We start from the raw sequence: 72,089 nt of genomic DNA, 5'->3' as shown, positions 1-72,089 counted from the left end.
ACTAAGACCGCGAGAAAGTTGAAGAAATTGTTTTATTCACCCATCGCCGGAGAAGGAATAGATGTTGCAATGGAAGAGAATGAAGTGGACGACAATGAAACACCATCAATATCACTGAACATAGCGGAAGACGATATCAGAGATTCTACCTTTCATGTGAGTGACATGTCCTCAACGTTACAGGCCGAACCAGCTGGGATGCAGAGTGACAGTATAAGGAAAGAGGCCAAATTCATTGTATTCGATAGTTGTTTGATTGATATTATTATTCGGATGAAATGTGGGCATTCGGTTGGTGGGGAGGTATGTGGGGAGCCATTGATTAATGTGACTCGTGCAATTCGAGGCACTAACCTTAAAATACATGCCACCTGTACAAAATATCATCCTTTCTCATGGTCTGCACAACCCATGCTGGGGCAACTGCCAGCAGGCAATCTACTTTGTGCAGCGGCTGCACTTTTTAGTGGTTCAAGTTTTAAAAAGTTAGAGTCTTTCTTTCAGTTTGTGGGAATCCATTTCATTGCGAAAACTCAGTTCTACAAATACCAAACCGATTATCTATTTCCAGCCATTAGCAAAGCTTGGAGAATGGAAAAAATGTCTATTGATAGTACATTCGCGGGCAAACGGTTCAGGCTAGCCGGTGATGGACAGTGCGACAGCCCAGGATTTTCAGCCAAGTACTGCACCTACCACTTTCAGGACATGGAAAGTAAGAGAATTGTGAGTTCGGTGGTCGTGCAGGTGTCACAAAGTACATCCTCAGTGGCCATGGAGAAAGTTGGCTTTGTAGCATCATTGCAAGAACTACAATCGCGGGGAATGGTGATCGACCTGATAGCCACGGACAGACACGTTTCAATTGCCAAGACAATGAGAGAAGAGTACAAAAATATAAATCACCAATTTGACGTTTGGCATCTTGCAAAAACAATCAATAAAAAAATGTCGGCTGCAGGTAAAAAAAAAGATATGCAAGGTATTTCACAGTGGTCCAAGTCAATCAGCAACCATCTTTGGTGGAGCTCAAAAACATGTGGAGGGTCGTTGGAAATTCTACTGGAAAAATGGCGGTCAGTAATGCTACACTGTACCAACGTTCACCGTTGGAACACAAACCAACATTTCCACAATTGTGAACATGGCCATTTGTCCACAGAGGAGGCACGGAAGAAGAAGTGGTTGATTCCTTCATCACCCACTCACAAAGCCATTGAAAAGATTGTATTTGATAAAACTATAACAAGAGATTTGAGGGGACTCACGGAATTCTGCCACACAGGAGATTTGGAGGTGTTCCACAATATGTGCCTAAAGTACCGGCCAAAACGATTGCATTTTGGCATGGAGGGCATGATAAATCGGACTCTTCTAGCGGTCTTGGCACATAACCATAATGTTGGCCGTCAACAAAGTAGGACGACCGGAACTTTAGGGACGCTTCGCTACAATAAGGCCTTCACTAAAAGAAGTAAACAATGGGTGATCAAACCAGTGTTTGAGGATATGCAATATGAGTTTATTGAGAGACTTATTGTTGATGTCCTAGATAGGCACATACATGGAGTTGTGAATGAACCTGTGCAGGGGACAACTGCATTGCCACCCAACATTGCCTCTGTTCCATGTCCACCTAAAGAAGAGCTCATTGAGAAATACACATCACGGTTTAAATGATTGTAATTTGATTGTCTGTTCTCTCGAGTCTCCTCATGTCGCAGGCCCATTGAATATGTGTATCTATGTAATGTGTAAATAAAAGTGATTGCTCAGTGTACATGCAATGTGTCTCTCCACCCTTGCCCCTCCCTTCACCGTGCAGTAGTGCGAACCACCCGGGTGTCACCTGTGACTTTGCTCTCGAGTCTCCTCATGTCGCAGGCCCATTGAATATGTGTAGCTATGTATTGTGTAAATAAAAGTGATTGCTCAGTGTACATGCAATGTGTCTATCCAACCTTGTTCATTTGCGCATTAAATTAAACCAAACAGTAATATAAATCATTTTTCAAAAAATATAGAATGTCTCCGTATTTATGGTTCTCAGGGGCTGCAAAGCACGCAGACAAAATGCAAAGATGGAGTGTAAATTTCAAGTCCTTTGAGATGGCCTTACACTGAATGTAGCTAACTAGGAATGTGTGCTCGTTCAAAGTGAAGGTCAGCTGCTTTGATTTTTTGCTCAGGTGCCGGAATGGCCCACGACTCAGTATAAGGTTCTATTGTTATTTGACCTTGACAGGCCGGGACCATCCCGAAAGACTTCTTTTTGGGGGTGTGGTGCAATAACGTAAGAAACGATAATGAATAAAATTTCAGAAACGATAGCCATTTAATGTTCGTTCATTAGAAGAAATAACGTCGGCATAGAAGGAGTGGTATTTCGGGGCTGCCCTACGCACAGAAACAATGGAAAATGCAAATATAATGTAAGTAACTCTTTAGATGAGTTTATACCGCAATTTAAACTTGTTCGTTCTATGTGGCATATTGTTTTGTACCGCGCACTATCTTGAGGAGAACCATCTCCTTTTACGGAAGCACCTCAAAACCTTCCTCTTTGCCTCTGCTTTCTCTCTCCCTCTCCCCTGCTACAACTGGTCCACTGTCTGCGACCTCGGTCCTGGGCCCTTCCACTCTCCACCTGCACTGCCTCCCTGTCAACCCCTGCACTGGGGGACTGTCTCAGTATCCTACAGCCCCCCCTTGACGTATAATACCCAGTTGCACTGTCCTAGCTATGAAATAATTTCCCGACCGAATATATAAAATGAATAATTTTAATAAAGATCTGATGGTGAGACTAATTTCATTTTTTATGTTTTTCAAACAGGTACATCCTTCATTATTGCATGTGTCACGAGTACCAGACACCGGCGGATGGGTTTTTCAACCACCAGTTGCTTCTCCACGTGAACAACGTTACCACCCTGACCATTTTATGGGACGATCGCCAAGTACAAGTATGCCCTTACGCGGTACTAACGGCTAGATGCAACATACAGACCTTTGTGGTGGCCTAGTGCCTCGTTGTTGGAACAGCCATGCGATTATCAGTGCGACCGAAGAGCTTATTTTATCGTAAACCAACACCCTGTGTACTGCACACGAACATCGCTTGCCTCAAGACGAACTATTTTGGATCGAGAGCAAAGAAAAATGCAAATCGCTGAATATTCTCTAAACATTTGATGTCCAATAAATGTACTTTGCCAAATGTACAATCTTGCCGTTTGCTTTTAAACCACAGTTTCATATTCCGAATTGTGGCGCTGTATTGTGAGATGATCTAAGACCCTGTGTACAGCAAAGGAACATCGCGTGCCTCAAAACGAACTTTTTGGAACGTGAGCAAATAAAAATGCAAATCGTTGAATATTCTCAAAACATTTGATGTCAAATAAATGTACTTTACCAAATTTACAATCTTGCGGTTTAATTTAAAAGTACAGTTTCATATTCCCAATTGTGGCACGCTGTGTTGTGTGAGCTCATCTGTGTTGTTTTCCGGGTTCTGTGTGGAGTCGCGTAGAAGACGCCTGGGCGCGTTTGCCTACGCAGCACAGTCACGTCACGGATAGAGGCGGGGAATATGAATGTTTTGATAAAGTCTGTTTCAGGGGCGGGGGATTTGATTTAGTGCCGCAAAAGCAGTGCAGCCAGGGCGATGGGGGGAAATGATAGGATTATCAGAAAATGGCGGCTGATTTCGAGTGCGTTAATGGACGAAAAGTCGGGTAAGGTCCATAGAAAAGTTTTCTACGATCTACCGAGTTATGCTTAAAAACACATGGCCGAACCGTAGGGACAATAAAAAAAAAAGTCCCGGAACTATCCTTTAACTGTAATGCCTGATAGCGTCGCAAATCGCTCCATTATTTCTAGGATATACTGCAGGTTTTCCTCCGGGTACCTCAAATTTAGCAGCATATCATCGGCATTAAGTGTGGTCCTCCTTTCATGTAGATATCCACCTCCTCATATTGTTGCCTCAGATATATCGCTAAGGGTTCCAGTGCAAGGATGAACAGCATCAGGGACCAAGGGCATCCCTGTCTGGCCCCCCTACTGAGTTGCCATCTCCCTGAAATGATCGCCCCTGTCTTAACCCTGGCTAGTGGCGTGCTATATAGTAGTTTCACCCACTTCAGGTACCCGGGCCCTATTCCATATTCCTTTAGGGCTGCCATGAGCCACGGCCATTTGACGGAGTCGAAGTCCTTCTCCGCATCTAATGAAACAATTGCAACTTCATGTGAGTCCCCTTCTCTTTGCTCTATGACACGGTGGAGCCTTCTAAGATTGTCGGATATGCTTCTGTGCAGAACATATCCAGTCTGGTCAGGATGTATACCTTTTTTGAATGACCTGTCTCAGTCTATATTCCTACGTCCCGTCCCCTTTCCTCCATACTTATGGGACATTCCTCCGTCCTGTGGGACGGGATCGGAGCACTCTGTAAAAGCATCAAAAAAAATTTACAAAATGGTTAGTCCTTCCTCTCTTTCTACGCAGGGTACGGCATGTGGCCGTAACCCCGCCCATCAGTCCTTTTCTCCGCTCGTTCGGGACTGGACGCACTTGCATCTGCGGGAGAATTTCTTCCTTTTTCCTCCTCTCTGGCTCTCGCTAGCGATCGCGTAGTAGTCTGTCTATGTTGTTTAAACTAGACTTTCCAAATTGTAACTCGTGTCAGCGGTGCTTCGTGAGGTCGGACCCTCATCCTCTTTGTTTAGAGTGCTTGGGTCCCGATCACCGTTGGGACTCCTGTTTCTATTGTGATTCCCTTTCGGTCCGGCTCCTTCACCGCCAGTTAGAGCAGTGGAAGGAGGTGTTTCAGGGCACTCCTCCAACGCATTTTCAATCCTTCATCGACTTAAAGAAGAAACACCCAGTGAGTAGTTTACTTTTCAGAGCACCCCGGCCGGGGAACTTCTTCCCGGGTTCTTCCCGGGCCGGGAGGAGCGTTGACCGCTCTGTTATCAGGGCTTGCCCTGAGGTGCCTTCTGGGCCTAAAAAGTGTACCAGAGTTTTCTCAGAGGGTCTCCGTAAGGGGCCTGTGGACACTGGAGTACAATCCGAGGCTCCTCCTGTGGGGGCTGCGTGTAGACCTAGTTCTACTGAATGGTGGGGTACCGGAGCTAGCTCCGAGGCCTCCTTATCAGCTTCCCTTAAAAGGACCGGGGTGCGCCCCGAGGCCTCGGCTGGGCTTGATAAGACCGAACGTATGTTCGAGGCCCGTTGTGAAGAGGCTTCTACCGGACTCGGGTCCGAGGTCCCTCGTACAGAGGCTAAGGTAATCAACAGTTCTGAGAGGCCTGAGAAGGCCTTATCAGTGAAAGGTTTTTCTCACCGGTCTCGCTCTTGTGGTGACACCAGAACCGTTGAGGGGGCAACGGGTGAGCTTTTGAATCAAAGTTTGTCCTTTACCGGCAGTGCCGAGGGCCTTCCTGTGAAGGCTAGTTTGGCTATTGGTATGTTGCAGAAATATTCCAGGCCGCATAGTACCGGCTCGGCCGAGATTCCTTGTGTAAAGGCTAAAATGAAGACCCCTGATCCATCGGCGGGGTCCCCTGCTTCACTTCCGCACGTGCTGCAGTTCGCCTCAGCTGATGGCAAAATGGCGGCCGTTCCCGCCACAACCACGGTGGCCATTTTGGGCGCTTCCCCTACAACTACGCCATCGACCTCAGGTGTAGAGATCGGTTCTGTGGGTGAACATAAGGTTCCTTGTGCTCATCCCTTTCGTCCAGTTTACGACTGGAATGCTTGGATGCCTCTTCCGCACAACATCTCGCTGCCTGTGGGTTCGGCACCCTTGATTTATGTGGACACCTCTGGGGATGGGCCCGTTTGGCAACCCTCCCCTCTGCATCCTTCGAATTATCCTCCTCATGAGAGGCTCCTCCGGCAGCTCCAAAGCCTTCTCCGGAGGATGCCTTTTTCGGAAATTTCAGACGCTCATGCGTACCGACCCCATGAGGGAGTATTTCAAGGGTCTTTTTAGGGAAATATGCCTGCCTGTGCCTCCGGCTCCACCCGCGCCTCCGGTGGTTCCGCCAGCGCCGCCTTTGCCTGTGGTGCCTTCCCCTGCCCTTCTCCCCTTGCCCTTGTTGTCCCCGGTGGAAAAGGCTGTGCCCAACGTAGTTCAGCAAGACCCTGACCTGTCGGATGATGCGCAGGGCGATCAGGACAGCGAAGACCAGCCCCTCTCTATTCGAGCTTTCCACGACCGGGTGCTGGACATGATGTGTCTATTGGACGTTCCAGTGCCCGAGGCAGGAGGGTGTGCTTTCGGGGGCGTTCACCTTATCTCCTTTCAGAGCATACTGGCCTGTTCTTGCAGGAGGACGTTTTGGCTGAGGTCCGTAGAGTCTGGGAGAAGCCACACTCTGGAGTTTTCGTCAATAAGAAAATTGACGCGCGATACAGGCTGCATTCTTCGGAAGAGGTGGCCTTAGCATCTTGTCCGCCCCCCTCCTCCACGGTGGTGGCTGCGGCCACCACCCAGTCCAGGCCTGCAGCATCCTCTTCTACGACAGCTACTCAGGTCCTGGGGAAAGAGGACAAGCTCCTTGACTCCCTTGGGAGGAAGGTTTTTGCTAACTGGGCCCTGCAGCTCCGGCAGGCCAATGCAGAACTGGTGTTCGTAGGGGCGAATATGAAAATGTGGAAAGGTCTGTCGGAGTTCGAGGAATTCATTCCAGTCGAGAAGCTGGAGGACTTTAAGGTGGGATTGTCCGATGCCAGGGTCTTGACCCAGGATCTGCTGGAGGCTGCGGACCATCACGTCGACACTTCGGCTCGGGGCCTTATGCTGGGAGTTGATACCTCTCGACAGGCGTGGGTGCATGCCTCCAAGTTCTCAAAGGAGGTGCAGGACAAGGTGTTGGATCTGCCGTTTGATGGTAAGGAGCTTTTCCATTCCACAATAGATATGGAGCTGACCAAAACGAAGGACAGCACCGTACTGGTTAAAACTCCTTTTAGAACCCAGAGACCGTTGTTGCAAAGCCGGACCTCCTCTGGCTTCAAGGGTTTCTAGATCGGAAATCCCGCAGAGTGGATACCCCTTTGGGTAATAACCACCGGAGGCAGCAACGGACACGGTTTTTCACCCGCTCCTCAGCCTCCTCCTCAGGTTCAGGTGGTAACACCACTCAAAAGCCTGCCAAATGAGGGTTCTCCGCGCTCGCACAAGACCCCGGTGGGAGGACACATTGCGTCTCATTGGGAAGTGTGGCAGACCATCACCGAGGACCGGTGGGTCTTGTAAGTCACTCGGGGGACTTCCGCTTACCCTTACCCCACCCTTCAACCCTCCTTTCCAGCAGTCGGGGTCGTCCTCCCTAAAAGCTGAGGTTCAGAAACTGCTGGACCTCAGAGCTGTGGAGGGAATGGGGGAACGAGGGGAGGGCTTCTACTCCCGGCTATTTACGGTGCCCAAACCCAACCAGGCTGGCCTGTGCACCATCCTAGACCTTTCCCAGTTCAATCTTTTCTTACCCCAAGAGAAATTCAAGATGATCACGCCCAGCCTGATACGGTCCGCTTTGCAGATGAGCGATTGGCTCAGCGTGGTGGACCTTCAGGATGCGTACATGCATATTCTGATCTGGAATCCACACAGGAGATATCTCTGTTTCTCTGTGGGAGAGGAGCACTTCCAGTTTCGAGTGCTTCCTTTTGGCCTCAGCTCGGCGCCACGGGTCTACATGAAGATGATGTTGGTGATTGTGTCCTATCTTCGTCTGCAGGGTATCCATGTGTATCCTTATTTGGACGACTGGCTCTTACGCAGCCCTTGCCCGCTGAAAGCTGCGTGCAATCTTCAGTCTCTCCTTCAGCTCCTGTTCCATCTTGGGCTGTCGGTGAACTTGTGGAAATCTTCCACGATGGTCTTGCAGGACTTGATTTTCCTGGGTTTTCGCTAGAACACAATCGACTGCAGAGTGTACCTGACCGGGGACAGAATGGCGGATCTGTTGGCCACGTGTCAGATGTTTGCGCAGTCGGAGAGCATGTCGGCCTGGTGGTTCCAGTGACTTCTGGGCCTCATGGCCTTGTGCGTATTGGCTCTTCCTCTTGCCCATCTCAAGATGAGGCGCACTCAGGTGGCTCTTCGGAGTTCTTGGCGTCAGGCTGTTGATCCAAGTTAATATTGATTCCGGCTTCCATGAGAGCGGACCTGGAGTGGTGGTCGTCTCTCAGCAACCTGTCGGTGGGTGCGGGTTTCCAGGACCCAGCCCCTATGGTAACGGTCACAACAGACTCCTCCCTTCTGGGGTGGGGTGCGACGTTGGATCTTCTTCAGGTCTCGCATCTTTGGTCGCCTCAGGACAAGTTCCTCCACATAAATCATCTGGAGCTTATGGCGATCTTCCTAGCGCTCAAGGCGTTCAGACAGATCATTGCCAACAAAGTGGTCCGTATCCGCATGGACAATGTGGTGTCAATGTATTACATCAACAAGCAAGGGGACACCAAGTCTCCCCCTCTCGTGGACCTGTCCATCCAGATTTGGGAGTGGGTAGTTCGTCATGGTGTCTGGCTAGTTTCAGTACACATTCGGGCCAGCTGAATGTCACAGCAGATGCCCTCAGTCAGCGGATGATGGTCAGCTACGAGTGGGAATTGAAGGCCGAGATCCTCTCATGGATTTTCCTGCGTTGGGGCACTTCGGAAGTGGACCTTTTCGCGACAGCGGCAAACATGAAACTTCCTCTGTGTGTCTCCAGAAACTGGCTGGGAGCCTCCTCTCTGGGGGATGCTCTCGAGATTCCATGGCACAACATGAGGGCCTATGCTTTCCTGCCTCTGCCCCTGATTCATTGGACGATTTGCAAGCTGAAGAACACGGTGAACTGTTCTCTTCTGCTCATAGCCCCGTGGTGGCCGGCCAGGTTTTGATTCTCAGAATTTCAACACCTGTCGGTGTATCCACCGATCAGGCTACCGGTGAGTCCCGACCTGCTTCACCAGGATCAACAGCTGTGGCATCCCTCCCCACAATCGTTCAGCTTGGCGGCATGGTGCCTGAGTTCAAGTCATTGGAACATCTCAACCTGTCTGCTGATAACATGCGCATTATCAAGGCAGCCAGGAAACCCTCAAGGCACGATCTAGCACCTCCCTACCTGGCCACCAGAATTGAGAAACTCTCCTCTCAAAGGCCTACCAGAGTGGCTTACACCAACCTGATCTCCACTCCTAAAAGCAGGAGAGTGCGCGCAGGTGGCACTAGCTTCCCATCCATGGCCGCCTCATTCTGGAACTCCCTTCCCGCCCACCTTAGGATGATTGACTCCCATCTGGCACTCCACAAAAAAACAGGCTATTTGTTTGTTTTGTCAATCCTAAGCCTCATGTTCTCATCTGTTCTCTATAACATGCCTGTAACTAAGACTGTATCACTGTATTAACAATTAAGCTTCCTTTCATTTACTTGCAAGCGCCTCAATGCCTGTGGGCTGTAAGTGTGCTCTACAAATACAAATAAATAAATAAGTTCTCAGTATGGAAGCAAATGGCTTAGATTCTGTCATTGGTGCTTAGGCAAACAGCTGGACCCAAGGGCGGCTACGATTGACACTGTGCCGTCTTTCGTGTCTCACCTAACCGAGTTGGGCATTCACGTTCTGTCTTGCAGAACTTATCTTTCGGCGGTATCCGCCTACCTATCCACGGACCAATGCTCTTACTCTGTCTAATCCAGTGGTTAGGAGACATTTCGCGAGTTTGACGCGCCTTTATTCCCCGGTTCGCAAACCGCAACCGGCGTGGGATCTGAATGTGGTCCTTGCGGCGTTGTGCCATAAACCTTTCGAACTAATTGCCACGGTGGACCTCAAGCACCTTTTCGTGGAGGTGTCCTTTTTGGTTGCTGTTACTTCACCTAGGCGTGTGAAAGTGAACTCCAAGCTTTATCGGTGGAGCATCCCTTCTTGGTTTTCACAAGGATTAGGTGGTCCTACGGACAAATCCTTCTTTCCTGCCGAAGGTGGTCTCTGATTTCCATCTGAACCAATCGATCTCCCCACCGGTCTTCTTTCCGAACCCTGCTTCAGAAGCGGAAAGGGTTCTGCATTGTTTGGATGTGAGAAGGGCTCTTAAGTTCTATTCTGACAGAACATCTGAATTAAGGAACTCTTCTCAACTGTTGGTGACCTTTGGTAATCCACAAGGTAAACAGGCCTCTAAGGTGACTATCTCCAGATGGATCACTGCCTGTATTACGGAGTCTTACACTGTCTAAGGACTGCAGCCTCCTAAAGGTATTCATGCGCACCTGGTGCGGGGCAAGGCAGCCGCAGTTGCCTTTCAAAAATATGTCCCCTTGGAGACCATCGCAAAAGCAGCTACTTGGGCGTCCCCATCGGCTTTTTGTAAACATTATTGTCTAGACTTGAGCTCCAGATGTGATGCTCAGTTTGGCCAGGCTATGCTGAAGAACCTTTTTCAATAGGAGTTTTTCCATCCACCCGTAGTTCCTGTAAGGAGTGCTTGGCAATCTCCCATAAGTATGGAGGAAAGGGGACGAGACGTAGGAGTATAACCATGTTACTCACCGTAGTGACCAGCTTACTCCTAGTCCATAGTCCCCTTTCCTCCATACGCCCGCCCACCGTCCCCTCTAATAAGGTTCCTCTATCATTGCTTAAAGGTCTGTGACCTGGCTATAGAAAAGGACCGTTGGGCGATGCGCGGGGTGGAGCTAAGATGGGCGGGGTTACGGCCGCGTGCCATATCCTGCGTAGAAAGAGAGCAAGGACTAACATTTCTGCACATTTTTTTTAATGCTTTTACAAAGTGCTCCGGTCCCATCCCAAAGGACGGAGGAATGTCCCATAAGTATGGAGGAAAGGGGACTATGGACTAGGAGTAAGGTGGTCACTACGGTGAGTAACCTGGTTATTTGTCAACACTGCTGTGAGAATCTTGCTATCCTGGTTCAGCATGGATACCGGTCTATACGACCCGCAGTCCATGCTTGGCTTGTTAGGTTTGAGAAGCGGGATAATAATTGCCTCTCTCAGGGATTCCGGCAGTGTCCCCGTTTCTAACGCTTCATTCAACATTGCCAGTAGCGGGGGGAGTACTTCCATCTTATACGTGTGGTAGAACTCACTGGGGAGTCTGTCCGCTCCCGGGGCCTTCCCGGTTGGTAATAGCTTAATCACTGCTTCTGGCTCCTCCAAAGTGATTGGGGCATCTAAGTCCTCCCTCTCCTCAGCACTCAATTTATGTAAGCCAATGTCTTCTAGTGTTTCCATCATCTTGCTCCCATCACCCCCTTCACCGTCTCCATATAATTATTGATAGAACTCACGGAACCCATCGTTCACGCCCTCCTGAGTGTCAAGTGTTTGTCCCCCTTCCCCTTTTATTGCTCTGATCGTTGGTCTAGGTGTCTCATTTTTATACAACCAGGCTAACAACCTCCCCAGCTTGTCCCCACCAGCGTGCTGTCTCTCTATATATTTCTTGTAATTTAGGTTGCATAATCTCTCCCAGTGTCTTCCGCACTCTTGCTGTAATTGGCTTATGGTTTCGGCCTCCTCTAGGGAGCCATCTCCTCTACACATGGTTGTCTCTAGTTTCGCCTCTGACTTTTGTAACACCTGTGTTATGCCTCCTTGTAGCCCTTTGGATTTAGATATGGCTGCTCCCGTCACCACCACCTTAAATGCCTCCCATAGAGTGCCAGCCGATTCTACGCTTCCAGTGTTATTTTTGAAATATTCCACTATTTCTTTCCTCAGGTCCCCCTGAACACTGTGTCCTTCAATGCTTCGGCTCTAAGCCTCCACCTTGGGATCCTGGCCCTAGGAGGTGAATGTTGCCATGTTACGATCAGTGGCGAGTGGTCTGAGAGAGCCCTCGCTATGTATTCTGACCGTACCATCTCTACCGTCAACTCATGGGTAGCAAACATGTAGTCTAGCCGTGTGTGCAAGTTTTGTGGGGCGAGTAATGAGTAGTGTCTATCGTGAGGGTCGTGTAGCCTCCATATGTCTTCCAGCTGCAAGTCTCCCAACAGGGTCCTAAGGGTTTTGGCTGCAGGGGTGGGTTTGTCAAGTTTCCTGTCAGATCTATCCACCCTGGGGTCCAGTGTACAATTAAAGTCCCCTCCCCAATTAACCGCACCCCCAATTAAGGGCTGGCTTTACTATATAAGGTCCTGAAATAGGCTGCTGTGTCTTGGTTCGGGGCATATGTGTTGATGATACACAACTCTCTATTTTCTATCAGTCCCCGTATCGCCACCATTCTCCCATCTGACTCCACTGTGGACTGTAGTAACTGAAAGGGGACATGTGGCGTTATCCAGGTTTTTACCCCCCAAGCGTATGCCGAATACGTTGCCCCTATGGTGGTCCCCTTCCATTTCTTACTTATCACATCCTGCTTTTCTTTCGTGGGGTGAGTTTCTTGTAATAGGGCGATATCTATTATCTGCCTCCTTAGATACATCATGATCTTATTCCTCTTCAAATAACTATTGAGCCCCCTGACATTCCAGGTCGCTATCTTAAGGTCTCCCATATCTCATCCATACACAGTCTCACCTCTGTCCTCCATTGTCTTCCGTTCCATGGGCAGTAGCGCGTGAGTGTAGGCTCGTTCCCTAACTAATTCCACTGCAAACCCCCCAACTCCCCTCCCGCCGGCCCTCCCTCGCTCCCGCCGGCCCTCCATCCCTCCCGTCCCCAACTGTTGCCCAGTCCAACCCTGGATCTCAGGCTATCCCGCATTTAGTCTTTTCTTGGCTTCGCCAGTGTTCGGAACTCAGCAGGGGGTTTCCGCCCTACCGGCAACCCAACTAAACTATCTAATGGGGTATGAGTGTGGGTCCTCTGTGTCTCCCGCAATTATACTACTTTGTGCTCTGCCCGCCCGTATTCTTCAGGTTCGACCATAGTACATTTTCCACATACGTATACCCAGTTTTATATTCAAGTCCCAGTGTCCCAGTTTCTACAGCGCCTTGGCCTCAGGAACCCCTGCTTCAATTGTCCGTTTCGCTCTCCCTTCAGCCGTCTGTCCCTGCCGGACAGTTCTGTGTGTCCAACCACTCTGTCGCATCCTCTGGAGTCTCAAAGAAAAGGGCCCTCTTCCTGTGGTATACTTTCAGTTTTGCTGTATACATTAGCATGTATCTGTAGCCCGCCTCGCGTAATCTCCTCTTGACTGTTAAGTGGCATTCCTAGTTGGCGCATATTTCCGCTGCAGATGAGTGAGTTCTGACTCCAAGTGCTTCAATTCCCTTAAACATGCCTTTCCAGTAAGAAGTCCTATTAATCAATTCTCCCCTTATTGTAGACTTGAAACTATCCCAAATCATCAAAATGTCTGCTGAACCCACATTCTCCCTAAAGAAGGCGTTGATGAATGTCCGAATGCCTGAAACCACCTCCAAATCCTGCAAAATACCCATTCTAAGTAACCACCTAACAAAAGCAGAACCCTCACCACCCAAGCCCAATTGCAAGTTCACCAGTGCATGGCCTGAAATCTCATGTTCTCTAATGTCCAAACCAAGAACTTTGTCAATACGTTCATCAGATACCAGTATATAATAGATCCTAGAAAATGAATAATGCAGAGGCGAGTAGAATGTGAATTCCTTCTCAGAAAGATACATGACCCTCCATATATCCACCAGATCAAACCTCTGGAACAAACAATTGCATTCTTTACTCACCCATATATTTGTAAACCTGTACAATGCAGATTGAGCCATTTTATGATCAAAAACCCACTTAAAATCTCCACCAAAAATGAGTCTCCCTGTGCATATCACGTAATAATCATGTGAGCTCATCAAAAAAGAAAATTGCCTTGAGAATATGGACCATAAACGTGAGCACCCTACCACCCTTTCGATCCTCACATTCATGCCCCCTCTTAAACAAAATACAATCCCCTCTCGATTTCGAAGAATAACAATTGGACAACTCTCTTGGATACCTTTAATCAGGATACTTAGCCTCATCAAGCAAATGTTTCCTGTAGAAAAAACACATCTGCCTTTGCCCTCTATTTCTTGCCATCACTTTCTTCCTTTCTTGTGGGCAATTCAGCCCTTTTACATTCCATGTCACAAGATAATTCTCCCATTTCACATCTAAACTAAAAAATGTGTTTCACAATATCCATACATACGCTTGATCAACTACAACAATCTGAGAACGCCCTTCTATAACTCAAAAGAGCCGAAAGGAGCTGCAGGAATGCTTCAAGCCACAATCTAATAACCTGGGTCATCACAAAAACATCACGCACAACACTCCATATACAAATAAAACAAAACAAAAAAGAATAAACGGTAAAAGAAAAAGATAGATACTAACAACATAGTAGTCTGGTTAGACCCAGACTGAATATGAGCCATGAGCCATACAATAAACACATTAATACGAACCATAACCCCCCAGTAACCAATGCCCATTAAAGAAGCATAAGAGCAAAAAGCCCTCCTCTCTGCATACAGCACTAAAACATTTCCCTTCATCAAATGTAAAGGCTACCTAATTACCCCCAAATATAATAGCATCCCCATGTATTATCACAGTCGGAAAGTATGGGTAGTCAGAGTAATTGAAGCAAACAAAATTCATCGTTATTTGTCGTAAATATGAGTTACATGTTCTCAAATATTTAAGTAAATTCCATGGTATGACCCCAAATCGAAGTGTTTCCGAACCCTAAACCATAACACCATCAAACATATATCAATAATATTTAGGGTAGAATATACTTTTTTTTTTTCCCCATCCCTTGACCAACATCTCTAATATCACTTTTAGCACAGTATAGTTTCACATAGTATCGCTCCTGCACATAAGTAAGGAGGATGCAAATCCACACTAACAAAATCCCTCATGCATGCAATCAATAGGCAGAGTACCATCACCAACCCTAGTCCACCACACTCTGCACACGTCACTTCGCAGGCAGCAATCCATAAATCTCATATCCCGAATAGTAGCGAGAGCCATCCATTCAACATCAATATCCCACATACTAATACATGCTTACACTAATGGATCCCACACATTAATGTGCAATTAGTGCGCATTGTAATGTAGCTGAATTTTCTGTTTACATTTCAACAGTGTAGCTGAAATAGAAACCTACAATAACAAATTCCTACCCAAGTAATACTCATGAAGAATTCCGATTTAAAGTATGATATGCTATGACACAATCGGAAGAATATTGGTGTCCATGTGTAATCATCCACAATGGCATGGGATGTTGAGAACAAAACTATAGTATCTAGAAAATAAGTCAAAACCAAATCAAAGGTGATTAAATGGTCCCCCCATCAATTAGACCTCTAGCCGAAGAGCCAACAAAGGAGAATCACTGGCACAATATTACCTATGTTGACATTGTATGGCCCCCACAGCAATAGATGAGCATAGCGTGACACCAAACGCGAATCGGGAGATCATTGGGAATGGCCAACATGCACAACATGTTGATACTGTGAACGCATCATTCACAGTAGTATAGAGTCAATCTGAAAAACCACCTGTCTGCAATGAATGCAAATCTTCTAAGAAGTTTGCCTTTTTGTTCTGACTTGAGTGTCGTGTAGACCGATGAGTCCTCTGTCCCCAAGTGACGCACAGGGGAACTTAATAGAAACCCACTGTGCGACCTTTGAGGCCACAGGTGGGAGATGTCTTCCCAGATCCACGGAGCCTCTGGAACACCGATGCTGCTGTCGAGAAGGAACGGGGTTAAGTACCAGGCAATCACAACACAGTCAGATAAACAAAAGGATCTAAAATGTCTTTCCTATCTGGTGTAAGGGTAACCCAGGTAACCTAGTAGAGAGGCTCAGTTGATGCAGCGGTCCCTGGAATGGTAGAACCGCAGGTTAGCGTGGATGAAGGGCTAGCCACCAGTAGGAGAGAGGGCTTGACTTGAATCCCAAAAGGAAAAGGGCGTAGAAGTTCAGCAAGGTAACCAGGGATGATCCAAAGGCAAGTCGAGGTGAAGTCCAAAATCCGGCAACAGGTTAACAGTTCCAAGCAAAGGTACCAAAAGGGGTGTCCGAGGGAGTCCGAGGTAGAGTTCCGCAATCAAGACAGCAAGGAGCAAGTAGTAACGCCAAACAGGGTCTGAAGCCAGCTGAGAAGCAATGAGTGTTCTGTCTCTCAGACCTTTATACTGTGTGTCTGGGAGTCATGTGACGTCTCTGGATCATGTGACGTCCAACAAGGACACGTGACTCTGGATCACGTGACCGACGTGGTGACGTAACACCGCCCCTTCTGCCATACGCTCTCCAAGGCAATTGCCAATGCAGAAAGGGCTGCAATCGAGCCCGTACACCAAAGCTGGTACGGGGTTTCCGGTTCTTTGGGTTAACCGAATCACCTGAGCCTGGAACCGTGGGAGGGGATGGTGGAGATATGGGAGCAGTGTTCTGATGTGTAGCGAACTGGTGTGCAGAGGATCGTCTAACATAGCCCCCCCCCAACGGCCCACGACCCCGTGGGCTGGACGGATGATCCTTATGGAAGCGGGTTACCAGCCGAGGGGCAGTCAGATCCAAGGCGGAAACCCATGAACGCTCCTCCGGGCCGTAACCCTTCCAATCCACCAGATATTGGAGCCTACCCCTAAACCACCGGGACCCTAAAATGGCCGACACCTCAAAGACATCAGGAGAGGACAGGGACACCGGTGCAACAGGAGTACGAAGGCGGACAGAATCGGGGCAAGGCTTGAGGAGGGACACATGGAAGACAGGATGGATACGCCAACAACTAGGAAGCATCAGAAGAAAAGCCACCGGATTCACTACCTGTGAGACCACATACGGGCCGACAAAACGAGGTAGCAGTTTCCGGCAACCCACTAGGCGAAGGTGACGTGACGACAACCAGACCCTAGAACCCACCACCAGAGGGGGAGCAGCCAGACGTTTGCCATCCACACGGGCCTTCATGGCGGTCTTCGCTTCCGTGAGATGCACCACAGTACTAGCATGTACAGCAGACAGATCCCTAAGACACGTCGTGGCCGCAGGATTCGAAGAACCAGAAGCATCAGGGACTGGCAAGACCTTGGGATGCTGGCCGTAGAGGGCATAGAAAGGAGAATAACCAGTAGCCGAATGAGCCGCGTTATTGTACGCGAACTCAGCAAGCCGCAAAGCGGCCAACCAGGAGGTCTGATGTTGCAATATAAGGCAGCGAAGATACTGCTCCATAGATTGATTCGTCCTTTCGGTCTGCCCATCGGTCTCAGGATGATATGCCGAAGAATACCTGGTATCAATGCCCAACAATTTAGTCAACGACCTCCAAAACCGAGAGGTGAACTGTGATCCTCGATCGGATATAACGACCGAAGGGAGGCCAAATAACATGAACACGTGTTCAAAAAACAAGTCCGCCAAGACCGGGGCCGAAGGAATACCTTTACAAGGGACAAAACGAGCCATTTTTGTAAACGTATCCACCACTACCCAGATGGAGTCAAAGCCTCGTGATTTGGGGAGATCGGTAACGAAATCCATAGTCAGTGTGTGCCAAGGCCTGGGCGGAACTGGAAGTGGAAGTAGCAACCCAACCGGTCGGCCTCTCCGATGTTTAGCCTGAGCACACACTGCACATGAATTGACATAGCAGTCTACATCGCGCCTCATAGAGGGCCACCAACACCAGCGCTTGAGAAGATCTAAAGTGCGCTCTTGACCGGGATGGGCATTAAAAGGGGCATCATGAGACCACTCAAGGGCCAGATTACGAGTGTCAGGTGTGGGAAGGAATAGACGTTCATGTACGAAAGGCAACCCATCAGAAAACACGGGGTCCCATTCTCGCAACTGGTCGGAGTGATTGCTAGTCCAAGATCGGACCGAGTCTAATAACGACAATGAAGGTGTACAAAGACAAATCACATGACTCTTTCCGAGAACAGTGTCAGGAAAGGTTGGCAACACGACCCCCCCTGGGGAACGTGACAAGGCGTCTGCTTTTCCATGTGCAGTGCCAGGACGATGCATGATACGAAAATCAAAAGAGGAAAAGAAAAGATGCCATCGGACCTGTCTGCTATTAATGCACTTCAATGAGGCCAGATCCTGCAAATTCCGGTGATCTGAGTAAACCGTGATGGGATGTTTGGCCCCCAGAAGATGATGGCGCCAAACACGAAAGGCATCCATGACAGCCAAGAGTTCTTTCTCCGTAACAGTGTAATGAGTCTCCGTACTGGAGAACTTACGGGAATGGTATGCCACTGGATGTAATTTGCCTGTTGTAGGACACGTTTGTGACAATACCGCACCAAGAGCAAAAGAAGAGGCATCTGCCTCTACTATGAACGGAAGATCAGGATTGGGGTGCTGGAGTACCGGTGCGGTAGTGAAAGCAGTTTTCAGAGCCTCAAAAGTCTCCTGTTGTTCCCCGTGCCAGTGGTAGGGTACCTGAGAACTAGTCAGAGCCGTGAGCGGCGCGACAATTGTGGAAAAAGAAGAAATGAAACGTCTATAAAAGTTAGCGAATCCCAAAAAGGCCTGCAAGGACTTGAGTGTTTGGGGTACTGGCCAATCTAAAACTGCTTTGACCTTAGATTCGTTCATGGATAACGCCCCAGGGGTGATATGGAAACCCAGAAACTCAACAGAAGTTTTATGGAACTGACATTTCTCAGGTTTGGCAAATAAGGAATGTTCTCTCAAACGGGATAGTACTTCTCGTACATGCTTTACATGGTTATCAAGATCACGAGAAAAGATCAAGATGTCGTCCAAATACACGACCATGTAAACGTCCAGGATATCCCTGAATATGTCATTCATGAATCGTTGGAATGTGGCTGGGGCGTTACATAGGCCAAAAGGCATGACTAAATATTCGTACAGGCCGTAACGAGTACAGAAAGCCGTTTTCCACTCGTCTCCCTCGCGAACGCGTACTAAATTGTATGCGCCACGTAGGTCAAGCTTGGTGAAAACGGAGGCATGAGTTAATTGGTCCAGAAGTGGGGTGATTAACGGGATTGGATATCTATCCTTTTTTGTGATAGCGTTAAGACGCCGATAATCCACACAAGGGCGTAAATCCCCCTCCTTCTTGGGTACAAAGAATATGGGACTTGCTGCTGGTGAAGTGGGGGGACGGATGTGTCCTAAACGTAAAGCATTCTGTACATACTCTTTCAATGCTTGTTCCTCCGAAGGGGACAAAGAATAGATCCTGCCCGAAGGGATAGCGGAATCAGAAAGCAATTCGATCGGGCAGTCATATGGTCTATGTGGAGGAAGTACCTCAGAAGCGCCCCGATCGAAAACTGATTCGAATGCATTGTACTCAGGAGGAATCCCAGACACCAACCCCCCAACAGTATGCGAATTAACAATCTCTGGATCATCAATAGTGAGCTGAGCTAATGCTCCTAAGGCCCGAGAAGGTGTGTCAGGGGCTTGATGGACCGGGAGACAGTAATTCTGACAGACTTCGGACTCGAAGAGTACAGTGCCTGACTGCCAATTGATCAGTGGGTTATGTTCACGTAACCATGGAATACCAAGTATAATACCAAATTGGGGTGTGGTAATTAAATCAAAACATATGGTTTCTGTGTGTGTTTCTTGTATGTTCAACAAGAGGGGTGCAGTTTGGTGTCTAACAGGACCAGAAACCAATGCAGAGCCGTCTACGGCTTGGACATGTTCCGGTCGTGTTTTTACCACTAAAGGTAGGTTGAGGGAATGGGCCAAATCGATATCTATGTAATTACCAGTGGCACCTGAATCAATGATGATATTGACTGCATGAAGGAGGCCTGTAGAGGGACATAGGGTAGCCTTTACAGAGACGGGTTGGACACGAGCAAAGGCAAGAGAGGTACCCGGAGATGATGACGGGACACTCGACCTGTTCTCCGGATCTAAGGTCGAGCCATCCGAAAATCCTGGCTCTTCTTGGGACGTCGAGGACACTCTTTCACAATATGTCCAGTGGTGCCACAATAAAAGCATGCATTGTCCACCCTTCTACGTTCCCTCTCTGTGGTTGTGATAGGACTACGTAAACCTCCCACTTGCATAGGTTCTTCTGTACTGGAAGCAGGAGTACTAGCAAGAGTAGGATGGGAAGAGACCCCCAACTCAGCTCTACGCTCTAATCGTCGTGCATCTACCTGCAAGACGAGATCAACCATTTCCTGATACTGAGTAGGCATAGAAGGGATCACTGATAAGGCATCTTTCATGGGGTTACTCAACTCCCTATAAAAGACCACCGCCCGCTTGTTTTCTGGCCATGATGTTTCTGCAACTAGCTGATTGAAACGGGTGATGTATTCTATCAAAGTCCTTCTACCCTGAGTCAGTTCCAAAAACTCCAAATCCCTGGACTGCGCCTTGTGTCGGGTATCGAATACTCGAGACATTTCTAGAACCAACAAATCAAAGTCGTAAAGGACTGGGCTATTATTCTTTAGCAGGGGATTAGCCCAAGCGGCAGCTGTTCCGGCTAAATGGGAGAGGGCAAAGGCGGCTTTAGTAGTGGAAGTAGGAAAAGCCAAAGGTCTGCATAAGAAGTGTAACTTGCACTGATTATTATTATTATTATTATTATTAACAAAGGTTCTGAATTTCTTGGGGTCACCTTGATAGCGTTCCGGAGCAGCCAGGGGGGAAGGAGATGGGAGGATCATTGGAGTCGGGACTGTAGAAGTAGCCAAGGGAAGGGGTGTAGTGAAGGAGCTGGCATCTCCAAACTCAGGGTCTGCAGGAAGGGAATGCTGAACACTTTGTATGGAATCCAACCTTTGGTGGATCACTGTGTTCGCGGCTGCCATATCTGCCCTTAATATTGTAATTGCCTGGACTAAAGCAGCTATGGGTTCTTCCGTGGATCCCTGCATCGTAAAACACGACTATACGGCTTCTCAGTCTGTTCTGACTTGAGTGTCGTGTAGACCGATGAGTCCTCTGTCCCCAAGTGACGCACAGGGGAACTTAATAGAAACCCACTGTGCGACCTTTGAGGCCACAGGTGGGAGATGTCTTCCCAGATCCACGGAGCCTCTGGAACACCGATGCTGCTGTCGAGAAGGAACGGGGTTAAGTACCAGGCAATCACAACACAGTCAGATAAACAAAAGGATCTAAAATGTCTTACCTATCTGGTGTAAGGGTAACCCAGGTAACCTAGTAGAGAGGCTCAGTTGATGCGGCGGTCCCTGGAATGGTAGAACCGCAGGTTAGCGTGGATGAAGGGCTAGCCACCAGTAGGAGAGAGGGCTTGACTTGAATCCCAAAAGGAAAAGGGCGTAGAAGTTCAGCAAGGTAACCAGGGATGATCCAAAGGCAAGTCGAGGTGAAGTCCAAAATCCGGCAACAGGTTAACAGTTCCAAGCAAAGGTACCAAAAGGGGTGTCCGAGGGAGTCCGAGGTAGAGTTCCGCGATCAAGACAGCAAGGAGCAAGTAGTAACGCCAAACAGGGTCTGAAGCCAGCTGAGAAGCAATGAGTGTTCTGTCTCTCAGACCTTTATACTGTGTGTCTGGGAGTCATGTGACGTCTCTGGATCATGTGACGTCCAACAAGGACACGTGACTCTGGATCACGTGACCGACGTGGTGACGTAACACCGCCCCTTCTGCCATACGCTCTCCAAGGCAATTGCCAATGCAGAAAGGGCTGCAATCGAGCCCGTACACCAAAGCTGGTACGGGGTTTCCGGTTCTTTGGGTTAACCGAATCACCTGAGCCTGGAACCGTGGGAGGGGATGGTGGAGATATGGGAGCAGTGTTCTGATGTGTAGCGAACTGGTGTGCAGAGGATCGTCTAACACTTTTATTACGGCAGTCATTTACAGAAATCCGGACCTCTTCAAATCGGTAGGCTATTTCCTTACGAGTAAGCGCATGTCTCAACTGGGATGTCGCTGGCATGGGCTTCCTCCGAACATCACATTGTAAAGATGCATTACTGTTCAGATAACTCCTCCGGTGCCGTCCATTTCCCTTTGGCTTCCTTATCACTCTCTGCAGAGTAACGTCAACGCTGCAAGGTTCACTATTTGAATATTCTTCTTCTCCTGTTCGAAACACTCAGCCAAAGGAAAACAAGTGAGAAAAGCGTTTTAACAGTCAAAACGCCGGTAATGCAATGGCAATATTATTAACATTAAGAAACATGGTCCAACACACTAATTAAAGTGAAAAGTCAAGAAAAACACAGTAAAGTCACAGACCCCCTTTAAAAAAATAACTAAATAAGGACCAAACCAATGTATCTTTAAAAGAAAAGGAACATCTCTTCTTCTTCCCAGCTCTCACGCTCCTTTGTGAGGCTGCTGATTCCTCTGTGGGTTCCTGATCTAGATCTGTCAAAAATGTCTCTGCACAGCAACGGTCAGCAAAAGAGTGGTCCTGGCCATCCAAAACCTCTCTAAAATAGCAGGATATCCCATGAAATATTTCAAATTCTTGTTCCTTGCTTTCTCTTTAGCCACAATAAACACTCCTTTTCTCCAGGACATATCTACGCAGGTCTCCAAAGATCACTATCTTGTGACCTCCCCAAGCACGATCACCCAGTTCACGTACCCTCTTCAAAATCAGTTCTTTTGTAGGAAATCTCCAAAATGTCACAATGAAATATCTTGGTCTCTGTCCAACTGCAGTTTTTGGACCTAAAGACCTATGTGCTCTCTCCATCTCCAAGCGTATTTTGGGATCTAGATGAAGTAATTTAACTAGACTTGTCTCCAAAAAGTCAATTGAACAGCGTTTTCAATGTTTTCTGAAAAGTCAGCAATGCAAGTATTGTTCCTCCTGGAGATGTTTTCCTGTTCTGAGACTTTGGGAGAAACATTCTTATTTTGAATATGCAGGTCTAATTTTCTCAGTCATCCAGCCATCCCCCATGTTTCTTCATCCATTGAGTTTAAATGACCCTCCAGAGAGTTAACTTTGGTGGACAGTTCAATATACTTCTCTTCGGAATCAAACAATTTAGTTTTGGACTCTGCAATGTCAGAAGTCACTTTGGTTAGAAGTTCCAGCAACTTGTCTTCCCTCCTTACATTCTCTTTACTGTCCTCTCCACCACCCTTCTGCCTCTGCTGGCTGCGATGCTTCAGAAAGATTGGGTTCAGACCAGTGGCGTCGCTAGGAATCTGATTTAGGAGGGGTGCAGAGGGGGCCAAAGACAAAAGTAGGGGGAGCAAATTGTCACTGCTCGTCTTAGGTAGGGGGGGCACAATGGGGGCACAGGGTTTCACAGGGGGGGGCGTGGCAGCCCCAGCTCCCCCTTGGCGACGCCACTGGTTCAGACATTATGAGTATAGATGAGTACAGGGCAGAGCAGCTTTCAAGCTGCCATCTCTGAGGTTGCCGGTTGTAGAATCGCCAAGCGTAGACCGTTTCAGATGGAAGCTAGTGTACGCCCGCCTTCCTTGCATCCGCATTGGCCAGCACCTCTCCGTCAGGTGCAAATTAACAAACACGTTATTCAATCTAAAGAAAATGAAGCATGTGGGAATATTGGCACCACACAAGAAAATAGGACACGATTTCGCACTCGTACAGAAGATAAATCTATCCAGGGCTAACATTGAAAATCTTGAGAGGTTGGGTCGACAGTGTGGAATATGCAGAGAACAGAGGCTTCCAAAGAGGTGGCCATACTGTGCCATAAGAGGATCCCTTTCTGGCAGCATACTTGCCAACATTTCTGTGACCAAAAAGATGTAGGATTTTTCACGTTTCAAAAATAATTCACATAACACTGACATCACAGGAAAATACAAAACATACATTGATTGTTGGCACCATGGAAGCATTCTAAAATACACAACCCATCAAACAGCAGCACAACATGGAAAGATGTTCAAATGTTAAAAATGTATTGGCCAATAGTGATGAAGCGCTCATGAAAGAGACATTCCGCCGACGCTCGCTTTTTTTTTCTTCCTATATTAGGAGTAAAGAACATGAGACATCATGCACTAATTGGAATAGATCACTGGGTGAAATAGAAACAATATTCCTCTGTCTTCAGCCATAAAACTGATGTTTTTAACGATCAATATAATTCATTTGGAGGGGGTTTTAATTTACAGCACTCATTTCACAGGCACACACTAGGATGCCCATGAGGGGGTACAAAATGAAGTCATATATAACAGGCGAACGTAAGGCGAGAGTTATGGAATGGGAAAGGGGAAGGCTCGGGGGAGGAGGTGAGATGTACAGATCTTCAGCCTAGAAAGTGAAGCAGCCCAAGCAGTACATAGTTATGACAAGTTGAACACTGAATGACATGGCGACTGATACCCCCCTCAGTCTGATAGGCAGATGCTGTTACACTCTGCCAGTTGCCTTCACTGGTTCACCTAAGGGTTGTACCGGCAAAAGTGCAGGACTCAGTCAAGTAGCTGTCAGGTCAGTGGATTGGTCTGAGTGCAGTCAAAGTAATCATCTACCAGTCAGTCCACTGTATAGACAGACTAATGAATGTGTTGCATGCTCTGTCCTGGAGCCTGCCTTAGAATCACATACATTACTTGCCACTGTAAAAAGCAGTAGGATCTGTCACTGAAATCTGTAGGCGGTAGGACTGCTTCAAAAGCAGTAGCCTACTGCCTAAATCTGTAGGGTTGGCAAGTATGAGATCAAAATCGTCTCTGAACCTAACGGCAGCTGTGCCATTTTTCCATTAGACATCCAGGCAACGCATTCAGTGATCGTGGACACTATCATGAGACTGCTAGTTTTTTTAATCACATGACAAGGATAGACTCCTCCTACCCAGGAACGGGAACCGTATGAGAAGACCTGGATACGGCGCGGCAGCCATATTTAAATAGGTGGGAGGAAGGGCTCCGTTGCTGGGAAGAAAATGCGCTGGGGTGCTGCATAAAACACTGCATCATAGATGCGTGAATAGCCAAGCATCCAACACCAGAGTATAGGAGCAAAGGCAATGATGGTGGGGATATGAAAATGCATTGACCTGGCAAAAATAGAAATCCTCAGGCTTTACATATCGCATTCTTTATATGAAGTTGGAAATGAAAATATGCATTTGCAGTGACGGGCCTATGTTATGTAGCTAGAAATGTGTAGGCAGGTTAATAAAAAAATGGCCTTAATCCTGTACTTGGTGTTCCATATAATGTTTAGTTTAAATAGTAATTGAACATTGCAAGCAGGAGAGTGGCTATTTAGTCTTGATGTATGTAGTAGTGTCAGAAGAACCTACATCTTCAATACTGACCTTGATAACTGAAACTGAACTATTGGTCATCTTGCCAAGACCATCCTGCAGACGATTGATGGTAGCTGTTCAGATCCAGACTACACATGCGTGCAAGTGCCTGTGTGTGTCATTAGTGGTGTAGCGAATCAGTGCAACCAGTTAGATGCAGACTTCTTGCATATGACTTGGTCCTGCTCTAAGATTGGCCAATTCTGGTCTGCTGTCACGAATAGGATTGCAGCGATTACCGCTACCAACTTCATAGAATGCCCATTGGCTGTCTACTTGGTCTCCCACCTTGGTTGCCGTGGCTACTTGGTAAATTTATTGTATTAACTCTGTTACTGGCTGGAAAATGCATAGCGATTTGGTAGATGAGAAAAAAAAGGGCCACCAACTGTTAACCAATGGTTTCAAGATCTGGTAAAAGCAATGAGGTAGAGGAGATCCATCGGGATATATCGATAGATCGCTATATAGCTAAACCTAGGGATATTTGGTGTTATCTCAGGTGATACTTTGCCGAGAAGGATTTAATCAATCATGACCCTGATGGTTAACGCTTAGACATGTCTCTGGTGAATTTAGGGTGTAAGAAATGTGTGTCAATGCTGGGACATGGAAGTACGGGATACTGTGCTCGCCACGTTGGAACATGAAGCATTGTGATTGTATTTGAATGTATGCACTGATTCAGATTGTTTATCATTTCTTTTTGTGATGTTCTATTATACTGAAGCTGTATGATTTATTTTGTATTCTTTCTGTTGTAATGGCACAATGAATAAATATATTTTCAAAAATAAAATAATGAAACCAGGAGGGTCAAGTGGTGATGACTTGTTATGAAGGAATTGCTTTTTTGGGGGTTATTTTGCCTAACATTGTGTGTCCCCTTTACCATTTCGGTTGTGTCTATGCGTTTTTAAATTTCTTTTTGATGGGATTTCAACTGATATCCACCTGTCTCTACAATCTTTTTTTGACTCAAATACCACATATGGTAGCCAATTCGGTATTACGGGGTTTTTCTAAGGCCTATCCCCAACTATTTTGTTTTGTGGCCTTTCTTTGTCTTAGCAAACTACGGGGCATGTTCTAAATGGCCATTCTGTGGTGTCGTGCTCATCCTAAGCCCACAAAGGCACCCTCGTTGTGTATCTGAACCGGTTTGTACTTGGTTGGTTTCACTGTAATGACATGACTGAAATGACACTGAAAACATCCGGAACCGACAAAGAAACTCTTACCACAACAAGAGAGACAATGCTAACTCGAATAGGGCACAAGCAACACCCATTAAGACAGAAATCAACATCCCTAGCCAATTTCAGCCAAGTAACCCACCTCCTCCATAATTGCTACCAGGTATCATACTTGTATAGAGTTGTGTGAATGTTAGCACTTGCCACACTTGAACTAAGTTGTGGACATTGGCATGGGCATTGACCGTATGGAGTTGTGAATGAATGTAGGTGCCGCCCCTGGACGTAATCTCAAGCGTTGGCATGTGCCAAGTCTCGAAGGGGCCGGAGCAATAGCCAGCATGAGCAACTGAATAAGATGATGAATGCCGACCAACCGCCACATATGGATGGAGTAGCATTGGCTGACCGATGCCGCACGCCGACTGGACTGGGAATGCTCTTTGGGCCAGATTTAAAGGGACGCACAAACACCTGCCTACCCCGCATACAGAGAGGTCTCACGTAGGTGGCCGGGACCGAACTTGGGCAAGGTTATGAATGTGACTGGATGCCATGTGTGAAAGGGACTGCGAGTGTCGGACGGCCCCAGATCTGGACGGAGACGTGGAGATGCTCGCACACCCCACCTTGAGGGAATACAGAGGTTTAGTGTCTCGCTTCCAGACAGCAATGCCAATTAACCAATCCACTAACAATTTCACCCCTCTGCATACACCTCTCAAACTCTAACCAAACACAACCACAAACCTACAACACAACAATCTGCACAAACTTCACTACACTGCAACAACAAAACAAACCAACACATAGACTCGCACAACAGCACACGACGACTACCGACCGTAAAACACCCCAACCCCAGCCAAGGGACTTACCGGGCTGAGGCCGTCAACAGCACATGACTGCTCTCTTGCACTTTTCCAGCTTATTCCCACTAACTCACACACCCCCATCCCTTTTCAGAGCCGCCAGAGCGCCAGGGGACAACTCTGGTGGTGATAGTGCGCGGTACAAATATCCTTTAACATTAACAAACATCTCAATCAACAAATGTGCAAGTGTGCCTGATTGTTTGGACGCTTGGCTCGCCGTCCCTGAATGGCTGCCTGCTAAAACCTGAATGCTGCATATCTCTGGATTAGTGGGCTCACTTTGCCAGCCTTGGTCTTAATGTGCATATAATTGGCCCTTTTCATTCACCAAAGTCATTCATCAGCTCACCTGAAGACTGCTTAGTATCTAGTTATGGCCTTACTGGCTGTATCCCTCTTCCATTGTCCTCAGCATCCCTGTGACTCTGTGCTGGTGGAATCCTTGCATGGACTTTGCATTTGCTACTTTCAGCCTTCCTGGCTTGATTTTCTGGCAGTTCTTTTTGGACCCCTCTTTAGCTGCATCTGTGGTTGATCTTATAGGGGGTTGTCCCTTACCTTCCATTTTGAAGATAACCTTGTTGAACCCATTTTTTAGATACGTACTCTATTGATTTGTGTCTTCAATTGTAATTATATTATTGTGTCTTTAACCTTATGCACTACTTAATACACTGTGAAGATATATACATTTTTTTGTGTTGTGTATTTTGTTATGTATGTGTGTCTGGGCATAGCTGTTCCTTGATACTAGTCCTTTCCCCTCCTCAGACTGCACTCTCCTACTCAGAGGTTTGGGCATTCTTGCTGGACACCCTATTTCTTCATTGTGAGTAGGTAGTCTTATGCTCTTCACCAGGGAGCTGTAGAAAAAGAAAACATAACAGCTGTGGATTTCATTTCACTTTTTAAGAGAGGAAGTGATACAATTATTTAGCTTCATTTTGGAAGTCATTCAATTTGCACTCTTGTGAAGAAAGTAAATAGTAGTTATGAGATAAGTGTCCAGTAGTCTCCCAATGCCTTCTTTTTCCAGCACCGAGGAGTCCTGCATGCAAAAGCTTTTAATTGATCACAGCCACTGGATATTGCTCTGGGCAGCCTGCAGTCACATTCCTGAAGGCAACAACCACATGCAAATCTGGCTTGGTCCCACACCAAAAGTAGCATTATAGCTTCAACTACCATGTCTTGTTACTTCTGTGTGAAACCACGAGCACCACTGTTGCATGTTTTATCCTCATTTGGGTGTCCTTGGTAGGTGTAATTTGAGACCCGAAGTACAACAGATTCATGACTGGGCATACCTGTGTTAGGAAGGTTGGACAATCGTCCCAGACCCTCCAGCGCTTTCGGATGAAAGAGGCCTGTGAATGTGTAGTAGGAGCTCAGGGATGTTACAGCGGGTAGAGGAGTGTCGCCAGAAGCCATAGTGCGGGAAGGGGGGTGCACGTTTTCTGCCCTAATAAATACAGGCATCAGACGCAATCTTGGATAGTAGTAGCCGTATTGGAATCGAGGTCTAGGATTGCTCTGAAGTCAGGCCGCAAGCCTGAGCCACACACACAGAAACAACGTGTAAGCAGGCGGGAATAAGTTGTAGCCCGGGCACTTGTGCGAAAGGTCAGAACTGCAGAGATTCACAGACCCTTCATTGTCTTATGTTGCCAACATCTCGTATCCCAGAAGGATGCGCCCTGCAAAGCCACGAGGGGGTTGAGAGCGCACTGTGAAAAGCGATCCCATGCGAAGGAGGGCACGAGCCTGCGGCCCTTCCTGTACCATGCTCTAAGTAATAGCACCTGAAAGCCCAGGTCCTAAGACCCCCAGAATTCCAAGATACCAGTCAGTCCCAGACCACCAACCATAAAACTGTGAAACCCCCAATCGATCAGAAAAGATCTGAAAACACGGATCAGTTGCCTTCACCATAGGTCGCATGATTTGTGTTGTGAGGTGCCGGGAGGGATAAAACATAGCTAAAATGAGGGTGGAGAACTTTGGTTGGGCGTCAGTGTCTTGAATCGAGTTATAGGTTGTTAGTACGATGGCCTTGAAGTATCCTCTTAGCCCATGTCTGTAGTACCAGGTGCACATCAGGTTAGAGAATAGAGCCAATATTGTTTTTCTTCACATAATTGCCAATTAGTTACAGCATCATGCCTGATGACGCGCAAGGAGGAGCCCACATGGAAGAAGGTGGAAAGACCGGGCTGGGAACAATGGCCTGGTATCCCTTATGGAGCAGGTATCCTATGCCTAGCTTATCGACCAATCAGCACATTATGTAATTTATGTCACTGGTGATGCTTTATGCCTTCATAAACTAGTGTTTATACGGATCTCACCAGAACGGTCCGTGGCAGCAGAGTCCTTTGCTGGTGCATTTCTTTTTTTTGTGGAAATAAATAAAGCTTTGTTTTCCTTGCAAGAGGTGTGCTGGACGTTTTTCCCTAGAGGGTTGTATTTATTTTGGTGTGTGCATTGAGTGGCTTCTCTAAACCCGTGTAACTTTGCAACACTGAAGAGTGATCAGGCCCATGACTGGGAACCTAGCGGTTTTGGCCTGAAATGCCCTTTTGATGGATGGGGCAACTGTGCCTAATTTACATATGTTGTTCTCCCCTGCAATGTTGTGCTAGGCAAATTAACGTTGGAATCAAGACTGCACAGAGCAATTACCAGTGATTATATTTCAAGGCTTACCCAGCTATACATTTCCAGTGTTGCTTCAGTTTCTCAATTCTGAAAAAAATAAATGGCAGCACAGCTATTGACATTGAATAGTCCCAGCTTGGGCACAGGGAGTCGAGGAAAAGACCTGCTCAGGGAGGTATTGAAAAAGTAAACTAAACCGGGACTCTGCCAATTTATGCCTGAGGCACTGGAGCCAGGAGAGGCCACCACATTCATGGGTAGTTTAAGTTGTTTGTTTATGGCCTAAAATGCTCCAAAAGATTTTAACTAATGCATCACCCTCAGCATACCAGTGAAGGGAACATGCTGATGCTTTCAAACAGAAAGGACCAAGCATCGCACCCATGTGTTCTTGTTACCCACATTGTGTAACGCCTTTGGCAGAGACCCATGCAGTTGATGAAAGGGACTCCCCATGACTCCACTCTGCACAGTATTGAAGGCTGTTGAGAGACCAGTGAGTACAGTAGGGTATATGTTCCTTCATCAATAGTCAGGATGTCACTGGAGTCTATAAAGCACAACTCTGTCACGTTGGGTTGGCTGGAAGCCTTATTGGATGGTGTCTAGAAGTAAATGTCCATTGACATCATTTTGGTGGTGTTGAAATATCAGGTTCTCAGACTTTGGAGACATAGGTCACTTTATTACTTTTGTTTATTGAAGAACTATAATCATTTTGCATAATATGTTAGTTATTTCCTTATTTAAATATTTTGGGGACAGTTTGGTTGGGGGCTCAGTTCTGTTTTTGTTATATTGCGTTTTGTGTCTCGTCCACCTTCTAGGAAGCACCTATGTCACGATAGAAGCTGTGAGTCTTCTGCTTCCGTTCAGGGATGGGACAGTCAAGAAAGAAGCTTTAGAAGCTGAATTTGAAGCTGAAGCAAGAAGAAGCTGTTCCTTGAAGGCCATCTCGAGGAGAAGTCTGCTGCTGCAAATTCTTCAATGTAATCCGAAAGCTGTTGTCTTCCAGGGACTGATCCAGAGAGGACCTGCAAAGGAGACCTCTTCCTGAGCTACGAGGGACCATTGTGCAAACTGCTGCTCTTCATACGAAGTGCCCTGGAAGCTAGTCCGGTGTGCCTGCTGTCCAGAGAAGGGGTCATTGTGAGTCCTGAAGAGGAGGGCCCGGACATCTTGAGTTTTAGAAGTCCGTTGCTGTCACCCATGGTCCCGAGGTGCATTTTGTGACTGCTGGAAGCCATTGCTGCCTACTGCCCAGAAGAGTGGGGTACCCTGGCATAGTGCTGCTGGACACCCAGAGCATGCGAAGGTTCCAAAATGCCTAGAAACATTTCGAGGGATAACCTCACCATCCTCACTGACCACCTTTTCCCACTGGAGAAAGTCCAAAGTCGCTGAGTGCTGAGGAAGGTCCGTCTGTGGGTTCCCACCACCAGAAGGTAATGTAGATGTCCCGAGAGTCCAGACTTGGTGAGGGTCTGAGGTGCGGTTGCAGCACTGAAGATCCAAAAATCAGAAAACCGCAATATCCCGAAACCAAAAGTGACCTATGCAACTGTCGCCGCCAGAAGTTTTCAAAGGGTTCCAGGGGACTTCCTCTCATCTGCCAAGCCTTTAAGGTGCCCACAGTAAGTTTCATCTTCACAGGACTTCTACAGTTGGATATACCATTGACCAAACAAGAGCACTGCAAAGAGTCAAACTGCCGCACTTCAGAAAGACTTTGGCAAAATGTTTCCTGTGGACACAGCCTTCCAGTGGCCCCTTCTTCCAAGGGGGGGGTCTATTCTCGAAGGGAATCGTCGAGAAAAACTATACCACTTCGCCTGCCAAAGCACCAAAGGTACTGTGATGAGGAAGAGCATCTGCTAGCCTCAGGAGTCGTCCAGGGGTCCCAGATTTGTCTTGGCTCTCCTGTGGCCTCTCAGGTACTTTGGGGGGTGCTAGAAACTTTTAAAAGAAAGTACAAGGTCATTAACATCCACAAGGAATCCGACATCACTGAGGGAAGAGAAACTGTCCCCAAGAGGGTCTACAACATAAGAAAATATTTTTGTTGCATCCTCAACTGCTTTAAAAAGGAATTTCAGCATTACCTGAGCACATGAACTCGGAATTTGACTGCACAGGTTTTAATTGGAAATAATTCCTCTCCCGTGCAGCCTCTCAAGTGCCAAAGTTGGAGCACTTGCCACACGCTGCTCTGCTAAGGATTGTCGATTAACTGCGCTCAGGGAAGCTGTGAAGTTGATGAAGTCTGCGTGTCACTTCTAACGCCTAGTGCCCAGAAAAACTTTACAACTCGAATGGTCGAGAGCTGCGAAGGACCTTATTTTCTTTGAAACAAAGATTTCAGGTGTTTTTGACATTGAAAAATGTCCAAGTCTGAGAGACCCTCCCACTTTACCCAGCTTTCCATTAACAGCATTTGCGCACGCGCCATTGCATATGCTGTTGGGTAAGCCCTGTTGTTAAGGGCTGTCTGATGCTGTCTTGGGCTGGGTTGACGAGTGAGGAGAAATAATACATTTTAATTTGTATTTTTCTTTTTTTGTTTGTTTCCTTGCAATTGAAAGTAATACTTTCCGCCGCGAAGCACCGCAAAGGACTGTTGGCTGTCCTGGACTGAGCTGCTGGCTGTTTGTGTGCCGCCTGGAGGAAGGATCATCTGTGTGTCTGCCATAGCGTTCACACTCGCGCTGCCGTTTCATAAGGAGGACGTCTTTCTGTGTAACTCCTTGCAGCGCCTGACTTTCGTCAGTTTCAGGCACGTTGTGATTGGCTCGTGCCTGGCGCCGCCCCTTACACCTCCCCTTATCTTCAGCTTCCCGGCGCACCCGCGCCGCGCACCGCGAAGCACCGCAAAGGACTGTTGGCTGTCCTGGACTGAGCTGCTGGCTGTTTGTGTGCTGCCTGGAGGAAGGATCATCTGTGTGTCTGCCATAGCGTTCACACTCGCGCTGCCGTTTCATAAGGAGGACGTCTTTCTGTGTAACTCCTTGCAGCGCCTGACTTTCGTCAGTTCCAGGCACGTTGTGATTGGCTCGCGCCTGGCGCCGCCCCTTACACCTCCCCTTATCTTCAGCTACCCGCACCGCGAAGCACCGCAAAGGACTGTTGGCTGTCCTGGACTGAGCTGCTGGCTGTTTGTGTGCCGCCTGGAGGAAGGATCATCTGTGCGTCTGCCATAGCGTTCACACTCGCGCTGCCGTTTCATAAGGAGGACGTCTTTCTGTGTAACTCCTTGCAGCGCCTGACTTTCGTCAGTTCCAGGTGATTGAGCTTTCTTTCTCATTGCACTTCCTCACGGCATTGGAGAAGGAGAAAGGAGAAAGGACTGTGTACTCTTGGATTGTGGGAGGTGCTAACTTAAAAGTATATGTCTGGCATCCCACTAATTTTGTTTTTTTTTTCTATCTTATTTTAAAGGCACGTTGTGATTGGCTCGCGCCTGGCGCCGCCCCTTACACCTCCCCTTATCTTCAGCTTCCCGGCGCACCCGCGCCGCGCACCGCGAAGCACCGCAAAGGACTGTTGGCTGTCCTGGACTGAGCTGCTGGCTGTTTGTGTGCCGCCTGGAGGAAGGATCATCTGTGTGTCTGCCATAGCGTTCACACTCGCGCTGCCGTTTCATAAGGAGGACGTCTTTCTGTGTAACTCCTTGCAGCGCCTGACTTTCGTCAGTTCCAGGTGATTGAGCTTTCTTTCTCATTGCACTTCCTCACGGCATTGGAGGAAGGAGAAAGGACTGTGTACTCTTGGATTGTGGGAGGTGCTAACTTAAAAGTATATGTCTGGCATCCCACTAATTTTGTTTTTTTTTTCTATCTTATTTTAAAGGCACGTTGTGATTGGCTCGCGCCTGGCGCCGCCCCTTACACCTCCCCTTATCTTCAGCTTCCCAGCGCACCCGCGCCGCGCACCGCGAAGCACCGCAAAGGACTGTTGGCTGTGCGCGGCGCGTGGCGAGGGGTTGCCTTGGTCTTTTGGTAGGCACTGCGTGTCAGTTGGGACTTACATCTACTTTGCCTCTCGTTCTCAGACATACTTATTTTACATCTTACATAGTTTAGTCTGGGTGATTTACAATTTGGTGTGCACTGTGTTTTTCTCCTTTGATTAGGTGCAGATAGCTTTTCCTATGGATTCCTCACTCGCGACACTTAGGAATGGCAAATGCCTAAAAGAAGTGGCAAAAATCCCACAGTCATTCAAGCCCCGTAAATCAAATGCGGAGGTTGATCAATTGAGGGAAGCTTCGAAACAATTGCCTTCTTTTAGTGCCTTTCATACTGTCAGCTCTCATGACATCGAAACAATGTCTCCCCCTCTAATTCCTTTGTCTTTGCAAGACACTCCTCAGTTACCTGATACTTTGTTTGTTGACAAACTAAATACTCCCTTTTCATTAAAAATAGCAAATGATTTGGACACCATGTCCGACGTTTTTTCAGGGGAACTTGGTAAATCGCCCCTTGCCATCTCTGACACCTCGATGCTGGCACCTGGTGTGATATCTGCCCTAGAGCGCCGTATTAGCCTCTCTTTAGGACCTTCTACGCCAGCTGCAGCCTCATGTGGTTTACGTGAGCAAGTACACTTCCATCCTATCTCACTCCCAGACTCACTCCGATCCAACAAACTCGCGCAAGAGTGCCTTGCCCCGAAAATATTGGAAGGTTCGCCTCGAAGCACATTTCCCTCAAATAGAAATTTGCTTTTTGAAGATCCTCTCAATCATGACTCTACTCTTAAACACTTATCTCAAGACTTTACCACTGCTCAGGTATACTCCCAACCTCTAATTTCTCCCATACCAACTGATGTGAACTCTTCCCATCTGATTGAACAAGAGCTACACTCTTTTCCAGTCCTGTCTCGTATTCTTAATCTACTTGACAAAGGTCATGAATTTACTCATGAACTTTTAAAGGACTTAAGAAACTCTATTTCATCTAACTCGCTGCAACTTGCTAAACTCGAGGGCTTCATCTTGAACCAAGAAGCTCGTTATAACTGTCATGCAGCTTGCCCTCAACGTATGGCTGAGTCAGTAGGTAAGAGTCTGCCTGCTATCCCTGCTATGCAAGTTTGCATTTCACAGAGCACTCAAACAATAGATGCTCCCCTTCTGCTTAATGGTATGCCTACTTCTTTTGCGAACGCAGTAGCACAATCGGCATCAGTGGATTGTACAAATTCCATCTTTTCTTCCACTGAGCTAGCTGAAATAGCTAAACTTCAACACGATAGAATTTTCCAAATAGAACAAATTATGATCAACTCAAAATTATTTGATTTGGAAGCTATTGGAACTGCGGTACCTCCTCCTTTGACTGCTCCTCACGATAATACCCTTCCTTCCTCAGATAGTCCTTCTGTTCTCACAAACCTTTTAGATGGAGATGACTCTGGTGAGTCATTGTACGCCTCCGATAAACCAGAAAATTTATACCATCCGTCACGCAGAATGAAAAAGGCATACCAGAGAGCGTTGAAACGCAGAAATAAATCAAAGGCAAATAAAAACTCTTCATCTTCTACTGATCTTGCAGCTCCTCTTCGACAAGGCTCTGCCGCTACTTGTGAAACACGTGATGTTTCAATAAACATTTCGCAGTTGGAATCTGAAGATTTACAACTAAATTTGAGTCAATTAAATGAAGAAAGCCAAATTGCCCTACAATTGAAATCCGTTAAAAAAACACAAAAAGGGAAAAAGAAACTTTTACGGTCTACAAATCTCCAACCTATTGTAGAAAATTCCTTAGAAGATCAAAAGGCTGCAGTAGGTGCTGTATGTGGTGGAGGCAGTGTGCCGCCTGTTGCCTCCTGTCAAGCTAATTTGTGCATGTTTTTTCCTACTATGGAGAATAAAAAAACCTCATGCTCAATTAGTGTGGCTAACTCTAAGCTTGATGTTGTGGATAATCTGCCCTCTGTTCCGGTGTTAAACCATCTTCCCTCTCTCAGAGTCTCGCAGATAGAACCCACAACCTCTTACCTACAAAATAGTACTCCTCAACCTTTATCTTCTGACGTGTCTATACAAAGTTCTACTCTGTTGCCAGCTGAGTCAAAATTTACCATTGCACAGTCTGTGCCCATTGTAACTTCTACATGTTTTGATTCTACATTGCCAGTTTCCACTTGTGTTGAGAGACACGAGGGGTCGGCTTTATCTATGCCTGTCGTTCCCTCCACTCCTACACTTACAATATTCAATAATAACCTAGTTGCCTTTAACGATATTCCTGAGGAAACTCAAACACTGATTGGCTGGTCTAGTAATCCCCTAATTAATGGCATGGCACCTATTAACCGCTCCTTCTTGATGAATACGTTGTATAAAATTCCCTCATTACGCAACCTTATTTCACAAGATGTTGATTGGATAAAGCTGCCTCTGACTAACAACAATCGGATGCTCTGCAAAGTCTTTTCTCCGATTGTTGCAAAACTTATTTGGGAACACAAAAATGACTTGCTATTTTTGGGATTGGATTTGCAGGCTTTCTCTGCTCTGGAAAAGGCGACGCAGTTTTTAGAATTTATTCCTCCCCGGCTGGAAAAAAATTCTAATATTTCGAAAGGTTCTTGTTCTGACACATCAGAAAATGCCAAAATTTTAACACAATTGGCTTCTCTGACTTCTGCTCTAAATGGTTTTTTACCTACTTTACTTCCTCTTAATATACCGGCACCATCTACCTCTTCTGCAGCTACAAACTTATAATGTAAAAGCTTCATCTTTCAGTCTTGGAATTGTTGTGGCTTTAAGAACCTTTTAAATTGGTTTCAAAATAAGGCTGCAAATTTACTCCCCACTATTATGTTTCTACAGGAAACTATGTGTTCCAATAACTTTTCTTTGGATGGCTTTACAGCATTTCATCATGTAGCAACTCAACCATCAATAGGGCGACCAGTGGGAGGCATTTCCATACTACTCAACAATGAGTTACGATTTACAATTAATAACCAAATTGCTAATCCCTTGTTTCTGATGGTTGATGTCAATATTAATATTTATGGGATAAAGCGAGTGGTGCTTATATCACTTTATTGGAATCCCTCCACTCTCCCCATTGTTGATGCGCTTGCCTTGCTTAACGAGGCGCTCATGGATATCCATCATTGTCATCCTCCTGCTGAGATTTTAATTGGTGGTGACTTCAATGCACACTTAAATGCAGCCTTTTCTGATATTCCTTTACATGCTGTCTCACAACATGCCAAAAACTCCTATGCAAATGGTGTTAAATGGACCAACTTTCTTGCGGACTGGGACCTCTGTGTAATTAAAACACATTGTTCAAGCGCCCCATGTACCTGGCATAGGGGGAATGCTAATTCTATTATTGACTACATAATTACTTCGAAGTTTTTGTCAGGTCTACTTTCACCAATTATTCCCTTTTTTCCACAGTATGGTGATCATGCTATCTTAGTGAGCACTTTTTCGGCCCAAACTGACTCATTTATTAAGTCACCTGTTCTGGCTTTAGTCCAAAATGATAGGCCCTTTCTTTCAAAATGCTGGAATCATTCCACATGTCGACGACTGACCTTTTTAGTCAATCGTGATTGGTGGTCGGATCCGCATATTGATGTCAGTTCCTCTCAAGCGTTATTATCATGGAATACTCAGATGATACAGAACCACCTTAGAGACATAGCGGAATCTTCTTTTAAGCATTCTAATACTGCTAATCTAACGCCAAATTTAGCTTCTAATCTTGCTAATATAAAAAAGGAAAAAAACTTTGCACTTCGTCTTCTTGGGAAAAATCTGTTGAACATGAGCTCTTCTTGCTATACAAAAGCTAAAAACATTCTTCAAAGAAACTTTAAAATGCAAATTAAATATGCCCGTGTCAATTCTCATTTAATTGGCAATCAAAACATGATTCGCCTAATCTGCAAAAAAAACACCAGGGACATTTGGAAAATTCTTAGAGCCTCGTCCAAATTGGACCAGCCTCACATGGAATCAGCAATTGACGGCGTCTCTTGGTTCAATTTCTTCGAACACAAATATTCATTGCCCATGCGCTTTCATAAAGTAAATTTATCAGATCTAACTAAATACATACCAGAGATCTGTCTATGGGATATAGATGATATTCTTCTAGCAATTGCAAAGCTAAAATCCTCAAGGTGTGCAGGCCCTGATGGTCTGCCGCCTTGTGTGATAAAAGATGATCCTCTATTCTGGGCCAATGTACTTTTGCAAGCATTTCAATTAGTATTTAAATCAAAAAGTATTCCCCCGTCCTGGACTTGCTCCATTATTATTCCTTTGCATAAATCAGGTCCCTTAAATAATCCACTTAACTTTAGGCCAATTGCGCTTATTGATGTGGCCGCAAAGATCTTCGCCTTATTGCTTCTAAAAGATATTGAAAAATATATCTTAGAAAGGAAGATCCTCAATAAAGTACAAACTGGCTTCAGAAAACACATGGGGACCCAATTAAATGCCACTATTCTTGCACATTTGATTGCTAAATCCCATGAACCTGCAAATGGACCAATCTTTATAGCTTCTCTGGATTTATCATCTGCTTTTGACTCTGTAATTCATAGTAGACTGTGGGCTAAAATGTTGCTACTCGACTTCCCCCCTGATTTAGTAGCACTCATTGCTCTATTACACCATAATACCTCTTTCCGGGTACGGATTGCAAATAATGGTCTTTTGACTCATTCTATTCCCACAGCTACTGGTGTCAAGCAGGGCTGCAATCTTGCAGCAGTCCTATTCAACTTATACCTGACGGACATTGAGGGTATCTGGGATTTCTCCAAATCTAATTCGGTCCGTCTTGGCAAGCTTCAACTATCTTGGCTTGCCTATGCTGATGATGTACTTCTATTTGATAGTACACATTCTGGGCTTCAAAGCAAACTAGATACCTTCTCCTCCTTTTGTAGAGAAAATAATCTCTCCATTAATGCTGTTAAATCAAACATTCTCATTTTATGCTCTAAAAAAAAAATTCGTAAATTTAAGTGGCAAATCGATTCTAGATACCTTCAAATCGTTAATCATGTGACTTATCTTGGTTACAACCTGGCAAATAACGCTTCCGCCAATTTTTGGAAAAGAGCAATAGTTGAAAAAATCTTACCGTTGCAAAATCAAATGCGCATAATTTATCGTAAATACTGCAAGTTTACTTTAACGCCCTTGTTCGAGTTCTATTCCAAGAAGGTGGAGGCCATTATATTATATGGCTTGGATACATGTTTGTTAGACCTGTCGATCTTCTTAAATAAAATACAAGCAAAACTGTGGAAAGTGACTTTGTGTCTCCCTACCTTTCTGCCAAATGCACTTGTACGCCATGAATTAGGTCTAAATTCTTTGGCATCTCGACATCAGTTGCGGCTTTTGAAACTTTACCAAAAAATGAACTTCCCTCTGGAAAATTCGCTTTATGAAGATTTCCACATCATGTTGAGAGAATCGCAGCCTAGATCGATTACACACTTTCGACAGCGAATTTTTAACATCCTAGCTGGGATCAATATTCCTGCGGAAGATTTAGAGTTCAAATTGAATATTGCCTATAAACGGCTTTTCAACAACGACTGGGCGGCAACTTGCCTACAGATATCTCAATTTGTATCATTTGTGGAATATGCATCGTACAGACATGCACAGGTTCCTCGGCTATCCTATCTCATGCTGTGCCCTAGTGCTGAGACTCGTGAAATCTACATGCGATTTCGATTTGACCTTATTCACACTAAATCAAGAACTCAATTTTGGTCCTACAATAAACACATTTCTGCTGACATTACTTGCAGATTTTGTAAACTTGCAGAACATAGCGAGACTTTAAAACATCTCTTTATGATTTGCCCAGTTTTTGAAGAAGATAGACAAAAAATCATTTCTGCTTTTAGTTTTAGTAATACTCAATTTGGAAGAGATCTAATTTGGTCGCGCTGTATGTGGGGTGCTTCAAAGGCAATAATTTTGGCAACGGTACGTTTGATAAAAATCATCGATGCAGCAATTTCTCTACAGCCAGAGATTTCAAACTCATAAAAAAAAAAAAATAAAAAAAAAAAAATGTTGTGTATTGCATTGAACTTGTGTTTCGTTAATGTATATATTTTTTAGACTGTGGAAAGGCTTACTCATGAATAACTGCTCGCCTAATTGTATGATTTTGCTTGCACTTGGTCATGAATTATGTAGTCTCCCTAATTGTGAAAGTTGTTTGTGCATTATGAATATCCGATAAAAGTGAACGCGCATATACTTGTTATGTCCCTATTGCTTTGCTGTCTAGTAACCATGTTGTATTTCTTTATTTTTAAAATGGTAGTAAATTTGCTGTAAAAAGTTTTACTGTATTTTTGAATGTGATCTAAATTTGTAATGATGCGTAAGCATCAAAAACAAAAATAAAAATTAAAAAAAAAAAAAAAAAGTAATACTTGTTTTTATTTTTAATTTTTTAAATGTATATTCTCTGCTAGGTGAAGTGTATAGTTTCAATTATTACTCATAACTTGATTTGTAACATCAAACAACAAACTATGTAAAAAGCAACTTGTTTAGATCTTTTATGGCTAATCACAAATTGGTCTATGCATGCAGCAACAAAGGGCTGCAAATTATACACACAAGAGCGGTATGCCGAGTAAAATTGAAACGTTACAACTGGTAGAAAGACTCAAGCGCACTCCGCTCAAAAATACACAAGCTAGTCGCTTAGTTGTAGGTAGTACACTTCTAACACGAATGCATACTCAATCAGTGCCTAGTGACGACAGGTGATTTAATCCAGTTGAGAATACCAAAGTGAAGGCGCACATGGACGCAGACACTTTAATGCCCACTGTTCATCTTAGCGACGATACGATGGAACATTTACCTGTAATGATCAATTTAGAGTAACAATTGGGTTATCCTTGAATGCACTAGTACCCACAGTAGCTCAGAACCAACCGATATCGATAAATATAAACAATTTGAGGCAACATGATGTTACGAACGCACCAGTCACTACTGATTTAATGAACACACCAGCAACAACTAATTTGATGATTCTAGACTCACCTGTTAGAGTCATTGACACTGATTCCATTACACTGCCTAGGCCTATGTTCACTCCTATTCCAAATCGAACGATTTCACTGCAGGTAAATCATAGCACTGCTAGACATGAGGTGTTTGAGCGAGAGTCAAAGAACTTATCGGCTCTTTATTTGTCTTTCTCTCAACCTGCCCCAGCTATAATTCCTTCTAGCCATAATTCCAGATTAAATCAAAATTTGGAACAAGGGGCGTTGAGCTTACTTCAACCTTTGCTAACAACAATAAATGTAACTCTTTCATCTCTGCACAAACTTTGAGACGATTGAAATTAGAACTAACACGCAAACTAAAATAGTGTAACGCTCACCTGATTCCCACGGAGGCGCAGGTCTGGCTTCGAGTGCTGATGCTTCTTCAATGGTGAAGCGCAGGACTCTGAAGATGGACAGGAAGGGCCCCTCTACTCTGGCTTCTCCGGCTCGCAGGAATATTCCCCTGTGCGTGAAAAGGGAGTATTGCCTACTGACTGAGTTATGCTCAAGCCTCCCACTCTCTTCCAACCCTCCACGATACCTTTCCACGATTCCCCGTGAAGTCTCACCTTAGGGTCAGGAAGGACGAGCTCTCCATCCTGCTTCTGATGCAGGGGCGCGTTGAAACCCAGTTACTTCACTGGATTGAGGATTGATGGGAGTTCAGGTAAGCTTGACTATTCAGGTAAGGCTCTGTAAAAGTTCTGTTGCAAGTTCAAAAGTCCAAGCTTAATAATAATGTTAATTGTCTTTTTCCCTATAGGGGCCGGGGTCCGGAAAATGCCTGGAAGCGGCAAGACCCGAAATGAAATGGGAATGACCCAACAGGTAAGTCTTAGAAGGAAACTGAGCTTTTCCTATTCCCTTCCTTCTCTCACCTTGTTCTTGTCTTTTTCTCTCTAGGCTCTGGGAAGTGGCTGTGGATCCGAATGATCGCTGCTGAAGATGGAGGCGTCCAGGATAGGTGAGTGAAATGCAGCGCTGCAGCGATCGTAGCGAAATGCTTTTAAAATTATGCCTTCCTTTTCAGGATCGTCGGTGTGATGTCTCCGTGGTGCTGATTTAGCAGGTAAGGTATTTTGTCTCCCTTTACAGGTGACCCAGGATACTGACAGGCGTGGCTGAGGTCCAGATGCAGGAGCTGACACGGTGAGCGTCCAGCTGCGAGGAGCAGAACAAAGCGAAGCGTGAGTTGCTGATCGAGTGTGGTTTAAATAGCTTTGGAAGAAGTTCCAAGTGTGTATCCTTCCACCGATCAGGTATGTATCCTTCCCCGACCACACCTGGGTGGAAAGTAGTCCCACAGGTAAAGTAGTTCCATTCAGGCCTCAAGAGGGCCTGGATGTGGCAGCATGGTCTGCATCAGGTAAGTGCACATTAAAACACTTGAACACATGTCTAGCTTTATGAGCCTGGCGCCTAAGGCGCCAGGACAGAGGTCCAACAGGAGCCTGGCGCCTATGGCGCCAGGACTGCGTCCAAAGGGCCCCAGCTTGGGCCCGCTGGCACTCCCCTGGGGGAAATGATGCCTGCCTCTGGGGTTGCTGAGTCGGACCTGGCTCCTTGGAGGTAGGCATCATGAAAAATAGTAAATAAAATATTGCAGCAACAAACAGAAATGAGTGCCATGTGAAAGACTCAGTGTGAGCATCAAGTAATAACTTGTGAACAATGTTCACACTTGTTGACTCATCGAGCTGGGAAACCTTGAATTAAGACCACTCATATGGAGGGGAACATTCCTGTTCCGTTGCTAATAACAGAGAATACATAGGAAGGTATGACGAATAAAAGAATGTGTAAATCGGATCTGAGTGGGTTGGTTGTTGTTACTGAGCCAGTCTGTTCTACAAAAGAAGTAGATCTAAGATCCAACCTCAAATGTGGATATTGAAGATCTCCCTAAAACCATTTCAAAGAAAAAAAAAACAAATGGCTGGAAGTCAAATTAAAACAGCAGCTAAAATTAAAAACAAGGAGGATATTACACTCTATTGTAAACCCGGGTTTCATGGAGAACATGACATCAGAATTAAACAACAAAAGAAAATCACAAATATGATAAATGTTGTCCCAGTTAATCAGACTATCACAAAACAGTTCATGAAGAATTTAACCAAACCATAGAAATGTGCAAAAAATGTAACGGAGGCGATCATAATGAAATATTCAAATATAATGAAACTTAATAAATATAGAGAAAGTCATAAAAACCAACTAATGCCAACACCACCAGTTTATGAACCATTGGATGACCTTGTTAATGTGATTAATAATGCAAAGATAAACCTCCAAGAAATGCAACAGATATCGGGAAATGTGACAAGGATTATTCCAAATCACAACAGAATGGAATATGTGAAGAGCTATTATCCCCAATCGACCAAAGAATGTTAGCTATAGAGAGATCAATAATCCCTAAAACTCGTAATGTTCCACCCGTGGTGCAACTTAGGGCACTTCAACTCGATAAAACACCCCAAGTGCAAACATTAGTACAGATACAAGATCCTGAGTCCTGGGTCAAATCCGACCAAAGAATGAAAGAGATGCGTGAGTATAATAAATCCAACACTGGACATATTTCCACTTTGCAGTATCACACATTGATAATGCAGTATAGGACAGATGTACACTTACGACCTCAATAGAACATCCATTTTGAATATCTTTGCCGAAGCGCCGAGTCTGAAGGATGTGTCATCTTCAGATATAAATCAAGTTGAGTTGTTATATGAAACAAATCTTTCTACGGCAAGGATTTGGATACAATCCGGAGTAGTCCTCAATTTTATATGGCAGACAAGGCGTTCTCTTTTTGATCTGGGCTTTACTTTAATTTATGAAACTTTTCAAGATCTGGAGTACAGAACCAGAGACCATAGAGAACATTACAATAATCCAAGACGATTGGGTCCTGTAACAGACACCAGAAATAATTTCATGGAAAGGCCGGTATATCTATGCCAAGAAACACATTTTTGTGATAGAAATATCTCTTCATGATCTACAGTAACTTCATAACCATCAACCACTTATTCTCCTCAGAGACTAAAATTACTGAGCTGGAATACACGAGGCCATAGTCATCTGATTAATGCAGACACTTTAAATTTGAGCCATTTTGATACAATAGCGCTACCTGGGTATAAGACACCACACAAGGGTTAAGTTAGATTTGTTTGGAGGGCAAGCTAGTTGAGAGTTACACGATTGGTAACATTAAATAGACAAGTAACTTGAAGCAGTGACCTGATAGTTCACTGTTGACTATGTGTATGTTGATCGAAATCTATTTTCTTACATTCATGATTTTGTAGATCAAGAGCAAAATGTTAGTGATCATGATCCAGCTAGAGTCATATTTTTTAGATTTCTGATTTCGTAGGGCATTTTTTTGTTGTTTGATCTGGGAATCAAAGGTATGTTTATGCTTAAACATAGGTTTATTAAATTTGGAGTGGACATCTACGAATAATTGAAGAGCTGACACATAATCCTTTTCAGACATTCGTGCAGTATGGTTTCCACTAATTCATTTTGTTATGAAACTCATGGAGACGACCACGGACCAGAATAACGGATTTCAGTCTGTTGAGACTAGTAATCCAGAGATACCCTGATCCTGTAAATTCTGCGTCATAGGAATGTCCCAAGACCATGTCACAATTAGGTGATCATGATCAGTAACATTTTGCTCTTGAACTACAAAATCATGAATGTAAGAAAATAGATTTCGATCAACATACACATAGTCAACAGTGGCCTTTTTGCTCTCAGCGACGCCATGTGGGAGGGGTGGTGAATCTCCTTTAAAAGCACCATTAAGCAGGAGCAGTTGTCTATTGTTCATGAGATCAGACCATCGTGCTGTGTAGCTGTATCATAATTATTGGCGTGTGAGAAGATGTGTATATTGAGATCGCCTACAATAATGGAAGCTGTAACTAAATTATCCAGTGCAATTAAATTGAGAATGTTTTCCATGTCAGAGAAAAAGGAATCATCCGAGATATCAGCGTGATTCCAGTAGAAAAAAAGATTTCATTTGCAAAGCACATGACGCACAATCTAATACTTAAGATGTGTGTTTTTTAGCAGTAGTGATTGTGAAAGAATAGCGATAGGGCCCGTTCTTAACTAATCCCCTCACCCTAGATAAGTGGCTCACCAGCGTTACCTAGGTATAAGACACCACATGAGGGCTTAGTTAGATTTGTTTGGAGGGCAAGCTAGTCGAGAGTTACACGACTGGTAACATTAAATAGACAAGTAACTTGAAGCAGTAACCTGATAGTTCATTGTGTGACATAGAATTCAATCAGTCACTCAAATTCTGAGAAAGATAGTTTCTTCGTCAATAACATTGCAGGCCAAAAGAGCACTGGGCCGTTGATGCGTTGGAAACATTTATTTAGACATGGGGTTATTCTTTATCACTGTGAGGTTAACCTCTGGAGCTACCAGCATTTGCACATGCAGTATGATAATGGAGCAGGTTCCGCTCCAGGATGGTGGCAGCTGGAACTTTGCTTTTTCCCCACAGATTAAAAAAAGTCCATAAGGGCAGTAGTGCCCCCTTCTATGTCAGGAATGTTTATTGTGGTCTCACAGAACTGATTGGCCCCGCGTATATCTTGCCACTGCTTCTGAAACACAAGGAGAATCGTGTAAATCGCATGACCTTTGTGGGGACCTTATGTTCATTGATCCAGGTCCATCTCCTAATGTGCTTTCCCCAGACAACGGAAATATTTTCATTAATTTCTAACACTTTTTCCTTTGTTAGTCCTAGCATTCCTCCTGCCTTGCATCCAAATAACCCATCAATCCATTCTTTGCTGTAAAACGCAGCACCCTTCATTTGTAGTTTAGGTCTGTGAAAGTAATTTAGGCCTTGCCCTGTCTCATCAAATCACTGCATTAGAGGTGGTACTATAAAAATGAGTTCTTCCTTGCCCTCATTTTGCTGGTAGCTAATTTTAAAGTTCTTCATATTATCTGTCTCCAGATTTCATTATCTTTATGTAATTATGTAATTGTCAAAAGTGGCTCCACCTGCTTCTATCCATTGCACTTGAATTTCGTGCCCTTGGATCAAACCTTGCACCCTGCATAAGGCCTGGTGCACTAAGCATTTCCCTACTTGTGGAGGTATTTCTTGTGGTATAAACTATCTGGGTGTAGCTGTGGCGTGGGGATTAGAGAACCGACAAAGCAAGGTCTGTTCAATTTTTCTCTTCCCACCATTTTCATATGCCTGTACCATCATGTTCATCAGGAATGATATTCGGGTTAGTAATATCACACAGCAGCCTTATAATTGACAGTCTATTTGCTAACACACTAGCAACATTTGTATTATTATTTGCTCCTTCCTTGTAAATAAACCATATTTGTTCCACTATGACGATAGAGAGAGTAAGAGAAAAGAAAAGAAATACAATACATGGAATTATTCTTTTTAAACCATAGGAGCTCCATTGCTGTTGTGAGAGAACAGGAAGACCTTATTGACCAAAAGGATTGATTGAGTTATAAAAAATAAGTCAACCGAGAAGTAACACTATTCCCCTCTGTTCTTCTCCCTCATTTTCTTCCTCCTGCTGTTGTGAAGGAGGGAGAGCTTCTCGCCTTCATGACATCATGGAGATGAATCCATGAGCGACAGCCTTCCACCTTCATTGCTGTGGGGGTGGTGTAGATGATGCTGTATGGGCCGTCAAAGCTTGGTTCGTTCCACTTCCCGGCTCGTGTTAGTCCCCTAAAATACCCCCAATCATCACCCAAAATGGGCGCGGAGTTGTGTGCATCAGCGGCTGTGTGTGCAGGTGTGAGTGCGGTGTCCAGCCTCCTTCCAGTGACATTCTCATGTGGTGTGAGGTGAGGGTCTGACCCAGGCCGATTACGTAAAGCAAACAGCACCAGGAGCAAGCAGTTTTACAACCTTTCTTCAAAGTATTACACAATTTTGTTAATTTCGTTTTTAACTATCCGTTTAAACTTTCTACAACACTGTGGGCTTGGTGATGATAAACTGAACAGAATGTGTCCTTCATGCCCAATAAGGAAGTAATGTCTTTGATCATTTCATTAAAGAAGTGAGGACTGTTGTTAGATCCTAGGGGGGTCACAGCTTCCTCATTTAGAAATATTTCATGGACAAGACATTTTTCAGTGGATTTGCCATCTGGATGGACCTTCCTGAAGCCATCGGGGGAAAATGGGCACACAACAACAATAAGAAAGTTACTGCACCTGTTAACAATGTCAATGTAGTGCATGTGCAAATGCCTGAATGGTCCTGATGGGTGGGGCAAAGTTGCCCTCAATATTTTGAGTGTGCGCCATGTACTTTACAGGTTGCATGTTGTCCAGCTGGATAAAAAATCATCAACATGTTCTTGGAGATTGGGAACAAACTGTTCCTCCTTAATGTCTGCTGCTATTTGGGCTTTGTACATGTATGCTGAATAATGCAACTGCTCTAATGCTACTGTAAGTCATTCCTGGGGCATTACTGCCCTTTCCTGTAATATTTTGTCTCCTTATTGAATCTGAAGTGGATAATAAACGCCCCCTTTCCTCATAAGTCTTTTTCTTGTTGAGGAGATTATGCTTGTAATTCAATGATTTGTGCTATGGGCATGGCATTGTAAGGTATAATACTTTATACCTGCTGTAATGCTAATCCAGGTAGTGTCTCATTTTTCTGAATGTGCTGCTGCTTTTGTTGCTATATCTGCTTCTTGCAATATGCTATTGGGTCTGTATCGTGTGAGCGGGCTTTGCATTTCCCCACTGCGACTACTGAGGGAAGATCAATCAATATGGAGAGTAATGCTGCATATTGTACAGGTGTACCATCAGATTTCTTTTAAAACCTTTCCTACGCCATCTTGATAAACCTGAAAGTACTGTGGAAGTGACATATGCTGAGTCTGAATAAAGGTGTCAAGGCACTCTTTGGACATTTCTAGTACTTCTATGAGTGCTGCAAGTTCAGCTGCCTATGTGGAGTAATGTGTGGGCTTTCTCTTTTTTTTTTTATTTTTTTTTTACAATCACCTTGTATTCCCCATCCTCAAGGCTCACTACGGCTGCACTGGTGTGTCTTTGTCCTGTACTCTGATCAATTATTGATGAACCATCAACGAATAGCACTTCCCCTTCTTCTAGTGCAACCTCTCTGACTTTAATTTTATCCTTATCTGTGCCTTCATGTTTTGCACAATCATGCCCTTTGTCATCTGGTTGTGCTGGTTCTGCAATAAATGTAGCTGGGTTGACAGTGTGACATCTTTTACAATTTGAATGGAGGGGTTTGAAAGAATAATTTCATAAGCTGTTGCTCTTGTTTTGAGTTACTGGAATAATTTGATCATCTCATGTGTCCCTTTACTTTCTGTGCTTCCTTCAACCCTTGCAATAGTGGTTTTATGTAGCTGGAATAATCAAATATCCAGGCGTGAAAGTAATAACATAATCTTAAAACTGCTGCATTTGCCCAATTGTGGTTGACTGTGGCATATGGTGTATTGCCACTGCTCGTTCTGGGGCTACTCTTTTCTCTGTTGATGATATCATCTGTCCTAGGTACACCACCTCTTTCTGACAATATTGCAGTTTTTCTTTGTCTGCTTTGTAACCCTTTTATGCTAGTAGGGTCAACAGTGTCACGGAGCCATTTCTGCATTGCTCCTCTGTTGGGCTACAAACCAAAAGGTCATCTACATATTGAGTGACTGTGCTTTGTACTTGTAAGTTTCCTAAATCTGCTTGTAACACTCTATTGAAAATGCTAGGGGATTCACAATACCCTTGTGGTAAACGAGTGGGTTGAAATCTTTGTCTTTGATAGTAAATGTTGTAAGGGACTGAGAATTTGGATTTATGGAACGGCCAAAAATGCATTTTTCAGATCTATAATAGTGAAGCAAGTAACGTCTGTGAGCATATTGCAAAGAATGGTCACTGGGTTAGGGACCACAGGGAATTCTGTTTCTACAATGTTATTCAATCTGAGTTAATCCTGCACCATCCTCCAAGATGATCCTTTTGGCTTTTTAAAATGATCATATTAAAGGGTGATTCTGATGGCTGTATGATCCCTTGCTACCATAGGGCCTCTACGGTTGAATAGATACCTTCATCTGCTTCTCTTGACAAGGGATAATGTTTCACATTTGCCAAAACTGCAGCCCGTTTCAGATTAATACACACTGCCCCAATGCTTTTCAGTAACCCTACATCATGGGGGTTGCTGGTCCATAACTCACTGGGTACTGTGACGATTTGGCAGGTATCGTCACTTATCCACATAGGGGAACCCTTTCCCATGAAGCTATTGAGGTGCAGCCACTATCCAATAGTCCCCTTAGGTGTGGTTTAATGGAGGAGGACCTCATGAGGAGGGACCCCTCTCATGGGGACAAGGACAATCACCTAGGGTACAGCCCATTGAACAGCATCACACCCCACCCTTCCCTAACTTCCCCCTCTATTCCAAGCCACTTCCTTGAGAGTAGACCGTTATATTACTGTAGTACTTGGGATTTAGAAAGTACTAGGACAAAGAAGAGCACCAATATTACTGACTGTGCTAGTACTGGTACGAGGTACCCCAGAGGAGGCATGAAGATCAAAGTGTCAAGAGAAACAAAGTACTTTGAGGATCCACCAGGTTGGGACTGGCAACAATGTATAGGATTAGACGATGGACTAAAGATCCTGTCAAGCCCAGCCGGGAGAGGTAACAGGTGTGGGAACCCTCTAGAGTGGGAGTTTAAAATCCTGTCGGCAGAGCGGACATGCAGGAAGAAGGATGCTGGCAAAGCGCTGAGGGAGTCCTTGTTTGGTCTGGCAGGAGCTGGCCCAAAACTCAGCACAGCTGAGAGATGGTGGCGTGACCTTGGAGAGGTGGGCAGTGTGGTTTGACAATGACGCAGAGACCGCAAGAAGCTGGGAGTCGCAGAGCCACTGCGGAATGTCCAGGACACAACAAGGTCATGTGCAGCAGATGAAACGCTGGCCCCAGTCAAGGAGGGTCACTGCTTAGCCCCTTGTTAACTCATGATAAGACAAACCTTGTGAATAGGGTCATAGACCCACATAGTGAAGATTTGTTCATCTGAGGAGAGCTTCCTCATCTCAGTGGTAGCCCCCAGGCCACTAAACTGAAAAGTGAAGATTTGTGCATCCGAGGAAAGCATCCTCATCGCAGTGGCTGGGATAAGTCCACTGTCAACCAGAGAAGGGTCTGGGACCCAAACGCTAGTTAAGCAGACATTTGAGGAAATCTTCCTCATCACAGTGGCAAAGATAGGTCGACTGAAACCCAGAGAAGGATTTGGGCTAATACCGTGACTGAGTGGCAAAACAAACATCAAGTTGAAAGATATGTAGAAGAAGAGAGCCATTCTCCTGGAGAAAAAATGGAAGCCTTTTTGAATATACTAAAGAGACACCATGGGAAGGGAGTCGTTCCCTGATATCCTTTTGCAAAAGGACATTTTGGGGACATCACCCGAATACCAGGAGAAAGGAGTAATTCCCATGGAGAAGGAAGTTTATGTTGGATTATTCTTTAGTTTTAGTGCAAGGGATGTGACACAGGATGAAGGAGTTTGATTTTGACTGACATTCTGAAAGGTCCTTTAGTATTAGTTTGAGGCAGGGAACCCCCTCTTAGAAGATAGGGATAGTGAGGGTTTCTTTTTACTATAAATAAATGTTTATATCAACCATCATGCCACCCTTTTGTAGCGTCCTTCAACACCCTTACATATGGTATAAGCAGTGGGATCCGCCTCAGCTGATTATAAAATTGGAGAACCCTAAAATACAAACTGAGCAACCAGATGACTGTTCCCACTGCAGCTAGTAGTGAGTCTATAGGTTTCGACCTACAAAGTAGTCATAATGTCTCTATAGAGGTAGAAGAACGCCAGTTAATCCCCTCAGGACTAATCTTGTCACCACCTAAGAGCACCTACATCCGCCTAGTACCCAAGTCCAGTTTATCCTGGGGACATGGCTTCGACGTAATGGCTGGAGTAGTAGGCCCAGACTCCAGAGGTGAGGTAAAAATATTAATTCAGAATCTGTTAGGACACCACCTTCACTTACCGTTGGGCGGTCCTTGGGGGGCTGCCTTGGTGCCAGGCGCCGCTGGGGATTATATCCCCGCTACCGTTGGTGGGGTCTGCAGGGATATGGGACATCTTCTCGCCGGGTCCTGACTGGCACGCATGCGCGGTCGAGCAACGGCGCAAGGCCTGCGTTGCAGGCCTCGCTTCCGGCTTCTGCGCATGCGCAGTCGGGTGACGGCGCGAGGCTTGCGTTGCAAGCCTCGCTTTCGCACCGGGGGCACGTTCCAGGAGGCGTTGCCTGTCTGGCCTCGCTTTCGCAAGGACTTCCTCATTAGCGTTCGAGTAGGGACCCAGTCGCGTCTCAATGCGGCTTGGTTCCTGACCCACCGCTTCGCTCCTGAAGTTTCTGCCTGTCAGAACCTTGTCCTTACCTGCTTGCCTGTTCGTGTCCTTCCCCTTTGCCCCTGGGAAGGCCCTGTTCTGCCTCTGTTCCTCCTGCTTTGATCTGCCTTGTTCCTCCTGTCCCTGCCTCCTTTCTGCCCTGTTCCTTTTGCCAGTTACCCCTTTGGTTCCCAGCCTGGGTCCTGTCCCCTCCTCTGTTTACCAACCAAGGGGCTCTCCGTTTTCACTGCCTGATCCCGTCTGCTCCTTCCTGGCCTGTACCTTCCCTGGTTGGATCATTCGTCCTTCCTGTTGCCAGCATCAGTTTTCCTCCAACTACTGCATCAGAAGCTGGACCAATTTCTACCTGCACAAGAGGACATCTGGACGGCCTTCCCCCATCAGTGCTTGCACTGTTCTGGCGCCACATTAATCCCCGGGGAAGTGCCTTGACTGTGGCGTCAGGAGATAGTTTCCCTTCAACCCTGTGCTCGTAGGGCGGGAGTGGAGCTGGCTTCTGGCGTTACCATTCTTCGGACCAACGTCAATTGACAGCCTGGCATCTCCACAACGAGCATCCTCTGGAAGATCAGGTACGCCACGTCCCAGGGACGCACATCCTGACAGATTGAGACGCCTTACTACCAGCTCAGAACTGGAGATGGACGACGTCCAGGAACTCCGAGAAGAAATGGGGACCCTGAGACTGGAGATGACTGCACTACGTCAAGAGAATGTGGCTTTGCAACAGATGGTCGCTCAAGGAACCGGCAGTCCATCCCAAGCAGAGGCTGCCATGGCCCATACAGCACCACAGATGTTTGACGGCGATCCGAGGCGTGTGGCAGAATTCTGTAATCACTGTAAGATACATTTCCTGTTTCGTTCCTCTCAATTCAGCCAAGATAAGGCTAAGATTGGCTACATCCTCGGAAACCTGACCGGGAACGCCTTGGCTTGGGTAACACCCTTGGTCGCTGCTAACAGTCCTATCCTAAGTGATTTTGGTGCCTTCGAGAAGGCGTTCTTGGAGGTTTTTCAGTCACCTAATCTGGCGGCCACAGCACAGAACCAATTGGTGGATCTGAAACAGGGATCAAGCGACATTATTACGTACATTAGTCGTTTTCGCCAGATTGCTGCTGATTCTCTATGGCCAGAAATAACCCAGAAGACATTATTCCAACGAGGATTAAGAGAAGAGTATAAGGATGAATTACTGCACATACCGGAACCCGATACCTTACAAGCTCTTCTGGACCAAGTTCTCCGGATTGATCACCGACTGACGGAATGCAAGGGTGAGAGGCGGCGATACGAATGAACAATCCCAAGACCACAGTCAATACCAATTGGGATACCAGGTACCACTGAGACCAGTCCGGAACCGATGCAACTGGGTGCCATGAGAGGGCCACTGACTGAAGCTGAGAAGAAGCGCAGAAGAGATCAACGTCTGTGTTTGTATTGTGGGGGTGATGGACACTTCCTGGGTACTTGTCCTCGGCGACCCTTGAGAAAGTCGGAAAACTAAAGGGCCTATCATGTATTGGGAAGGTTACGACGGGCCTTACATCCGCAACAGTCCTTCCTGACTCTGAGGTCATCCTGCAACCCATGCAGTCCGCGGTCTTGATGGTATTAAATCTCAAGGTGGCCTGGCAGAGTAAGTCAGTGGACACATTCGGTCTCGTGGATTGCGGGGCCTCTGGAAACTATCTGGATGGGGATTTCGCGACGAGAAACAGCATACCCCTTCACACCAAAGAACATGCCTCATTAGTAGAAGTAATAGACGGAACTCCACTGGCTTTGGGACCTATTCGTCAGCACTCAGGTCCTCTACAACTCTGGATCAATGGACACCAGGAATTCATATCGTTGGATGTAATACGGTCCCCAACATATCCCATTGTTCTTGGATTACCTTGGTTGCTGCAGAATAATCCTAACATCGACTGGTGAACACAAACTCTGACGTTTGACTCCGCTCTCTGTGCCAGAGATTGCGCTACTACAAGGAACATCCCAAGATCCCTGACAGCCACTGTAAACCTGGAAGGTAACGGAATACCTAGGGTTTGCTTATTGGAATCCGTCCCATCTGAATACGTGGCATTCCGCGATGTGTTCTCGGAACCTGGGGATATACCACAACCTCTCCATAGGTCTTGTGGCTGTTCCATTGAACTTTTACCTGATTCAGTCATTCCACATGGGAAGGTGTACTATTTAACCCCTAAGGAGAGAGAAGCATTACAGGAATATCTGGAAGAATGTTTACGTAAGGGATATATTGCTCCCTCCAAGTCCCCGGCTGGATTCCCGTTGTTTTTCGTTAAGAAGAAGGAAGGATCTCTACACCCCTGTGTGGATTACAGACAACTGAACGACATCACACGGAAGGACAGGTACCCCCTTCCTTTGATCCGAGACATCATTGAATCCCTTCGCTCAGCTCGTATCTTCTCCAAACTGGATCTCTGAGGAGCGTACCATTTGGTTCGAATAAAACCCGGAGATGAATGGAAGACGGCCTTTAAGACACCATCAGGGCATTACGAATACCGGGTTATGCCGTTCGACCTATGTAATGCTCCAGCCGTCTTTCAACGATTCATGGATGAGATCTTTGCGGACCTGATCGGAGTCACCGTATGGGTTTACCTGGATGACATCTTGATTTTCTCCTCGTGCCAAGAGGACCACGTCTCTCATGTGAAGGAAGTACTCAGTCGACTGTCCTTAAACCATCTTTATGCCAAAGCAGAGAAATGTCTATTCCATCAAGACAGTATCGAATTCATCGGTATTGTAATCAATGACTCCGGAATTCAGATGGATCCTGCTAAGGTACGAGCTATACTGGAATGGAGGCAACCCCATGACGTGAAGTCCTTACAACGTTTCTTGGGTTTCGTCAACTTTTATCGACGGTTCATCCCTCATTTTTCCCAGTTGTCGGTTCCCCTAACACATCTAACAAGCAGCAAGGTGCCATTTGTTTGGAAAACCGAGGCCACGACCGCATTCAGACGCCTTAAGGAAGCTTTTAGCACTTCTCCTATCCTACACCATCCAGATGAACTAAAACCATTCAATGTTGTGGACGATGCGTCCAATTTCGCCATAGGGTCCGTTATACTGCAAAAGGATCAAGGATCGGGAACGGAATTCCCAGTGGCGTACTATTCCCGCAAGTTAAGTGCCAGCGAACACAACTATTCAGTTGTCGAGAAGGAGCTTCTGGCTATTAAGGTGGCATTCGAGGAATGGCAACATCATTTATTGGGCAGAAGGTATCCAGTAGAGGTCTGCACTGATCACCGCAACTTGCAATACCTCCGTTCCTTACAGTGTCGGACTTCTCGCCAGGCGAGGTGGGCCTTCTTTTTCTCACACTATGATTTCACCATTACTTATATACCCAGTTCCCAGAATCAGAAAGCGGACGCACTTTCCCGCTCGCTTGAGGATAACGTCGAACATGATTATTCGGATCAATCTTTAATTGCCTCAAAGCATTTCTTGTCTTACATCTCACCTTTCCTGGATTCCATAGCTCAAGGGACCTTGGCTAGTCCTGAACGGAGAACCATGCTAAAACAACCACAAATTAAGGAAAAGGACGGCATGCTGTACTATGAAAACCGGTTGTTCATTCCCACCGCTTCATTACGGACTGCTATCCTACAAGGATTCCATGATTCCAAGCTTGGAGGACATCGGGGAATACGGGCCACCCAGGAACTGATAGCAAGGCAATTCTGGTGGCCAGGGTGGCCAACCAGATCAGACAGTATGTGGAAAGCTGACCAATCTGTGCCCAGACTAAAATACCACGAAGAAAACCCCTGGGACTATTGAAACCCCTGGAAACCCCACCCTCTCCTTGGCATACCATCGCCACAGACTTCATCGTCGATCTTCCTCCGTCTGAAGGCAATACTTGCATCATGGTCGTCATAGACTGTTTTACCAAGATGGCACATTTCATTCCGTTTTCAGGAATCCCTACTGCGGCCCAAATGGCCCAGGCTTTCCTTCACAATATCTATCGTTTGCATGGACTTCCTGAAAAGATCATCTCCGACCGAGGATCACAGTATTTATCATCCTTTTGGAGTCAACTATGCCACCATCTCGACGTCCAACGAGCTCTTAGTTCTGGCTACCATCCACAGACCAATGGCCAGACAGAACGTACCAACCAAACGCTAGAACAATACTTACGCTGCTATGCTAATGCCACTCAAACCAATTGGTCTGCCCATCTGGACCAAGCCGAGGTGGCATACAACAACGCTGTACATTCGGCTACCGGAATGAGTCCTTACCAATGTTCGTACGGATTTCATCCCAAACTTTTCCCGTTTGGACCAGTCCAGCCCAGCACCGTGCCTTCCGCTGATGAACTCGTATCCAGGATCCAGAAAACACATGCCCAGGCTACTAGGGTTCTTGCCGAGGCTTGTGAGCGCTACCGTTGGTGGGGTCTGCAGGGATATGGGACATCTTCTCGCCGGGTCCTGATTGGCGTGCATGCGCAGTCGAGCAACGGCGCGAGGCTTGCGTTGCAGGCCTCGCTTCCGGCTCCTGCGCATGCGCAGTCGGGTGACGGCTTGAGGCTTGCGTTGCAAGCCTCGCTTTCGCACCGGGGGCACGTTCCAGGAGGCGTTGCCTGTCTGGCCTCACTTTCGCGAGGACTTCCTCATTAGCGGTCGATCGGGAGCCAGTCGCGTCTCAACACGGCTTGGTTCCCGACCCACCGCTTCGCTCCCGAAGTTTCTGCCTGTCAGAACCTTGTCCTTACCTACTTGCCTGTTCGTGTCCTTCCCCTTTGCCCCTGGGAAGGCCCTGTTCTGCCTCTGTTCCTCCTGCCTTGATCTGCCTTGTTCCTCCTGTCCCTGCCTCCTTTCTGCCCTGTTCCTTTTGCCAGTTACCCCTTTGGTTCCCAGCCTGGGTCCTGTCCCCGCCTCTGTTTACCAACCAAGGGGCTCTCCGTTTTCACTGCCTTATCCCGTCTGCTCCCTCCTGGCCTGTACCTTCCCTGGTTGGATCATTCGTCCTTCCTGTTGCCAGCATCAGTTTACCTCCAACTACTGCATCAGAAGCTGGACCAATTTCTACCTGCCCAAGAGGACATCTGGACGGCCTTCCCCCATCAGTGCTTGCACTGTTCTGGCGCCACATTAATCCCCGGGGAAGTGCCTTGACTGTGGCGTCAGGAGTTAGTTCCCCTTCAACCCTGTGCTCGTAGGGCGGGAGTGGAACTGGCTTCTGGCGTTACCATTCTTCGGACCAATGTCAATTGACAGCCTGGCATCTCCACAGCGAGCATCCTCTGGAAGATCAGGTATGCCACGTCCCAGGGACGCACATCTTGACAGAATCATGGAAAACAAACATATCATGTGAGAACTGGGGAGACAATTGCCCCAGGAATTTTAGAAGGGGCGCTCTTTCCCAAACCTGTAGAGGTTCAAGAACAAGAGATCATGGAAAGAGTTACTGAGGGTTTTGGAGAGGCTGATGAAGAACCCCCATTAGAGAAAATTCCCAACCTAGCTTTCGCTCAGCAAAATGACCCTATTCTGTCAGAAGCCTTCTTAAAGGTAGTTCCCGAAGAAGAGGAAGGTCTAAAGATGGTCAATTTGTTTCTTAAACAAGGCATCTCTATCGGGGAGATCTCACACCAATAGGGATAATTAGGACCCAGATTGTCATTCCTAGGGGCCATAGGAGGGTTGTCCTGGCAATAGCGCATGCCCATTTGACTTCAGGACACTTAGGAATGGCAAAAATACAGGGGCAGGTTTTATCGGCCCAGAGATGATGCTGACGTCAAAAACTCGATAGCCACGTACCCCCTATGCCAGAAAAAAGTTCCACACTCCCCTCCGCCAGCCCTGTTACATCCTCTCCCTATAATAGTTACCCTTCTCTAGAATTGGCTGGGACATAGTGGGACCATTAGAGCTGTCCACACTAAGGAATAAGTATGTTCTAGTAATTCTAGATTATGCAACTCAGTATCCGAAGGCCTTCCGATGAAAAATAATACTTCACACCAGATTCTTAAACACCTAATCCCTTTTCTGTCACGGGTGGGCTTTTAGAGAGCAATATTGACTGATCAAGGGAGTACCTTTGTGTCAAATTTGAGGGCAGAAGTGAAGGAAGTCTTACAGATGAAATCCCTATGCACCTCTGTTTACCACGCTCAGACAGACTGCTTAGTAGAACCTTTTTAATAAAACCTTAAAGAACGTTCAAAAGAAAAGCAAGTGGAAGCAGATGGATGCTACTGAGATGCATTGAACGTCAAAATTAAAATGTGTGCATCCAAGGAAAGCTTCCTAGTCTCAGAGGTAGCCCAAAGGCCACTGAACCACAAAGTGAAGATTTGTGCATCTGGGGAAAGCTTCCTCATCTCAGTCTTAGCCCCAGTGCCACTAGCCCCCAAAGTGAAGATTTATGCATCCGAGGAAAGCTTCCTTGTTTCAGTGGTAGCCCCAAGCAATCAATTTTATTACGTATTATCCATTGTATTTACTTTTTATTGTGTATTGTATGTGTTGGCTTTTATGGCAATTTGCAGACATTAAGTACAAATGAACAAACAGTAGCCTCAAAGCCCCTGACCCACGAAGTGAAGATTTGAGCATCCGAGCAAAGCATCCTTGTCGTAGTGGCAGGGATAGGTTAAGTGAAACCCAGAGAAGGATTGGGGACTTTGCTAATACCGTTAGAAAGTGGCAAAACAAATATCAAGTTGTATGATACAGTGAAGAACTCTCAAACACTGGAAGAAGGGAGTCATTCAATATACTCAAGAGATACCAGGGGATTCATTCCCCCTGGCTTTGTTGTGAACTATATTGGAGTGTGCAGACCAATACCAGGAGAATGCAGTCATTCTCCTAGTCCTGAAAGTTGAGTTGTACAAAGGTTTTTCCCCACAGCATCCTTTTGCAAAAGAAAATTTTGGGGACATCACCGAATACCAGGAGAATGGAGTAATTCTCCTGGAGAAGGAACTTTCTGTTGAATTAGTTTTTATTTGTAGTGTAAGGGATAGAAGTAGGTTGTGACACAGGACATGGAGTTTGATTTTGATGGACATTTATGACAGATCCTTTAGTATTAGTTTGAGGCAGGGAAACCCGTCTTAGAAGATAGGGATAGTGAGTATTTCTTTTTACTATAAATAAAATTTCATAGCAACCATCATGCCACCTTTGTGTTAGTTTCCTCCTTCGACACCCTTATAGTACCCTCTCTAAATCTTCCTGCAAGTATGTTGGCAATGTCTTAATAATAATAATAATAATAATAATAATAATAATAATAATAATAATAATAATAATAATTTGGCACTTATATAGCGCTACGAACCCTCGGGTATCTGAGCGCTGCTAGATGCATGGTGTCTGGTATTTTTTGCGTTCTACAATTATTGGCTAGGATGTGCATATCTGAAACACCATCTCTCAGTGTCATCAGTGTCTTCGAACAGCTGTTCATCACTACTCTAGCATGGTATGCACCTTGTGTGGAGAACAGTGTGCCTTCCTCTGTGAATGAAATGGCCATGTTCAATTTGCTAATGCGATCTCTACCTAAAAGGTTAACTGGTGTGCCCCTTGAGTATAACATAGGTGCTGTAACCTTCTGTGTATTAGTAATAGATAGATATTCAATGGAAGGAACTGAAACAATAACCCCAGAGAATCCTTGCATGTCAATCATTGTGTTTAACAAAGGAAATCCTTCATACAGGACTTAGCTCACGTGTCAGGGAGCAGAGGAGTGGACAAGTGCTGTTGGAGGGCACGCAAGGGAAGTGCTAAGGGGAACCAGGGAGGAGCACCTCAGGCTAAGTGCTGGTGCAGGTGACTCCTAAGGGTGGGGATGCAGAGCCCCCAAGCAGGGGCCCACAAGGGCAGTGCAGTGTGGTGGAGGGTGCTGGTATTGACCGGGAAGAAGGGCCTAGAATCCTGTGAGAGTATCGGGCCACCGGTCACAACAGCAGTGGGGTGATTAACAGGGAAGAGAAAGGTGGAAAAAGGCAGAGAAAAGCAGTTTCCAGAAGTTAAAGACGTCCAGCTCAAGTCTGACAGGGGTAGGGAGGCTTTCCCAAAGGGAGGCACCAGCCAAGGAGAGAGATCTGTCCCCCACTCTCTGCGTGGAGAAGCGTTTGACAGTTAAAGAGTTGGCTTTAGAGGAACATAGGGCTCTAGCAGGGGAGTATTTAGGGGGAAAAGTTAATAGTGTGGTCCCAGGCCCCAGAAGGCCTTGTGGATGATGCAGAGGATCATAAATTTGATCCTTGCAGCCACCGGGAGCCAGTGGCAAGATTGTAGGACTGGAGAGATACATTCCCTGGGCTTGAGGCCAAGAATAAGCCTTGCAGCCCTATTCTGTATTATTTGAAGGGGACATATGGAGGAAAGAGGAAGATTAAGAAAGAGGCTGTTGCAGTAGTCCAGCCTGGAGAGAACCGGAGCTCTGGAGGCATTGAGCTTCTGGGGGAATCTGAGGAAAGGAAGAATGCCTGTGAGGAGGTGGAGCTGAAAGTGGGACTTCTTTGTGAAGGAGAGAGCAGAGTCTGTGATGACCCTGAGGTTTTTGGCCTAACAAAAAGGGGGGGGTAGAGGGCCCAAAGAGGGTGGCCAAAGGGTAGCAGGAAAAGAGGGCGCAGGTGTCCCAATGAGAAGGATCTCCATCTTATTGGCATTCAGACAGAGATGGTTTGCTGCACACCATTCCTGAATGGCAGACAGATAGCCAGGGATGAGAAAGGATGAAGTAGAAGGAAGTTTGAAGGAAAGGTGTGTGTCATTGACATAACACTGTAAATGAGGAGGGAAGGAGGAGATCAGGTGAGCAAGAGTGGTGAGATAGATATTGAAGAGCCATGGCGATGGGATAGAGCTCTGGGGGATGCCACAGGTAGAGAGTGAGGTGGTGGAGAAAGGGGCCAGCTGCAGTTGGGAAAGGCGATTAGTGAGGAAAGGGGTCAGCCAATCCGGTGCCCGCTCAGTGATGCCGAGGGTGTCAGAGTCGTTTTCTGAGGATAGAATGGTTGACCGTGTCAAAGGCACCAGAGAGATCAAGGAGAATGTGATCAGCGGGAGAGTGGAGTCTAGATTTGCATGCATGGGTCACGGGTGTTCAGGAGAGCAGTTTACGTACCTCTGGATGCCCAGAATCCAGCTTGATGGTCATGAAGGCAACCAACGAGATCATCTCCAACATCAGGAGAGGCAACCACTGGCTCCCTATCAAAGCCAGGATACTATTCAAAACCCTAAGTATCCCTATTAAATGCATTGCCAACAAAGCTCCCAAATAACTCCTCAATACAGTAATTAAGAAAAATCAGACTAGACTCCTCAATTCCAACAACTAAAACCTCGAAATCCCACAACATAAAAGAGAAAAAGCAGGGGGAGGGGGCAGCAGCTTTAAAGTTCTCGCGCCCAGGCATTGGAATGCCCTACCCACCAATATCAAGAATGAAACGTCCTACCCACAATTAAAAAAATCATTGAAAACATGGTTATTCAACCAATACTAATGTGAACTAAAACCCCCACCCACTTAGACCAGACTCCCCTCATCTATTGTATATAAATGTTTTTTTTTTTTAATCACTTTCTGATTTTATGGTTTTCTTGTATAATATTAAGATTGTATTTACCCATTGTCTGTAACTACACCGTGATACCTCCGGGTCTGGGTGTATAACAAATGTAATAAATAAATAAAATAAATAAGTGTTGAGGGAAGTTGGGGAGGACCAACTTCTCCAGGAGGTTACCCAGGAAGGGTTTAGTGGAAATAGGGTGATAGTTAGCAGGACAGGAAGGGTCAGCAGACAGCTTTTTTAAGAGAGGATGCACAAGGGAGTGCTTGAGGGATAGAGGGAAAGAGCCAGTGGAGAAGGAGTGGTTACAGACATCTGCAAGAGCCGGGGCGAGAGAGGAGACGTTGTCCTTAATGGTTCTGGAAGAGCAGAAGAGCACCTGTTTCGAGGAGACCTTCATATAGCGGACCACTTTAGAGACCTCATCCGGTGATAAGGGCAGGAGAGAGGAGAGTGAGGGGGTGGAAGGAGGGGAGACCAGGGAGGCAAGGGAGCAGGCACGGGAGTGGAGATGGCTGTGGAAGAGAGTGATGTCCTGGGTTTTTGATGTGAAATGTGGGGCCAAATAAAGAGCCTGGGAAGCAAGGAGAGAGGTGAAAACTGTTGTTAGAGGCTCCAGAGATGTGGGCTTCGATTTGGGACCGCTTCTTTGAGCAGATAGAGAAGTGATATTGTCTTTGGATCAGGCAGCAGGCCAGTTTGTCAGAAGGTAAACCCAAGTTCTGCCACTTCCATTCAGCAACTTTGCACTTGCATTTCAGAGATGTTAGATTGGAGGTGTGTCAGTTGTTCTTGGAGGCATGCTCTAGGCGGATCCTCATGACAGGGCCAAGGATGTCAAGGGAGTTGGAGATGGAGAGGTGCAGGTTAGCAAGGACAGAGTTGGAGGGAGAGTCAGAAGCGGGAGTTGGAGAGGGGATGGAGGTGGAGGCAAGAGCAGCGACTGACACTCGCTTCATTGGTAAGATGATGGTAAAGGAGGATGACAGTGCTGCGGGTGGCTCAGATAAAGGGCTAAGAGGCTCCAGGTGGGAGAAATGGAGAGATTGGTCGGACCAGGAGAGGAGTGTGGTGACCGGATTAGAGATATTGATTTCACCAGAAATGAGGGCATCCAGAGTATGAGCGGCAGAGTGGGTCGGGCCGAAGGAAGACTAGAGAGAGGGAGTCACAGATGACATGGAACTCAGAGGTGGATGATTCGAGGGAGTCGAGATGGATGTTTAAGTCACCAAGGAGGAGGAGTTTAGAAGAGGAGGTTGAGATGGAGGAGGCGAGGTCGACCCATACAGAGAGGAAGAGAGAGATAGGGCCACATATGCATTAAGAGGAAAAATCAGGCTTTGTGCTGTAAAATGACCGCTCTCAAATGACTGCATTGGCTGTTTTTCAGTGTGGCATTGTAGGCCACAGTCGTAAGCCAATTGCCATCAGTAAGCAATATCAGAACATGCTATGCAAAACAGCAACTTTTTGTAGAATGAAGGTTTGTTATGTTCTGGAACCATGTTCATGCAACAAGGTACACACAGGGGCTGTGATGAATCCTGGGGTGTTTTCACTTTTCCCCAAAGGGGAGCCCCTTCCTATCAGGCCAGGAATGTGAGGCTGCTACCTGATAGTTCCTCTTGGGGTGGTGCTCAGCTGAAGGATCTCATGGGAGAAGTCCTCCCCTCTGGGTACCAGGCAGAGCATCTCGGGAGAACGCGGCAAACCATCCCTCACCCACACACCCTACCCACCTCCATATTTCATAGACCCTAACACGTTGCCCTGTACTCCCATGTACCTTTATGAGTCTGTGACTTTAAATACTGAGACAAAGAAGAGTAGGGACTACCCTAAGGAAGTGTGCCAGACAAGTGCTGGGATGAGGAGGAGGTGGGAACCATTAAGAACGCTACATGTTACCTGGGTGAGCATTCTAGTCATCCACGGCAGTGTAAGATAAAAATCAATGAGGGTCAGCGCTCCCAGGTGGAACCGAGGACCAGGAAGCTGCTTGGTGCAAGCAATTCAAATGGCTGCAGACAGGGATGCTGAAAAGGAGTGATGTTATTTTTATGACCCCTACCTCCAGTGCCTTCCTTCCACCCCCAGGGGAGTGTCCAAGACCCCCGTCCTCAGCAAGAGCTGTGTTAGGAGTATGGGTAGGGAAAAGCATGTACCTGTAAATGTGCAACAGTAAAGAGAGCAGGCAACAACCCCTGCAGTAGGCGGCTGATCTCATTTCCAAAATAGGAGAGGTTTAGGTTGTGGGTTCGTTGGCTATGAAGAGAGCCAGGCTTCTTAAGGTAAGTTTATTAGTCTGCAGGTACACACCAAGTAAGTAACATAAGTAGGCTACTAGACAGTAACACACTGCCACATCCACACCATCCAGCTCCTAGATGTAACTGCCACATTTAGAATCCCCAGCAGTCACACAGACACACCACATTCTACAATGACCCAACCATATTCCATTGTACCTCACTACATTCCCCATGCATAGTACTTGAACCTCCAGAGCAAGACTACTACACACCTCCTTCCGTTATACAACCACAACCTCTCTCTCCCTCCATTAATATTCCACCAACCACACACACACACAAGCAATATCCAACACCAGGATCCGCCACACACACACGCGATGCACCCATACCAGATCACCCGACAATGACAAGGATAATCTATCTCACAGAAGTAAATGTGTGGCCACTACGCAAACCCAATGAAAGAGCCAACTACAGGTAAAAACAAATGGGTGGACCCAGAACTGCAAACAGATGTAACCCTGCTGAACACTACTGGGCAACAAAATAAAAACCAACTGTGCTGCATAGAACACACACCACAAAACGGACCACATCATACAGTGCAGCAAATTTAGAGAGGATGACACTGCAGAAAACCCCTTGGCTAACATAAGAGGCATCAAAAACTATTGACCAAAACCTGCAGCACCTCACTGCAAAACTGGGAAACAGCCCAGCACACAGCTGCAACCGTTACTCCGAACTGAAAATTGATGGGCAAAACGCCTTCTAATGCCAGTAAACGCAGCATCTCACTGCAGGCGCCTCCCTCTGGTACAGCATGTCTGCCTGTCCGTCTTAACCAGAGCACTTCAGTTCTGGAAACTCCTCAAGACCATCCTCTTCTCTTCCTCCTTCTCTCCCTCTCTCCTGCTAACCTCTGTCCTTCTTTCGCTCCACCCTTCTTCCTCCTTCTCCTCCCTAACGCTGTTCAGTTTTTGCTTACTGGCTGCCTGGTTAACCTCCAGAGCCTGCAGGTCCCAAGCTCCCCCGCCAGTCTTTTTGCACTTGCCTCTGGGCTGCTGTACTATGTCCAGCATTACTGCACTTCAGCTTACGCTCCATGAGTTAAGGACACTGCCCCCACAAATCTTCCAAACACCCAGATGGTAAAAGGGTACAGTGTGGCCAGCCAACATTGCTGTGAACCTCTAATGGAGCGTGAGGAGCTCTGGATACATGCCCAGAAAATCTTTAGGTCTCCACCAGCATGCAGAAGTGTTTCTCTTGCAATGGGGAGTGTAACTAATTGGTGAGTATGCCCTATGAACTCAGCCATGTCTGTGCAGTTGGTGAGCAGTCCGGATCTGGTGGCAGAGAGAGAGGCCCTGTCCCCACTTCTGTTTCATCTTGTGTCCTTCCAGCGAGGGGTAGGGCACGTGAAACAACATCCATAGTTTCCCCACCTTCCTCTTGGGGCCTGGGCAGCCCAGGAGAGAGCGAGCAGGGAGTGGGAGATGCACCCTGCAGCGGTAACTGTTGGCAGAGAGCTACCGGACCATGTGGTGGAGTCGTGGTTTCAGTGTTGAACCTGTTGTGTGCGGATAGAGTGCGTTAAGAGGTTTTGGTGCATTCTATAATTTATACGCCGTGAAATGTTGTAAGGGAGTTGTGTTTTGAGGCTATGTTAAGGTAAAGTATCCTTATCACTGATTGTCAAGGCAAGGTGCCTGGTCTTATTGATTTGGTTTTTGGCCGGATTTCCTGCGATGGGGTGTTGTTGGTGCAGTGTAGTTTGCTTGCAGTTGAGCCATTTGTGCGCAAGCATGGCAGGCCTGAGGCTCTGGGGGACAGCCCGGGTGGAAGGAGTTGGTGCATCATTTGTTTGGCTGGTTAGTTTGTGGCTGTTCTTGTTGAGAATGGTAAGCTTGGGTGTGGCTGGCCCGAGGTCCTGAGGCATCAGGGTTCTGTAAGTAACGGTTGGGGACGTTGGAGTGAGATTGGCGGTTTATTGGTGTGGGGAAGTCCAGTGTTCCTACTTGTGTACATGTCGTCTTGGTTTCCTACCATCCTTACTGATCCTACGAGCGTGGCAGACCATGGACAGTAAAACGTATTGTAACTTACCATAGGGAGCCCCCTTCAATCATTTCAGAGTGCATATGACCCACTTGATAAGCCATGATCCACATTATTAGAGTCTCTTGTTTTCACTGGTCTTAAACAATGGATCATAACACCAATTCAAAAAAGTGGTCACACTTTGGACGGGCTCATTGCACAAAACCTAGATATTTATCAACTGACAGTGGTCCCATGTATATGGTCTGACCATTCTTTCATTCAGGCCAATATTAAGTTACCCAGCCCGCCACCTAAATTAAGTTCCCTGCCCCGTATTCTAAAACGTACCAGGAATCTAAAGAACATAACTGCTGCAAACATTTCCACATTGTTATCTTCCAATCTGCAGCCTTTTGCCAATTTCTCCGATGTAGCTTCATTGGTAGAACATCTGACTGCATCTGTCAAGAAAGTTATCGATGACCTGGCCCCCATCCAAATGAAACTGATCAAACCCACTACTAATAAGAACAGCTGATTCTTGGAAGAAATCATTACCGCCAGACAAGCCAAAAGGGCACTGGAAAGAACCTGGCATAGGATTCACAAAGCATCCAGTCTCCTAGCCTATAAAAAGTCTGTGTTGAAATTTAGGGCATTCATTACCTCCACAAAAGCTACCCATTATAACAAAAGAATAATTAATGCCCAGTCAAATGTAGGAGAACTTTTCAAAATCCTAGCCGAATTTCAAGATCTCCCAGTCCCCAATAGTGACCTCATAAAGAACTCAGCCTGGTGCCAACAAGTTCATAATGGATTTATGTCCAAAATTGCAGTACATAAGGAAAACTTTTTTTAAAAAACTCTCAATTCCTGTGATTCAGGTACACCGGAACACAGGTCCAATGTCACTACCAATCATGACAACAATATCCCCTTGTTTGCCTTCAGTCACTATTCAGAAGAACAAGGGCGCAAGGTTGTTCAGGATCTTAAGGCCACCTCATGTCCAGGTGATGATTGTCCCACTGACATCTTTAAGGACTCATTAGATCTTCTTGTTCCCTGGCTCACTAGGCTAATAAACTTATCCTTTGATTAGGGTATTGTTCCTATGTCTCTGAAAGTGGCTTGCATTACTCCACTGCTCAAAAAAGACAACCTGGATCCCTTAATCACAGATAATTACAGGCCCATAACTAATGTGCCTGTTAAGATGGATTTCTGAACTCGGACCTGGAGGGGCAGAGGTTCAGAAGGCCAGCCTAGTTTCTTGGAACAGGGTAACCTCTGGACAAGCCAGACCAATCAGGGTAGCGATGGCGGCGGTCAAGACTAAGTCTCAAGAGGGGTGAGGGTGACCGAAAAACCTCAATGAGCACACAAAGCAAGGACACTTACAAATTACTCCAGACAGGTGTTATATTAAAAATATAGACACATTTAACACAAGGCCTTTGCAACATCGACCATAGCAAGGAATCACAATAATACTAAAGTAAACCAACACATCACAATCAATACAATATATATACAAGACCGAGGATTCTAAGGAGTTAGGAGCACGGAATATGTAAACCACCTAAATGGGGAGGAAAACAGGCAGTGCAAGTAATCATTAGAGCCAGTTCGACATCTGAAATACACCTAACTAGGAGGAAGTCCGAGCCCTACGAAGAGAGGAGCCTTATGCTCAAAAGTATCTGCACGCGCTGGTGCCAATGGGTAAAAAGAGGGCCTCTTCGAGGATATCAGGCAGTTCAGGAAGGTGAATTAAGCGATGCAGAAGAAGTCCCCACTACTCAAGCAAGGCCTCCACTTGTGGGCAGAGGCAGGTAGAAAAGAAACAGGCTCATGCACGAGGGGCCACTGGTTGGGGTATGGACTACTCACCGGTCCCCGACGCAGGCAGACCCAGACTTCTCCAGTTCAGTTCACATTGCTGGCAGGTTCAGCTGCGATGATCAGGTCATCTTGATACCGTGTAGATTCTGCGTAGCAGGATGCAGGGTTGAGGGTGTCCCAAATGCAGCAGACGTGCACAGGTTGTTACCACAGCAGGGCAACACGGCAACTGCGTTTACTCTGGTCCGGTCGCACTCATCTCACTTCAGACCTGGGAATGCCAAGTGTACGAAATTTGGTGAGAGGGTGCCATGGACGCAGAGCAAGCAGTAAACCAAGTTTCGAGGGCTTCCCCCGAAATGGCAGCGGTGACAGAGCAAAGCGTCCGGCGTAAGCTGGTCAGCCCACTGGTTGGCCCAGGGACACTTCCGAAGAGGCTTACTTGCAGGGTTTGATGAAGGTGCCGGGAATAGTTGATCCCACTATTCCAATGGGTCAAAGCGCCTTCGCAGACCTTCTAGGACGATCAGATGCAGAGGGGTCTCGCAGGACGACAGCAGTTCAGGGTGCCAAATCTTCAACGGGTCACCAGCGGTTCCTCGACTCAGCTTCTTGTTGCAGGATATTTGGCTCCTTATCCCTTGTTCGGCGTGAACTCAGGAGATCAACATGGTAGTGGTGTTTTCAGCCTCCTCTTATCCAAAGTTCCCTTTGCGCCAAAACGGATAGGACCCAATGGGAGATCTGCTCACAAACACTCACACCATACGTAGACCTAACACAGACCACGGTGGTCCCAGGCATTCAAAACACTCCAGACTCTCTGGCACCCAGGATGTGCATTGGGACCAGACATCCCAGTCCACATCCTGGAGGCACACACAAGGCATACAGAAGCCAGCGAAAGCTTTGGGGTTTCGCGGGAAAGTGCATGACCAAATAAGGACTGCCCCGGGTCGGCTCGATCCTGGGGGAAAGTGAAGGGGCAAGATGGTCAGCGGACAGCACAAAGAACCTTGTGGCATAGCCATTTTGGAGGCAGGCCACTCATCTGTGCCAAACGCGGTAAGTGTGGATAACATGGCGAAAAAGGGTTCAAAACACAAGAGAAATGATAGCTGCCACCAGTCCCGTCCGTGACACACTTGCACAGTTCATAATAAGCCCAGCGAGAGTTTCTACGGCCTTTGAATGACTAGAGACCCAAGAGCGCGGTAATGTAAGTTACGGTGCACTCTTGTTTCATGTTGCACAAAAGCTGCAACATGATGAAAGGACTAAGGGAAACAAAGTCTCCCAGTACTGACTGTCTTAAGGGCATGTCAGTTTCCCCATAAGAATTGAGCGAAAGCCTAGAGGAGTGCGACGGAAGGCTGCGCTTCTCTGGCAAAGTCTAGATCAGGGTGTAAAACAACAGCAAAAAGTTTGGGGGTTGCCACATGGAGGGAAAATTATCTACAATTATGAAATCTTTCCTAACAGTGCCCTTCATATTAAAAATTCTTGATAGATTGGCCTATATTCAGCTTCAGGCTCATGTGGAAAAACATACCATCCTGGGCACACAACAATCTGGCTATAGAGCACGGCACGGAAACTGCCATGGTGACTAGGCTCGGAGAGGTCGCCAATTGTTCCACCTCAGCCTCTAATTGGATTGCTTCCTTCTTGGGACCACGCACAGTACGGGTCTGTGTGAGGAACGATCACTCTTCCCCCATCACACAAACCTGCAGTGCCCCTTAAGGTTCCTGCTTGTCGCCTCTTCTTTTTAACATCTATATTTGGCCTCTGCTTGACCTGTTGGACAGCCTTGGAGTCCAATATATTGTTCTTCAGCTCAGCGGGTACTACAAGCAGGACCTTACTGCTCTTAACACCATTTACAAAACCATACAGAATTGGATGGCCCACAACTCCTTAGCCCTAAATAACACTAAGACCGAACTCGTGATCGTTGCCACCAAGAAAACGCGGCGTAAGTTCACTCCTGACTATTCCAACTTCCTGATTGCGGATCACACCATTTCGGTCTTGAAGAAGGTGAAAACCCTAGGAGTAATTCTAGATAACGAACTGTCAATGAAGCCTCACGTATCTTACATCAGGTCGGCATGCGGGTTCATCAACAAGCGCATACAATATATATGACCATTCATCACCTTTGAAAACTGCTCCTTGCTGTCCATGGCATTCATTAAATCCAGGCTTGACTACTGCAATAGTCTGTTGGCCGGCACTACCACTGAACATTAATGTTCCTCAAGTCACACAAAACAATGCTGTACATACCATCTTCGAGCTTACTCAGCGTACACACATCTTTAAATTTAGGAAAACCCTACATTGGCTCCCTGTTCGGCAGTGCCTATCTTTTTCATGTCCAGTATATCTATCGGATCGTATTAAGAGCAAGACGTCCACTAGAAATCTTTGTTCATCTGTTGCACCTACACTGGCTCAGCCAAGATTCAAATTGGTTCGTTTTGGTGGCACAAGCTTCAAAGTCCAAACTCCACTTCTTTGGAACTCTCTTCATGCGTCAATACACCTTGCTAACACCTATGCCTCTTTTGAAAAGGCCATCAAGACTCATCTCTTCAATCTCAGTCCTGATTAGTTTTCTCTGCTTCTCTGGTCTGAACTTATTGGCCTTATCTGCCTGTTTGTACGTCTTGCATAGTTTCATGTGCACCCTGAGGCCTACGGGCATGTGTGCGCGATACAACAATTAAAATAAATAAATGTGTTCTGTGCTCATGGTGCAGTTTTTCCTTCAGGTTACTCTTGAGCTGGGTGCATTTGTGCATGTGCAGTGCTTGTGAAATGTGAAGTTCCCATTAACTTACCTCTCAGCACCTCATTGCGATGGTGTGGGTGGTATTCCTGTGATATGTGGCTTTACTTGCCAAGATGGGTTCTCTGAAACTCTGAGATGCTGTTATAGGTTGGGTGTAACTTTTGAGGCTGTATCTGCCGTGGTAGTGTACTGGGTGTGTTTATCTATCCCCATTAGGGAAGTTTTCCACCTCCCCCTTCTTCACATGTGTTGGGCATTGTGTGGTTGATAAAGGAGACTGTTGTGTGGCATTCTGCATTCCCTTCTTGACTGCCTTGTGTGTGTGATGCCATGGGGGTTGTGTGATGTTACCATGGAGTGTTACCCCACCCAAGCTTCTGTAGGAATTCGTTGGGGGTGGCCAGCCTGGGTCGTGGGGACTAGTGGGTCCATCTACCTGTGTGTACTTGTTTTAATATGGCATTAAACCCACATTCCAAAGGCTGGAATGCGGGTTAACGGCCCAGCAGCCCAAGTTATGGGCCTGAGCAAAACAAGGGCCGATAACGAGGGCTCTGGGTCATTAACCCCCATTCCAGCCCTTAGAACAGGGGCTTAAGGCTATTAGCATCCCAGGTTGGCAAAGCAGTAACCCTGGGTGATAAAAAAAAGGGATTTTCCTCCATTCAACGGGACGCCGCGCCCATCCCATTGAATGAAGGAAAACCCTTTACAAAGATGGCCGCCATGGAAAAGGGAAGGTGGGGCTCTGTATAAATAAAACAAACTTGCATGAAGACTCACCTTGTAGCTCCAGCTTACTCACCTAACTGGGATACTTCAATAGCTTTGTCATTGTGGCAAACATGAAACTAAAACGCCTCTTGTGCCTTCCTTCTTCTTCTTAATTATCGGATGCAGGGGCGGAGCCACGCTGGCGCTTCCCCATCCTAAAGGATGATGTGCACCAGACCCACCAATCAATACTTAGCTTACATAAACTCACAACTCCTCCCACCGCCCCGTTTGCCTCACAAAATCCAACATCACACTATTCCTCCTCCTGCCTCTCTCCCCGTCACCTCCCAGCAAAATCTTCCCACTCAGCTCAGCCACACCCAGCGCAGACAATCGAACCCTCATCAATTCTCTCTCCTCAACATGTCTCTCACACCTAAGCAGAAAATGTCCCACAGTCTCAGGCACCCCACACACCACACAATCCCTCGACTCACGCTTCCCCACTTGAAGCAGACACTCATTCAGTCCCGCATGCCCTACTCCCAAGCTTACGAGTCATCAATGGATTGTGACATGTGACATCTAGGGCTGGGAATGGTGGTTTGTTCTGCATGATACAATAATGCCCCATTGTTGGACTCTAGCCTCACCATGCCAGGTATATGGACAGAGCTCAGCTGACTACATCATGAGGTAAGTAACAAACGCAGGTTACATTCCAAAAAGAATGTTATAGTCTGAAACCAGTCTATGGACTTTTCTTGTGTGCATTGCCCTAGCTGTAATTGAGGTCTGCTTACTTACTTTTGTATTCTGACTGTTTTGATGCACATTTTCAGAGGCAAACTATGACAGATGGCTTTTGAAAGGCATGTGTGTATGCAGCCTATGGAAATCCACTGGCCAATCCATCACTATAAACCGAATCCTTTGTACTGGGACTCTGTATATTATACAAGGGCATGGCCAAGCGGTCTGAGATCTAGCTCCAGGGATCTTGGAAATATTCAACAGCATGGACCATCCGTCATCTCTTCACAATGCTGTGCAGACATGGATTTTGGGCATGTGCCGACTCCCCACGCTTTCTCAAGTCAAAGCAAAGAAGAGAAAGGTTGGCCAAAGTAATGCATTGTCTGTGCCTTTGGTAGCGGTAGCTGTGTTAGGTGGGAGGAGAAGAATCTGTGTACTGATTCTAAGGAAGAAAGT

The sequence above is a fragment of the Ambystoma mexicanum genome, chromosome 12 (genome assembly GCF_040938575.1).
Source record: "Ambystoma mexicanum isolate Mex_15411 chromosome 12, UKY_AmexF1_1, whole genome shotgun sequence".
Lineage (NCBI taxonomy): Eukaryota > Metazoa > Chordata > Amphibia > Caudata > Ambystomatidae > Ambystoma > Ambystoma mexicanum.
This window is presented reverse-complemented; position numbering follows the sequence as displayed.